Raw genomic sequence first — 71,928 nt, forward strand, 5'->3', positions numbered from 1 at the left:
CAAAAACATTCGATTCAGCACGACACAGTCCGACTGAAAATCGTTCCACTTTCCGGCCATTCCACTTAACGACGTTCCACTTATCGACGCTCTACTGTATTTGGTTGTCTTGGCTACTTTAATATTATTTTTGTTAAATTTTTGCATGTTTTAGCTGGCAGCACTGGCTCGACCATGAAAGGGAGACTAGTATTTAAACCAGGCTTAATACACTATACTAATAATGTATTTTTCATACTTTTCGGTTATCCGACTTTTCAGTTATCCGACCAACCCCAGTCCCCAATTAAGTCGGATAATCGATGCTCTACTGTATTTTATTTATAATTTGATTTAATACTACTTATGAAATTATCTATAATTAGTTTTAAATTATTATGAGTGAGATATTTATGATACTCATTTTATAGTAAAAAATTAATATTTAAATTTATTATTAATGCTATAAAATAAATTTTAAAAAGTTATAGATTACATATATTCTTACTAGTGGCAGGTTTCCCATTATGCCTGGGTTTAAGGGCGCAAAAATTCAAACTAATAACAATAAAATAATGAAAAAATAACTTTATATAGAAAAAATTCAATTAGTGTAATTTAAAAGCTTAAGGACAAAGTACGACATATCAATTAATAGTATTAACGTAAAAATATATTTTACAAGAAAAGAGTGATAGTACTTATGATGAGTTTGAGCTGCAATTTTAAAAAAATTGTAGACCTATAAATTCCCACTTTTGTCCGTTTGTCTATTTGTTCTTCCTTAATCTAGAGAACAAGTTTAGGTAGATGAAAGACAGGACTAGATATCAAAACCTAGGAGCAAGAGGTCCCAATTTACTATATACGTACTTCCGGTGCAAATCGAAAGTCATATTATTTCAATTTAAAACTTTTCCCCTGAAAGCAGTTAATAGATGACCGGAACGACTCTATCGTTAAAGGAAAAGTATGATGTACTGTACAGGGGCAAGACACAACAGTAGGCTACTAATTTGAGGTTGAGAGTATATAGTTTAAATTAACTAAATCATAAATATGATTAAAAATTGCAGCAGTAACAGTCACTAATTGCTCGTTTCAATGGCAACGCCCTTTGCCGTTTCGATATTTAAAAATCTGTAAAATACAATTATTGTAGAAATAAAATTATAAAATAGAATCACTTAGTACAAAAATGGAGCTGTTAATTTGGGGACGCTTGCCTTTTATGGGTCTAGAGACGCCATATTTCTAAATGCGCCATAGATTCTTACATTTCCGGATAGTATAAACCCAAATTTAAATCACACGTAATTTAGTTTGAATAATGCCGAATTTATTTTTATACTTTTATATAATTTCCTATAAAATTTCAATTTAATTTAAAATATTTCTTATATGACTAATTTATGTAATTACTTTGAAATTCTGTAAAAAAATATCATTAATCGTCCTCATCATCCTCGTCCGTTCCTTTTCCCGTCGGGTCTTGACATAGCCTTTCAAACTATTCTGTTTCGAGCTCCTCATTTAATTGTAACTTCTCGTTGTTTCCAAGTCCTTAATTTGTCTAACCCGTTTAACCTATTCTTTTCTAACCATAATCTCAAGCTAATTAATTCTATCTTCCATAAGCTTCTCTCTAATGTTTCATACTCCGAAACTACTCCTTATATGCTTATTCCTAATCCTATCAGCTAGGGTAACGCCACAAAAACTAAGCTTTTCTGCTATCTCATCTTTTTTACCTGAGATTTCTTCATTTTCTAACATTCAGATCCACACAACAATGAAGTTCTAACAACCGTCTTTTTTAAAACTCCTTTTTAATCTAACTGGTACTCTTTTTATCACAAAGCATTTCACTTTATTCCGCCATTTTTGCTACACTAAGTTAATCTGTTAGCTATATCTGTGTCTAATTCCTAGCATTGTTCCTAAGTATTATATAATCTGCATTGTGGTTCTTCCTTGCCTTCATCTCCTAACAATTCATCTAATAGATTAAAAGATATACTGAACCTTGATGGACACCTACTTCTATTTTAAAATTTCCTGTATCTTAACATGAATCTCTAACTTTTTATACCTATCCTATACTATTTCCTTCTAAGAACCTGCTATATAGGACTTCTCAAGATCCTATCATAAGCTTCAAACCTATAAATATATATTCAAATTCATCTTAGCATCTCTAGATTTTTCTATCATCTGCCTAACTGCAAAAATTGATTCTATCGTTGATCTACTGTGTATAAATCCAAATAGTTTGATATTTATACTAGTACTATTCCCAGGGCCGTCGAGGGAGAGAAGAACAGGAGATTTTTTCGTCGGCCAGAAGTGGTTTCTAACCCTATAAATTAATGCTGTTTTTATTAACAAAAACAACCTTCAAAACTGCTTTTTATTAATAAAAAACATTTTATGTATTTTATTTAATTAAAAAATTGAGCAACTTTGTCTAACTTTCTCGGAGAAACACTATTATATTAGTACAAAATTAAAATTGTTTGTGACGTTACGAGATTTTGTTAAAAAACGAGAAATTATTTCATTGTGATATCGTGACAATTTCGGGCTGCAATTTTTAATCATATTTTTAATTTATTTAATTTAAAATATATGCTCTCTACCTTCAAATTAGGAGTGTCTTGTCCCTGTACATCATACTTTTCCTTTAGCAATAGAGTCGTGCCGGTCATCTGTCCAGCTCCTTTCAGAGGAAAATTCTTGAATTGAAATAATATGACTTTCAGTTTGCATCGGAAGTTCACATATAGTTAATCGAGACCTCCTGCCCCTAATGTTTCCATGTCTGGTCTTGTCTTTCATCTATCTAACTCTGTTTTCGAAATTAATTTTGAGGGTAGACATGAGTTTTATAAAAAATAAAAATAAAATGTAAATACTAATTATGAGTAAAATCTTCATAAATTCTGACTCCACCCGAAATATAACATATAACCTTCTCTACCTCTCACTTCGTCGACCTTTAACCACCAAAATTTAATAACATCAATTTCCTTATACATAAGTTACTATGACAAATTTTGTTTATTAATCGTTACTATATTCTGAGATATTATGCGAAATAGATGCTAACACACACACACACACATGTAAAGTCGCCGACCGGTGGAGATAGAGAGCTTTAAAACTCACTCCTCTTCACCAGTGTGAGGTTACCGTTTCTTAGGTGGGATCAGTTAATCCTGCGTCAGGATGAACCTAAGGGAAGTTCTCATGTTGGCTGTGCGGAGGAGGCGAATAATGACAAGCGTTTTACAAAAGAAAAGCCGTTTGTGCTTTTCTTTTTATGCTTACATCTATAATTGACAGTTCCAATTCTCTATAGTTCTTCGGCACGGCGAGAACTTTGACTTCGGTCGTAGCCCCGGGGCGGACGAGATGGGATCATTGGACGATGTGGATGATCGGTGACGGTGCTGCGGCATCCTAGGTGATAGCACAACATAACTTAATAGTCACGACTTTTGTTTTAATCCAGAGGAGACTGTCCTTCGACCTTAAAGTTGCGATTTTTATAGTTTTTCTTCCACTGTTCGTATTTCCGATTGGTCCCTGGTCCTCTTCCTTGCTTCCCGATTGGTCTCTCCTTTGTTTCCAGGTGATAACCGAGACCAACTCGGGTCACGGGAAAGGTCCTATTCGGGGTGTCTATCCGGCGCCTTTTTATCGACTATGCTCGGAGATTGTTGATAAAACCATAAGACTCATATTCACGATTTAACCCGTTGTTTGTGATTTCTGTCGTCTGGGAACTTTAACGATCATACGCGATGTTTTTCTATCCATCAAATCTTTCCCCTTTTCCGAAATTGTTTTCCTATATGGACTATTTATGAGCTATAATTGTTTTCCTATATGGACTATTTATGAGCTATAATGGACTATTTATTTATTTGTCAGAGTTCTACCTTTCGGTTTGACATTGACAAATCTTTTAACGTGTTGATCGTCCCGGGACTCGTTTATATTTTGTGCCGCGTTGTTTAGATCAAGGTTTTCTCTCTCTCTCTATTGTACAATCTATCGTTATAATTTAAACACCTTGTCTGGGACCCCACATATATACATATTTTCCCCATTTTTGACTTTTTGGGTTCAGGGGTTTCAAGACGTCGAAATTTGCAAACAAAAAAAAAAAAAAAAAAAAAAAGCCCAGAGGGAAAAATTTGATAGGACTTCAATACTTTTCCTTGCTGTATACATAACAAGCCGGAAAAGTAAAAATAACAAAAGTTCGCTCTACTCTCCGGGCCCCATCAAGCTCTTTGTGGATCTTGCTACTCCTAATCCCATACCTTTGAATCTTTTTCTTTCAATCTCATTGTATGACTTATAATTTCATTCCTCTGTAACTATCACATTACATTTTACAGTACAGGTATATTTTATGTTAGATAATAGTATTATATACTGTATTATACTCTTATATTGTATAATAGTGTAGTATCCAATTCATTCTCCATTCCTTTCGCATTGAGTTCTCTATTATATAACTTAACTAATTACTTTATTCCTAGTTTACTTAAAATTTTCCACGTGTCAACAGGGATCCGAGCTGGTTTTACAGTTTTTCGACTTTCCGTCTTTCTGAAAGCTTCATAAAATTAACCATCGTAGTCTTTCTGACTTTTAGAGTCTTTAGACTATTTTAGAGTTACTGTATAAACTCGAACCTTCGTTTATAAACTTACTAGCAGATAAACCCCGCCTTGCTCGAGAAAAAAGTAACGATAGCGAAGATTATTAAATGATAGCCAATCTTACCCCTTTTCACAGAATGTAAGAATTAGGTCCCTCTGTTTCCAGACTAATTAGAGAATTTTTAGATGGTTCTAAATATATATTCGATTTCCCCCAAAAACGCAATAAACCGCATCTGCGCCTGTAAATCTTGTACGTCGCTTTCTCTTAACACTTCCATTGTTAAGGAATACATTTCTTTCATCCCCACGTTGTACCCTACTAAATGTAGTTCCCTACTAAAACGCAATTAAGAACAAAAAATTGCATCTAAAATAGTACAGTAGAAGCTGAGTTCTTAGGATAAGCCTTAATTCTTTCTCTCTTCCTCGCGGGGGGTTTTCCCAAAAATCTTTTGTTAGTGTGCATTCTCGTGGCGTATCCAATTAAACGCAGTCAAAAACGCGAAAAACCTCATCTAAAATAGTACAGTAGAAGCCGAGTTCTTCAGGGTAAGCCTTAATCCTCTCCCTCTTCCCGTGGGGGGAGGAATTTCGAAAAATCCCTTAGTATACGTTATCGTGACGTACCCTTACTATGTACCAAATTTCAACTTTCAACTCCTAACCGTTTGGGCTCTGCGCTTATTATTATTATTATTATTATCAACACATCTCGATTATATATATAGATTAAGGTATTTCATTCGCCTAATCTCCAAAACAAAGCTACTAGGACGTCTCGTCTCTCCAATATTGGAAATTTCCGCTGAACAGTTGGCAAAGTCACGTCACCAAAAAATCATAATAATATATCTTTCGAAATTAAGAAAAATACAGAAGTATAAAAACAGACATGAGGGATGGAGAGATTACGGAAGAGAGCTACTTTGTTTTCATGGATGGCACTTTGTATGAACTCATCAGACATAGGTGTCAATCGACAAAATCCATTTCCATACCACTCTTCGCTCTCTAATAATAAATGTCTAAATAAAGCCCTTGTTAGTCTTTGCATTCTTTTCCTTAACTAATATCTTATCTACTCCATCTTTTAGTAACCCTATCTTTTTTATCTCCCTACTTTTTCCTTCTTTATGCCTTTTATTCTATGTCTTTTACTTTTTCCTTGCTAGATAAACTCTCATATATCTCACTTAATTTACTATATATTTCTACTTTTTCCTTGACTTTTTTTTTATATTTTATGTTTTAATTTACTGCTTTCTTTTCTATCCAGCTCAAACTTTCTAAAGGTCTATTTCTTCTTTCTAATTGTCTGCTGAACTTTCTCATTCCACTATTGTGTTTCTTTATTTATTATATTTTTTCCTGTTTTTGTGATACCCAAAATAATTTTTGCATATTTCCTAACCATTGAAGCTACCATATTCCAAATTATCTCTGCTTTCCCAACAAAGTTTCAATCTAATCCCTTCCCTCAACTCCTTCCTAAACACTTCAGATTTCTCTTTTAATTTCTATTATTTAATTACTTTCTCTTTTTTGTATATTTTTTAATTGAACCCATCTACACTTAAGTCGAGACAATTAACGTATGCTGACCTCCAAGTCTCTTATTTGGAATAACTTTTCAGCTCCTACACATTTCCAAGTATTTCCTTCTTATTAAAAATATATCTATCAATGCTTTGCCTACATTACGTTTACATGTTACCAAGTGTTCTTTTTTCTTTTTTGAAAATAATTATTTGAATTGTTAAGTTGTTTGATAAAGCCGAGTCTAATATTATTTCTTCCTGTCTGTTCATATATTCAAAACCTGCTCTTCCATGAATTCTTTCATATTCTCTCCATTATATTTATTCTCTAACATCGTATCTTTACATAAATTATCTTGTCATTAACCCTATTTACTGATATTAAATTCTCTCCAAATTCCCTGTTTAATAATATATCTACTCTATTCCTTCCTCTAATACACCTTTTACATATATTAACTTATATCCTTTTCCTCTCCTACAGTTCCGTGTTTCTTTGATTTATTGGCTTTCCATACAGCTTCCTACAAGCATCCTAAAATTCCCAACATTTCCTATTTAACGTTCATACATTTAAAGTAGCTAATCTGTCTCCCAATGATAGAGTTTGTCTCATTATAAATAAAACTTCTTTTTTTAAACCTGCACGCTCATTGCTACAAGGTAACCCTAGTTTATTTCTCATACCAGTAGAACGAGACTGATACAGATCGTCTAAGGGGACGCAGAAGCATTTACCAACATATTTAGGCTAGAAATCTCAATAAACACGCTTGGTTTACGACCTGTCGCCTGCTTGATGCCAACTCTTTTTCTTTCTAAGCCAGCCCCAAGCCTGGCTTAGAAAGGAGGGTTGGCATCTTGCTTAGAAAGGAGTCCATGACGAGTTCTGTAAAAATATCTTCATATTTATTATATAATTCAAGAATATCGTAAAATGTACGTCAATATTAGTTATTATTCTTACTATACAGTTATGTTACCAATTTATGACGTCAAAGTATGGCGTCCATAGAATAAAATTGTGCATAGAGTCAGCATAACTATTATAACGAAAATTCAATAATTCATTATTCGATTTATTATGTTTTGATTAAAATTTTTATTATTACAATATTTCTTTTACAGAAATTGCGACAAAATTCGTTTATACTTACGGAATAGTCGAAATTGTCAGTTTAAATTGAAAATAGTCTTTTGATTTGACTATATACATATGACTATATAATAGATGAATAAATCTTTCAATAAGTGTCAGAAAAGCAAAAATGATGAATTTTGGACACGTTAAACCCTCCCGTAATGTAAGTTCGTTCATTAACAGCCACGAAATTGAATCAATTTCATAAATTGAAGATTTGAATGTTATATTTGATTCAAAGATTTTATTCAACTTATGTATCGATTCTATACGCAGGAGAAATTTAAAATCGATCTCTTCCAAAATAGTATTACGGTCACTTTTCTTTGCTAATATTCAATCTATTGTGAATTATGTGTTCTTCACCTGTTTAATAATCAGCTGTCCTTTTTTCTCAGATGTTCAAAAAAGAATTATCCAAGATTTACTTTTTATTAAACAGGTTGAAAAATCTGTCTGTTTAATAAAAATTCTTCAGCACTTCGACTTTAGGTTTTAAATTTTTCTGTAAAAACAAACTAAAATATATAATAGTAATTTTTGGTCATTAACACTTTTAATATATTCCGTATCTTTTTCTATTATATCATAATCGTATATTTTATACAGTTTTCTTATTGTAGTTTTGCTTTGTATATTACATTTTTTAGCGGTTTTATAATACTGTACTTTATTACTATACACGCCATGTATTGTTTATACATGTTTATTTTAATGGGAATTATTTTTTATTGCTAAAGGGAGGCTCCTATTGTCTGAAGGGCATCGCTATTATTTATATAAAACAATGAAAAATTTGATAAAATAAAAATATGCAAATACAGTATTAGAAAAAATATTTAGTTATTTTTATTTGAAATAATAAATAATCAAGAATTATCACTCACAAGTTCATTAATTTCTTTTTAAAAAAATATTTATTCTCGAATTTTATATGAAATTTTAAATTAATAAATGCAAAACTAAAATTAGGTATTTTTTATTTGTATTGTGTCATGCAATTTAAATACATCGATAAATTTTCATCTATACTAGGCCTATGTACTATATCAATAAACAATATATACTCTACGTTTAACTTAAATATGAAATTTTACGACAGATAAATTTACGTTTTCTTATTCTATGTATATAAATGTAGGTCTCCAGAAGTGGGCTGGAACCACACTAAGAATAAAAAAGAAAAGAAAAAGAAAACATTTTTTTATAAAGCCATTTAAGAAAAGGGTATAAATTTCATGTTCATAAAAGGACACGTTGGTGGAAATTTCTGAGAAAGACGTACTTCTAGGTTAAAACAAAAGAATAATGTTAAGTCCTAAGATCGAACATCTGCGATAGGGATCGAATTGTCAGTCAGTGTTGAGTCATCTCGCGATCTGGGTTCTGATCTTGTTACGTTTCGTAACGAGTGAAGACCAATCGGAAAGCGGAGGCGAGTAAGCATCGACTTATCGGAATGTTCGGTCTGGGATCCGAAAAAACTTATAAAACGGGCATTTTCAAGGACGCAGAGTGTGGCACCATACGCTGAAAAGGAAATCGCTTCTGCATCTCGGTATCGAACTGGATTGCACCTCGACCTCGTAACGGACTTTCTCCTTACAATGTCCCGGGGCCTGCTACTTTCCGAAAGGAATCCGAAAAAATAGTTCCAACGGGATTCACCCTTCGAGGGAGGAAACAAATTAGAAAACACGACTTCGCCTACTGTCAACTGTTGTAGCTGCAAGCTTAATCTTGTTGTTATGATAAACCAGGTAACTATTTGTAACTGTTGAGTTTGTCTCTGTGCAAAACGCTCCCACTCATACTTCGGAATGACTCGGACATTCTGACGTCACAAGCGGTTCGGCGACCTCACATAAATACTAGATAAAAAAAGTAAAGATTGAATCATGTTCCAAGCTGATATATCTATGCTAGTTTGAATAAACCTTTAAAAATAAATAACAAGTATTTATTATACAAAACAGTATAGGCCTATGCTATTTTAAAAGTAATATTTTCCGCCTTTTGAGATTTCTATTGTTCAGCCCATGGACCAAAACGTGGGATAGTGTCTTCTGTTAAAATAAAGGAATGATTTCATTTCAATTGCATTCTATCACGACAGGCCACGTTTTAATAAATATTGATAGACATTATCATCATGCAGATAGTTATCAATATTTCGTTAGTCCTCTTTGGATTATAATTATGATTATAATACGGAATGAAATAAATCGGCTTATGGTACTGAAAGAGGGATATTCTTGCCTTTGAGCTGTAACTTCTTCACATCATTGACTGTTGTTGGCCTCAATGACCGCAATATTCAACAAGTTCTCATTCGGATTAAGATAGTAAGAGTTGTCTAGCTATGGTAACATTGTGATGTGCGGTACAAATGAGTTGGCAGAATGAGTGATGCTGGAATACAAAACCTTCTGTTCCGAAAAATTTTCAGCTGATGGTAACATGAAGTATTCCAAGACATCTTGATACATGTCACTGTTAATGTTTGTACTTACAAACTCAATGCTACCAACACCAATGTTAGAAAAACAACACCCTTTTTGGGAACTCAACCGAAGTTTTTAAGAAACTAGGATTGTACGCCACATATTTACGCCACCACACTGAAAGTCCGTTAATAACACTTCTGACCAGTATCATCTGTTGTCCACGCATTCATGTTTCCTATACTTTTGTAGACGCCGCTTCTTCTATCTTAGGGTTAATCGAGATTTAGTCTTAGGAAATCGTGATGGAAAACTCACTGAACGCATTACGCAACTATCGCAAAATACTTGAGTTAGGCGCCAGTTAGCTTTCTCGAGTTAGCTTTCGAGTCGGAGCTTCCTTTTTTTTTTTTTTTTTTTTTTTTTTGCTGCAGCTTGAACCTGAGTCTGGAGCTATATACCGTATTTTACGGACTATAAGACGCACCTTAATTTTTAAGCAATTTAAAAAAAAAAAAAAATACCTATAAGACGCTACGGAGTATAAGACGCACTTGAATTTTGGAGGCAATTTTTCGAAGAAAAAAGTGCGTCTTATAGTCCGTAAAATACGGTATATGTTTAAACATTCTTGGTTTCAGCTCCAGATCCATTTTTCGTTGTTTTTTGGGAGGTTTTTTTTCAGAATTAAACAAAATTAATTTATTTTCAACTGTTTTCAATAAAACCACAATATGGGCATTTTTATAGTTTTTAAATAATATTTAAAATGTTACAACATTTATTTTGTTTATATATTAAGTTTATACTATATTAATATTAAGATTATACTATGTAATAATCTTTCTACTATAAGGCTGCGTTTATGCAGGTGCGAGAAATCAAGAGGAGAGAGAAAAATAACTTATGGAAAAATCAAGCGACCAAGGTCACGCGCCTATAGGAGTACTTTCCTTGTTTTCTTTCTAGCTGCGTTATTGAAAACGCGGGAAGGAAAGTCCGATGAATTTTACAACGAAATACAGTTAAAGAAAAATAAAACGAAAAACAAACGAAATTCCTTTATTAATATTTTCTTTCTTTTATTTATAGCTTTCCTGTGTTATTTTGCAGCTTCTCGGGTCATTTTCTTCCCGTTCCACAGATTATTGGAATCTCCATCGTCGACAATTTATTGTTATTGTTGCTCGGAAACGAGGTTGCCGAACTTCCGCGCAACGAAAATTTATACAAAGCGATAGACATAGATTATATATAAATTAACTAAATAAGATGGTTTAAGTGATGTACTTCTATCTCGTACGACTGCACTTAAAAATTAAATATTTGGTTGAAGCTGGAGCTGGAGTCGGAGCCTGAGCCGGAGCCATGATGAGGATTTCTGCTCCAAAGCTCTGTTAGACGCTGTTGTTCCATGATTTTTACAAAGTTTGAAGTTGGCCAGCAGATTAAAAACGATGAGTTATTACGAAATGTTTCAATGTTTGTTCTTATCTTCTTGTTGGGATTTTCTTTCAACTAAAACTTTTTCCTTTCGAAAAACCATTTTTCTTATAGCAACGTTATAATTGACTGGTCACAGCCAACTTTTCCTGCAATTTTTTGTTGTGAATGTTCATCACTGTAAAGAACAGTTATGAGAATCTTGGCGTTGGTTGAGAGATCATACCTTCTACCCATTTTAAACCGACACCGGATGGCCGAGCTGGCAAGGTGGCAGCATACCGCTCTGGGAACCCCGGGATCGAATCCAGAGGGGTCGAAAAATCCCCAGGAATTTTTCGGTGTGGTCCGTCTGGATATGGGTTTGCTAAAAGAGGCCCTGTTAGTGCCAACAAGGCAGAAAAGATCTATATTAAAAAAAATAAATAAATAAACCGATATAATTTCCTAACGAATTTTAACAGCCCATGACACTTAGCTTATAAAACCATTTAAATTCCTACTTATCCATAATAATAATGGTATAGCTCGTTATTAATTTGCAATATTCCGTTATTTTGACGTAGTTGATGAACTATTCCATTTTTTGTCCCACTTATTAAACAGTAATGAAGGCAGAATTAAGCATATTTTATTCAGATTTTTTGGTATTCCAATGAATTCTTTTATCACAAGAAATGTATTTGGATAAAATGTAACTCATTTTTTCTTGTATTCCATTTTTTTGATCTAGTGTCGTGTATGCAAAAGCGATATCATATTCTATTTACATATTTACAGCACATTTTTCCTACCAAAGTGTTCTTTCAAGTATTTCAGTATACTTCACAATCTTCTTGATATGGTTATTGATCGTCATTTGGATTATATTTTATGGGATTTTTTAAACTCGTAGTTTTTTTTATTTCGAAAAAAATGAGGGGAAAAAACGAAATGTTTGTAGTCATTTCATTTTTTTAAACATTTTTTACTTTTTGAATAGCTGTATTTTTTAAGAAATATTATTATTTATTTTAAACTTTTCGAAATATAATCCTATTATTTAAATTATATTTCAAATATTTTAAAATTTAAAATAATGAAATATAGAGTTTAATGAATTTTATTATTCTAATATATCTAAATATTATGTTATAATCATTTATTATTTAGAAATTTAGTGTGTGTCAGAGTTTATTATGGAACTTCAGAAAGTACTGAATTTATTCACAGACAAAAATTTCAGGTAGTTTAAAATAATTTACCTCTGATTAATTCTCTTCCTAACAAATTGCTTATTAAATAAAATTAAAAATATATTATTTTAAATTTGTGTTTTTTAAACATTAATTTTTAAAATTAAAAATAAATAAATAAATTATTATGAAATAGAGTAACAAGCAATTTTTTCCTTTACAGTTTATTGAAATTTTCAGTCATATTGGAGGATATAGCGGTCTATGGTTGGGAATGTCGTTTTGGTGGCTCTTTGACAACAGTCGAAAAATAATTTATAGCGAATATTTGTCAAGGAAAGAAAAACAGAGACATTCTTTTATTGTTCACTTTAAAAAATAAAAAAAGTTTACTATAACCGGAATATCGATTTTAAAATATGAATTCAACTGTTTTTTCTTCTGCAGACATAAATTATTGAATATATTCAACTTTCCACCAAAAACAAATACTTTACAGCACATTCGATCTTTTATATTTTTCTATAAATATATTTATTCTCATCTCAAACAGTATGTTTTAAATAATATTAAAGTTTAAGAAATGATTTTTCCTGAATGTTTTCAAGCCTTTGTGACGTCAGGCTGATTACTTGTATCAGAATAAAATTTTAAATAAATGTATCTTGACCAATGTTAATTGATTTAAAAATTATAAATACACATAGGCCTAATACGTTTTCGAAGTTTAACCAAACTATTTTCGCTAAAATGTTTAATGCAGAATGTATATCGAAACATCATTTTGTTTTCAATTAGCAATGGAGTTGTGTTTGTCATCTATCTAACTCCTTTCAGGGAAAATTTTTGAATTGAAATAACGTGACTTCCGATTTGCATCGGACGTTCGTATATAGTTAATCGGGGCCTCCTGCTCCTATGCTTTCTACATCTGGTCTTAAATTTACATAACACAGTTCTCGAGATTAAAGAAAGACAGGCAGACAGACAAACGGATGTCAGTGAGAATTTATAGGTTTACAATTTTTCAAATTGCAGTCCAAAAAGTTTTAAATATCTACAAGTTAACAGCGATGCATTTTGAACAATTTCATATCTATGATTATCATTGTAAAAAGTGTTTAAAGGTCTTTTATATTCCTTACAACTAAACTATTAATATAATTTTGTTTCGTGTTTATTTCAAAGTAAATGGACTATAATCAACTGCTTTAATGGGTATTGCTTTGCCTTAACAAATTAATTTCAAGTATACATGTATACAGGGTATATCAGTACAGCGGTTACAAACTTTCAGGGGAGATAGAATACACCTAGACGATGGGAAATCACAGTAATGCATGGTCGAAAACGCTTTCCTGGCGCGGTAGTGACGACACAAAACACAAGAAAGGAAGGACACGAACAGGGTAAAAAAACATGTTTATTATTCTTAGTACAGCAAAAATGCTGGGACGTCTTTGGCTAGTGTACGCGATACGTCAAGGCACTGGTGTACGAAACCCCCGTTAACAGTGCTGAGAAACTTGTTGCACGCATCGTGACAGCTGCTGGGAAAATCCGGGACATGCCCGGTATTTTCGACAACGTTAGATCTTCAATGCGCCGGAGATGTGAGGCCTGCATTACGGCCCGGAATCGTAATTTTGAACACCTTTGATTTTTGATGTACTACCGCCCAGAAAGCGTTTCCGACCATGCATTGCTATGTGATTTCCCATCGTTTAGGTGTACTCTATCTCTCCTGAAGTTTGTAACCGCTGTACTGATACGCCCTGTATACATTCAGTTTATTCTACCGTAAGTTTTAGATAGTATCATATTGTTTCTCATTTTACTATTATGGAAGATTACAGTCTTAGTTTTCAGTTATATTTTAATTTTTTTCATCATTCCTATAGAATAAAATAACAATTAATCAATTGTTTGATGTTAATAAGAAATGAAATGTGTAATTTTTCATTTTATTTTTTCGGCTGTTATGTATACAACACGAGAAAGTATTGTAATCGTGTCAAATTTCACCCTCCAGGTTTTGCAAATATCTACGTTTTAAAACCCCCTGAACCCAAAATTTTGTGGATGTGTTCTTGCATGTGTAATGTCGGTGACTATTTCATTTAATATCTCAGGATGATTAAGAAACAAAATTAGGCCCAGTAACTAATAGGGGCATTGATGCTATTAAATTTTGATAGCTTAAGGTCGAAATGGTGGGAGATAGAGGGGTCATATGTATTTTTACGAATGAAAACGGATTTAATGAAAATTTTATTGGTTATTGGTATTTACAATTTTCAAAGATTTCTGGAGTTTTTCGACCTGTTCCTGTTCGGATTCGGTCCCAGGCTTCTTAGAGTGACAGGGTGCACCCTTTGACCACTTGGCCGTCCAAGAGTTTTCGACAATCATTAATACGAAATTCTTACGTATTAATGATTGTCGACGATCTATAAACTCACTATTGAGCTGCTGATCCCACACAGCATTTTTGGAAGCAATTTGTTCGCTATAGATGTCTGATCTCTTGGTGATTTTGCAAAAAAGAGCGGCAAGTCTAGATAGTCCTTTAAAATGGTCTCTTTCGAGAAACATCCATAAGTTTAATCTTCTTTCCAGAAACATCCAATATTTGAAAAACGACCGGCGTTTATTATCGGTGTTACATAGATATATGCTACTCCAGGGTCCCCAACCTTTTTGTACCAAGAGCACATTCTAGATTACCAGTCAGACGGCGGGCGCCATTTATTTTTTCAAGGTGAATTTAGAGTTGAACATAGTTAATAATACATACACATAATGTACAAAAAACATTTAATTCCAAAAATGTAATTTAACATACACAAGAATATTAACAATAATTTTTATAAAACAAGTAATTACTAAACAATGCATACAAAATCTACAAAGTATAAAAATTCTTTATAAAAAAATATAAATCTCAAAGTCAATGTGATTTTTGGCATTGCATTTCATTGGCCATTGCTTCGTAATTAGAAGAGTATGATGTTATTCCTGCTCGTAAGCAATCGTCAAGGTGTTCATCTGTAAGTCGTGATCTGTACTTTGATTTTATGATGTTCATTGTCGAAAACAATGATTCACACAAGTATGTGGTACCGAAAAACGATATTTTATATTTTATATTATATGCTGCTTTTTTCAAGAATGGAAATTTGTTTCTTTCAACTATATTCCAGAAATTCTTATCTGATACAATGGATTTTAGGATAATGTCGTTCTGAAGATCCAAAATTTCTATCTCTATCCCTCCAGCCTACCCCTCTGGAGAGACCCGGGATCGAATCCGATCGGGTCGAAAACTCTCCAGGAATTTTTCGGGATGGTCCAAGCGAATATGTGGGGCTCCGTCCCTCATCACCTGGCCGCCCAATTGTATGATGGCCGAACCCATAATGGGCTTGCTTAAAAAGGCCTTAGTGCCACACAGGGCGGAAAAAGTTTTAAAAAAAGGAAAAGTTAAAATCGCTTAAAATATCTTTTAAAACAGAAAAACCTGAAACCAAATTGACGAAGGCTCATGATATATGCAAAATGCACATATTAGTTTAATAAAGAAATGTCAGTCAACTTTCAAATTAAACAACTGTGGTTTGAGAAGTTCTTTGGAATAGGAAAATTATTATTATTTTTGTTCTACTTTTATTATTTAAGGGTTAACATGTTAGATTTGGGTCTGTAATTAATTAAAAACGACGAAACATTATTTTAAAGTGCATTTTTATTCAAATAATATATTTATAAATAATATGTAGCCAAAAATGTAGCCAATGCGCCAAATTATATTTTTTACGCCAAACTAAAAAAAAAGGGTAACCAAATTTGGCGCAAAGTGGCCAAATATGGCAACGCTGGATGAGCTCCAGACAAATGTCTGCGTTGTCACGGTAACCATAGAAACGGATGGATTCATTTCATTTTAGCTATGGGAAATTTGGTTGGCGAAGATTTGGCGCGAGAGGAAAAAGAGATCGGTCGCATTTCGCATTGTGCTTTTATCTGTGTTGGATGCAATTACTACTTTTGTGTGGTTAATCATTAAAAATGAGAAAACTTTTACATAGCATTTTATTGAAAACTGAAATATTTTTATTTTTATCGTGGTCGCATAGCGGCGGGCACAGGTAAAACCATCGGCGAGCGCTATGGTGCCCGCGGGCATAGGGTTGGAGACCCCTGTGCTACTCCGTTGGAACAAGGAGAAGCAAGTGTTATCTAACTCCTTTAGTAATAGTAAATAGTAATAATATTTTTGATATTTTAACTACATAAACTGATATTTTAACTTTGAAAATCTTTCTCAATTGCCATTTACACGCAGTTTGAGGGCAGGTGTTGATGAGCTGATTTTAAAAAAATTAACGAAAAAGTACAAAAAATAATTAATTTAAATTTTGATTGCGTAACAAAATTTCTGATTTTTTTCAGTTTATTAAAGAATAGTGATATAATTTCAACTCATTAAGATAGGGTTAGTTTGGCCCATCGGGTTACCGGGCTTTTCACCGATAGTCCTTCGTCTTGAAGGAGCTAATGGCCAATCGTCAAAAGAATTAATAAATACAGCGCCTAACTGGCCATCCGGCGATTCTAGAAAATGTCCGAGAGCTCAGTTAACACGGTGCTGAAGTTAATTAAACAAAACATGAATAATTTTAGAAACCAATTAGAAATGTCTTTTATATAAAAATTTAAAGCATAATATTAACAGAAAATATTAATAACAATTATAATATTTTATTCAAATTAAACTAATTACTTAACATTATCTTTGCTTTTAATTGAACGAGATTTTTTTTTAGAAGGCCAGTTTTTAATACCAGGGTAGAGCCGAATTTCGTTTTCTGTCCTGCCCTGAATACACGCACAATACATATATTAAAATATAAATTAGGTGACTAGATTTTAACATTGGTGAAGAGGGACAAAATTGACGGAGGGCAGTAGTTGTCTTGTCGAAAAAGAATGTTCCAGAGCAACAAAATTTGGAATCAAAAAACGCAAAAATTGTATTGCATTCAGCGCCGGATTAAGCCTCTAGCGGGCCCTAGACAAAATTTAAATTGGGGCCCCATTTAAATAAGTTGCTTCTAAACAAATCTTAAATAATGTCACTTAAAAATTTTTATTAATAATAGAGAATACAAACACTAATACAATAATAATTGTACAGAAAAAGTGTTTCTGATGCAACGATAAATGTATATACAGTTGTCTCTTGATAATCCGACAGGTATGGGACCAAAGGGGTGTCGGACTACCAAAATTGTCCGGATTACCGAAAGTGATTACATATTTGGCATTGTTTTGCTAGCAGTAGCCTACAATATTCCTACATTTTATGAGTAAAATGCTGCCTAGGTTAATATGGAAATGAAACACCCATTTCGGTTAACTAAAACATGTTATTAAAAGAAATATGGAAGCCAATAAATGTACATACAGTATATGTAGGCATAAATAATACAGTACGTACAGAACTGCTCATGGAAAACGCAAGAAATGTGTGTCATCCTGTAAGAATTGGGTGGGGAGATTCATGTCGCAACATGCTTCTGTGCAAGCAGACACATAACAGGGACGGGGACTACGGTGACCTTGACGGGAGGTGTTTCCGACTACTGAGCATGTCGAATTACAAAACGTCGGACTATCAAGGGACAACTGTACTGTAATTTTATTTATTAATCAGCCTTTAAAATATTTAAATCTTTCGTTTTTGGATTTTCATTTGAGAAAATTGATCAATTAACTGTTTGAGAGTGTCTCTTTCTTTAGTAAGCATTGTTAAAGACAGCCTTTCCTGTCCTATCGAACTTCTTAAATTAAATAATTTTTAACTCGTTTTAAAACAGAAAGATTCTGCACTGAAGCCGGGCCCCTCCGAATTACGGGCCCTAGACATTTGTCTAATTTGTCTATTGGATAATCTGGCCCTGATTTGCATTATATATATATATATATAATATTATATTGCATTAATATTATATAATATTATATAATATTAAAATTGCATTATATATATATATATATATATATATATTTAAAATTTCAATATGTAAAATTTACAAATATAATAAATATATACATACTATTATAAATCTTTTAAAAACTCTTAGTCTTTTGCATATTTCTCAGTTGAGTTAATTATGTTTAGTAGATTGCTGTCGTTGTTTAAAATGTCATAAAATTTTTCGCAAGAATTTTTTAAATTATATTTCACACATAAAATGGCTTTCAAAGTCTCAACACTTAATTATGATTTATCAGATGTCCACACTTTATTTACCGTAGAAACACGCGTTCAGACGCGGCATTAGTTTTTGGTAAGGACAGCGCGTATTTACAATTTTTAACGCGTTATTATATGGAACATAGTTTGAAAATGATGAAATGTTTCTAACCATTTGTTTTCTGTTGAGATTTTTGCCGATGCGCAAGATTTAACCTTTTCCTTATCAATATATTTTTTAATAATGATACCTCATTAAAAAAATCATTTTCGGAAATATTACTATCTGGAAAATGTTGACTAATGTGATGGAATGATATTTGCACATCTTCCCAATTAAGTTCTTGTTTTAATATAACCCAATGAAAATCTTCAATATCATTGTAATGTACCGTCCACTCTTCTAAATAATCTAAGCAGTTACTATAAAATTTTTTGACGTAATTCATGAATTCTGCGCGATTTATTGTACCTTGTTCTTCTAACTGACTTATACTATTACGGATGGTTAACGAAAAAAAAATTATTTTCTAACTTCTCTTGATTTTATTTAAATTTAAAAATTTTTAATTTCGTTTGCTGCTTCGATTACCGAAATTTTATCACCTTCAATAAATTTTACAGCATTTTGAAAAACAGCTGCTTGATTGTGTACAAACTTTAGCCAAATTTTTGAAGATTTTCTTTCTAAAAACTCTTCTAAAATTCTAGGACATTTATCCTGTGATAGAAAGTAGGATTTTAAAGGATCATATATTTTCCAAAATTCGTTCAACAGTTGGCAAAAAAGTTAACCAGAGCGTTTTACAATATTCAAGTATTTTCTGATACTGGACTTCCGCAGTTTCACAAAATTCTTTAAGGCTTTCAACCGGTAAACTGGTGTGCTTACTCTCGCTTTCTAAGGCAGCGACAGACGAGATCTCTGCGCCATGTAACATGCAACGAACAAAATGTTCGCTCGTTTGGACAGCCTGTGAATACGTGCTGCTCTGTTGCTGCAGCTACGCGCCCAAAACCATTTTGTCAGTCTTTGCCACGAACACAAAAGGTTTTGTCGGCTCAGCATTTTTTATTTTCGATGCTTACGCACGTCTTGATACTGATAGGCATGATACAAAATGATTTTTTACGAATCTCAAACATAAGACATAAGTTTATGACAAATAATTGACAAAAACTTAATCTTTCCAAAACTTAGGATTTTTTTGCGAGAATTTGGATCTATCCTTCCTTCTATTACGTTTAGAGATAGGAAGATTTATCTAAAATTTAATTCAGTTAAGGAAAGCAATCTAGAAAAATAACGTTGATGCTATTTTGAGTGGAAACGATCAGACGCATTCGATACTACCAAGTGAAGAATTAAAGCACTGAAATACGCAGTTACTACGAATGTTTGCGTTTAGTGGTCATGTAGTCAGTGCAACAACATGGAAAAGGTTTTCAACTGAAACTTGTCTCATTATACTGTAATTTATTCTAATTCATAGAAAATCTCCGACGAAACTATCGCTGGAATTTAAAATTCACAACAAATCATTTTAAAACGTATCTTGAAATATTTTGGCCTTTTTAAAACTAACATTAGTCGCATGTTTTATCTCAATTTCATACAGTGGTATGTTGGTAAATTTTTAACATTCGGCTCGTTTCAGACCCGTACGGAGAAAGTGAATGGGTATATAATTCCCAGAGATCCTTTTTTAAAATATTTTTTTACATATTTTCCTATACATTAAAAAATGTTTTGAAATTTGTTGTTATAATAAAAGTTTGTTTTATAAAAACAAATTTTTATAATCAATCGATATAGACACGATTTTACAAAAAGTATAACGTCTTCATCTTGTAATTCTTTTCTTAGTAAATTGCATGACATAAATTCAGATATATGTTAAACAGTTTTTTTACATATTACATTTATTAAAATAAAACTTTCAGCTTCTGCGCTACTAATTTCTATGAAATTATTTTTCTAGCTTTTCCTTTATTTCAGGAACTGATGCAATTGTTTTTCTCTATGTTACCATATACAAAATCTCTGGAATTATTTGTATTTATTTTGAATTTCACAGCTTTATTTAATTTTCTTTCACAGTGAAGTTAATTCTTCTTACGGCCAAGTGGATTCATCTTTTTAATCACCAGTCTGTAAACAAAGTTGGCAACGCTTAATTCAAAGTAAATAATGAAACATGTAAATACATTATTAACTTTAATAATCTTTTATAATAAAAATAAAATATAGCAAAAAATAATTATTCTAAATATGAACAGACTTGAATACTCGTTATTTTTATTTATTTATTTATTTTTTATTTTTGCCAACAGAGGACGCTTTAGCTCAAATCGCTAGCAAAGTTGAGCATTTTGAATTGGAAAATGTCTTTACGAGAAAAAGCTAGATCTTGTAAAACTCTCGTTTGTTTATTGCAAGCGCTCACAGGAAAAATAACGACAGTAGAACTACGTAATGAATGTGCCATTACGGGAAGAATTGATAGCGTGGATGGGTAAGAATGATATAAAAATATAAAATTCAAAACTTAAGATTTTATAAAAACAAACTAAAAAATTAAAATCTTAATTGGCATTTAAAATTATACTTAAAGTAGTATACTTTAGTAAGCGAATTTTAAACAATCAACTACAGAGCAAGCGTGCCTATTGCATATGCGTAAACAGTTGTCACCAGTGGTGATATTCGAAATAGTTAACAAAGGGTTCGCTAGCAGAAAATTTTTCCCTAAGAATCACCGACAAACGAAATAGAAGTTTTGGCTGGAAATAAATACAATACTTTTTCTTGCGATAGATCTAATAATCAGTGGTGTATTTGGAACGTAAGGGGCCCTGGGCAAAGACCAGGTAACAATAATATATTAGTGCTGTCCACCTTTTTTTTTTTTTTTGGCAGAGAAATTTTTCACCCCGAATGGCACTGCTGATAATAGACAGATGTCATCGTCTCTCGAAATACAATATCCTTTTTATTTCACTGTCCATAGCCCAACACGTGTTCCACAGCCATCTTGTGTTATCTCGCGTGCGTGAGATTGTGGGATCTCATGACCTGATCTAGTTTCAAGAACTCTCTTGAATCGATTGCGATTAAACCTCGTTTCGGTCGAGATTGAAACAGTTGAGAGAGATTGCACCAAGACATAGTCCCTGACCTTGCTCACAATCTAGATTAGTGTTTCCCAACCTTTTTTGTGCTATGCCCCAACTAAGCCTTTCTAAAATTCTTAGCCCCCCAACATATACATTGAACTCTTTTGGAAAGTCTCTCGTTGTCGTGTTCGTTGAAGCTTTTTTCTTGCACTTAATTGCCATACTGTTTTATCGTAACCACGATAAAACCCAAACCTTTCATCAGTCTTTTGCACTTTCCAGTCATTGCCAAACGCGACCTGGAACACCACAACTCACGTCTGCCCACCTTGAGGTCTGGGCAAAGAATGTTCTTTCTCCTCTTTCACCGGCCTCAGGGCCTCGTTCATCTCTTTGTTTTCAGTGGTTCCCAGAATTGTTAATCCCACCCCAAGAGAAAAGGGTTATAAAGGAAAGTTCTAGAAGGAAAGGGAAACAAAGAAAATTAAAACTAACTTAAATCAATATTTACAATAAATATGGCGTACAGCGGCTATACGGTTAACTTAAACTCTGGACGAGTTTCGAATTGCCCCCTTGTGGGGCAATTTGATTGTTAAAGGGCCCCATGTTGGGAAACACTGATCTAGATTGAAATGCTCGGTGCGAACGGGGTATAAGGCTCTAGTTTAGTAGTATTACAGAGTATAATATGTGTATTTTAATATATTTTTTAAAAAAACACAAAACCACTGAGAAATGTTCTGTGTGTTTAACAAGGTTCGGAAAACTGAAAATTTTAACAACTGGTTTGGGCGAACCCGTTTGGAAAACTGAAAATTTTAACAACGGGTTCGGCTGAACCTGTGTGAACCCGCTGAATATCACCACTGGTTGTCACCATGTGGTTGCAAATTGCTGAACGATGAAATTGATTGGTTAGAAAGTTTACTATTGATGATTGGTTTAACAATTAAACATTCGTAAAAAAACACTCGAATTAAATTAGACAGGTTCAACTATATAAGTGTAATAATAATCATAATTCATAGTTGCATATAATTACTGATCCATGTAAAATTAACCATAATTTTACAGTCCACAAAGAGAAAAAGATTGAGAAATACTGCTTTAGATGGCCCCATAACCAGTAACCATAAGGACTTTGTGGAACCAGATAATTGCTGGCAATTATGTGACCGACACAAAGACCATTAGTGATTATGGAAAGTCCATTTTTTCCAATAATAATAATATCAAATGTTTCACTATGTAATGTTGTTACAGACTTATAGACAACAGGTGGAGTTCTCATCTTGTTAGGTGATATGAACAATTATTACCCTTGCTTTAAGTTCTGGGGTGAGTTCAATAAACAAGCAGCTATGTAAGCAAACCAATGATGTAGTTTGTTTCATATGAAATGAATTATGATAGCTGCTTATTTGTAATATGCATAACTTTTGAAAAATTTTGTGCTATCTGTCTTTCTCTTGTTACTTTTAAGCATTTTTCAAGAAATAAGAGCCAATGAGAAATTGTGACATTAATCCACATCATACTGTCACTTTTTCATGTTGAAATTGCTACTTGTCAAAGGCATGTGAATTTTCAGTGCCCAAATGACAGTTGGGCATGTGAACACAAATTTGAAATATGACGGTAAACATGCCAACCACAATCATTGTCCAGTTTCCAAACTCAACTCTGCTTTTTTGATCATAAAGTAACAATTGTTGGAGACCTTTAATTTTGTAATGCCTTTCTTGTAATTTATAAAACACTTGATTACGTATTTGAAGATATCTTAAAACATATTTTTCATATTTAATTTTAGTAGATGACAATCTACTCAACAGTAACTGATACAATTTGCTTTGTTTTTTCTTTGATTTTAAGTCTTCCAGAGCATTTAGCATCTTTGACACTGTTTTTGCAAAGTTTTTAATAAGAGAAAACAAAACAGCTGAAGAACAAAGCCTAGACTATTTTATTTGATTTTCTGTAGATTTTCTTTTCAACAGATTCAAAGTGCTTCATGTGCATCAGATATATGCTTTATGTGCTGTTTTGATAGTTACAAATAGAAATTTGATTTTTTCCTGAACAGTCATTTTTTTTAGCTAAAACACACCAATGCTTTATTGTTTTTAATGCTAGGCCTAATATGCATGTAGTGTTGTGCAAAAAAAAATTATATAAATTTATATTTCTTTATCATTAGTTTTAAATTTTTAAATATTAAAAATTTTAAGTTATTTTATGACCACCCTATACTTTTTATTATTTTTTAATTTAAGTAAAATAGAAAATAATAGCATTAAGTTATCAAATTATATATTTGTTGTTTCTACATGACAATGTAAGAACATTTATAATTAATAACATTTAATATCTTGTTTTTATTTAAAATTTGATATTGTATAATTTTGATAATGTACAATTCTGTGAATACCAGATTTGTTTGTTGAATGGGTCACAGATGAACATAACTCACAATCAGTTATTATAGTCAATTATCTTTTTTTCTTAATCTTTTCCCTATGCTAAATAGTATATCTGTTGGGTTGTTTGGAAAGGAGTAATTTCGTTTTTTTTCACAAAAAAAAATTTTCTTATAATATATAAATATTTTATTGAATTATATATTGACCAATTTGTTGATTAAATCAAATTTTTGATCATACAAATAAATTTGGGTCAGTACAAAATAGTCCTTTTTAATAATCCAATTAGAGACAGGTGGTTAACAACTTAAAACAGACAAAATGACATTAAAAAATTGGTACAAATACAATTGACGCCGACCTTTTCTTGGAGGATCCGACATCAGTGACACAGTACAGTAAGACCTTGCTTAACGCTGTTTCTGTATTATGCAGTAGTATTGAAATTTCCCGAGATTGCGCACAGTGTTGGGATCAAGGCGTAATATCAAATTTTAAAGCTTATTATCTGCAGCGGACATTCCGACAACTGATTGATAAAACAGATGGAGCAGATAAACAATCCATTAGAGATTTTTGGAAAACTAGAATATCAAGGATGCTGTAGACAACATCAATCTTTCCTGGAATGAGGTGACTGAGAAATGTTTAAAGGGGATGGAAGAATGTATGGCTGGAGCTAAGCAAGGATGTTGACACACGAGAATCCATTGTTGATGTCGACGAAATTGTCAAGCTAGCTAATGAAACAGGGTTGGATAATATAAATGCGCAGGATATTGAAGAATTATTTCAAGTTAAAACTGGAGAAAGTTTTTCCAACGATGATCTAAAAGAATTAGTAGAACAACAGATGCATGAAGATGACGAAATTAGCGTTTCTGAAGATGAGGAACAAAAGGAACTTTCAACGGATTTTCTAAAAAAAGTTTAGCCACTATAACGGAAATTATGGATCAGTTTATACAAAATGATTTCAATTTTGATAAAGTTCAAAGGCAAGATGAAGTGTCATGGATGCAATGTCTTGCTGTTGACAACTGCTTGCTGAACGAAACAGGAAAAGGCAAATGACGCTAGATGACTTCTTCACAAAGAAACAAAAGATGTCAAATGAGGAAGAACCTTCCTCATCACAAACATAACTTCTTTACTCAAACATTTTTTTTATTTTCATGAATGTTTTATGAATAAATTTCGATATTAGCAATAAATAAGTCTATAATTAATGTAAAAAAAGGTATTTAACAATAAATGTTACAAAATAGAACAAAAAAAAAAACTGATAAATTTTCTTATTCTCTGTTTTGTTTCACATATCCCCCTTATTTATATGTTAAGATGACCCTGTTTAATGCTGTTTTGTTTAGCGCTCTGTCATGTAGGAATGCATCCCCCATGTTAAGCGGGGTTTTACTGTATTAAAATTCTTCATAATATCACTCAGGCACAAATCAGTTGTATTTGTATCCATCTGCAGACCTCTGGTGGAAGACTAGGAGAGCTTCATAATTTGTAAGGATCTATATCTATAAGGATTATTTTGTACTGACCCAAATTTATTTGTATGGTCAAAAATTTGATTTAATCAACAAATTTATAAATTTATCCTTGGAACTTTGCTACACATATATATTGACCATTTTGGACCAATACCTTTTGCCATCTTTCTGGTAATAGCATGAGTACATGTTCATAAAAGTTCTGATCTTTGCTTACAAAAAACTGATCCAAGTGATTTTTGACATCCTCATTTGAAGTAAATGTTTTACTATTTAAAAAATTTTGTAAAGAACGGAACAAATAATAATCCAAGGTGCCAGATGTGGTGAATATGATGGATGTGGTAGCATATCCCAGCCAAGCTATAACAGCTTCTGACAAGTTACTAAACTGGTGTGAGGTTTGGCATTATTATGGTAAAACACTATACCTTTCCTGTTGATCAATTCTGGCCTTTTCTGTTTGATGGTATCACTCAATTTGTCCAGTTGATGGCAGTACACTTCCGAATCAATTGTGGAATTGTCTGGTAAAAGCTCAAAAAAATGTTTTCTTAAAATCCCACCAAACAGAGAGCATCACGTTTTTTTTTTTTTATAATGAATATCAGCTTTTGAAGTGCTTTGAGCTGGCTCATCTCTTCTACTCCATGATCACTTGAATTTGACATTGTTATAAAAAATCCATTTTTCATTGCCAGTTATGATTTTCTTCATCGAAAATGGATCATTTTCTTGATGTTTGAGAAGCAGATCATAGATGTCAATGCGATGGAGCAAATCTCTTTGTTTAAGAACATGTGGAATCCATATATCGAGCTATGAAATGAAGCCAAGTCATTTCAAGTGATCATAAGTGGTTGAATTTGACAAATTTAATCTCTTAGCGATTTCTCATGTTGTTATTTGGCAGTTTGCTTCAATCAATACTTTTATTTTGTCTTCCTCAACTTCAGCTTGCCTTCCAGAACATGGTTCAATATCAAAATTGCTGGAACTAAATTTTGTGAACCAGTTTTGGCATTGTCGTTCTGTCAACACATCTTCTGCATACATGTCACACAATTTTTTCTTGTTTGAATGGCATTGTTGCCTTTTGGTAATAAAAAAGCACAATATGTCGAAAATGCTGCTTTTGATTTTCCATATTTGATGGGACACCAAGATAAAGAATTGCAAAGAATCAAAAAAAAATTTACAAGTAAGTCTTGAAATGTCAGCTGTCAAAATATATAATGATAATACGATTTAGAATGAAATTGGTGGGTAAAAATACAACTAATCCCTCTGGTGGTAAAAGAATGAAATTACTTTCCAAAGTACTCAATAGTTTCATGTTTAATGATGTCAATTTGCTCTTCCATTTTTATTTAATGAAAAGAGGCTGATAGCTTCTTTTTGTTAGAAAATGAGCTGACTAAAATATAATATCAAAAAAGAACTGTAAGTTTACAGTAATATTATATTGAAGAAACTTATTACCCATGTTGATTTCAGACTAAAAATCCATTTACAAAGTCTCTAAAAATGAATGCAGTTACATGAGATCTATTGCTAAAGACATTAATTACTTCACTCCAGATTTTATATTAGACTCAGTAACTTGACTAAAATTTTACACCATTAGTAGGTTTTATGCTTTTGCTAATAATAGTAATGCATATTATCAAACTTCAACTTCATGTTATGCTTACTCAAGAATATCTATAATACTTGTAACCATGGACATCTGCAGATAATTTCCAGGGGAGAAAAGCTTAGAGACAAATAATTACATTAATAAAGTTTTATTTAATTACTTAGTTTTTTGTGATTTTTCACAAGTAGATTATAGAATATAGTATTGCACCAATACAAAAAGACAGTGTGTCCTTTGATCGAGGGTAGGTGTAAAAGTGATTGAGGTATGTAACTTTACACAATAAGGCTACATACTTCAATCACTTACGATTATAATTTGTGGAATTTTTACTCAATCTCAGGGAGGGGCAAGTGCCCATTTGCCTTTCTCTGCAGATGCCCATACTTGTTGATACGCACAAAATTCCAAGCTCCTTTATTATAATTGTGTTTTTCATGTAACCCAGCAAGAAAAAGTGTAAAGAAATAAAGTCAGGACTTCTTGGAAGCTGACAGATGGATCCATTTTGTTTGATTCACCATCCAGAAAATCTAACATGTCTTGCATAACGTGCACACAAGATCTGATGGTTAAGTACAAACTGTATGGAGAACATAATTTTAAAATAGACTGAACCTATCTAAAGGCCTTAAAAAGTGGAAAATAATTGCAGAACAATGATTTTCTCTATAAAATAGTATTATAAACTGAAAACTTGTAACATGGAAATGGAAACTATTTTGGATACCAATTTATAATATAGTCCAAATAATGTTTTTGTGTAATATCAGCAAAATCTTAAGTTAAATCATATTTAAAATATGTTTTAAAATGTGCTGGGTTTTTTCATCTGCACTAAATACATATTTTGATGATTTCAGCATGTCTTTAAAACATAAAACACTTACACTGAAGAAGAAATGGTTCTAAGTATGAATTATAACTTTTGTTAAAGCTCTTCTACCTTCATATGAACAAATCCCTCTATTGGGTTGTTCAGAAAGTAATTTCGTTTTTTTATTACTAGAGGAATTAGATGTATTTTTACCAGCCAATTTTATTTTAAACCACATTTCCATTATATACTTCAACAGCTGACATTTTAAGGCTTATTTGTAAAAAGTTTTGTTTGATTCTGTACAATTGTTTTTTTTTCAGTGACCCATCAAATATGGAAAATCGAAAGCATCATTTTTGGCATATTTTGCTTTTTTATAACTAAAAAATCAAAATGCTGTTCAAACAAGAAAAAAATTGTGGTACATGTTTGGAGAAGATGTGTTGAGAGAAAGACAGTGCCAAAACTGGTTTACAAAATTGCATTCTGGCAATTTTAATATCGAAGATACACCATATTCTGGATGGCCATTTGAAGCCAATGAAAACAAAATAAAGGTACTGATTGAAGCAGTCTGCCATATAACAAGTGAAATCACTAAGAGATTAAATCTGTTAAATTGAACCATTTATTATTACTTAAAACGAATTGGTTTCGTTTCAAAGTTCGATATATGGGTTCCACATGTTATTAACGAGAGATGCTCTCTATGGTTGGATTTTAAAGAAATTTTTTTTGAGCTTTTACCAGACAATTTAACAATTGATTCGAAAGTGTACTGCCATCGAGTAAACAAATTGAGTAATATCATCAAACAGAAAAGGCCAGAATTGATCAACAAACAAAGTGTAGTGTTTTACCATTATAATGTCAAATTTCACACAAGTTTGGTAACTCGTCAGAAACTGTTATAGCTTAGATGGGATGTGTTATCACACCGACCTATATTCGCCAGATCGGGCACACTCAGATTATTACTTGTTCCAGTCTATACAAATTTTTTTTTAACTGTAAGACATTTATTTGAAATGACAATGTCAAAAATCACTTGGATCAGTTTTTTGTAAACAACGATCAAAATTTTTATGAATGTGAAATCGTGCTACTACCAGAAACAATGACAACAAGTATTTGACCAAAATGATCAATATATTATTCAATAAAATATTTATTTATTATAAGAATATTGCATTTATTTTTCTATGGAAAAAACAAAATTACTTTTGAACAACCCAATATAAATTGGGAAAACCTACAAAAATGGAAAATTTTGGCCTGTACAATCATGTTTTATTTTAGAAAGTTTTATTGTATTACATAAATAAGTAGTGGAGATTATCTGCTAATCTGATTAATATATCAAAAATACAAACAGATGAGTCTAGACCAGTGTTTCCCAACGTGGGGCCCACGCCCCATAGAGGGGCAATTTGATTGTTAAGGTGGGTAATTCGAAAATGGACTCATCCAGAGTTAAGTTAACCGTATAGCCGCTGTATGCCATATTAATTGTAAATATTGATTTAAGTTAGTTTTAATTTTATTTGTTCTTTATTTCCCTTTCCTTGTAGAACTTCCCTTTATAACCTTTTTCCCTTGGGGTGGGATTAACAATTCTGAGAACCACTGAAAACAAAGAGATGAACAAGGCCCTGAGGCTGGTGAAAGAGGAGAAAGGACATTCTTTGCCCAGACCTCAAGGTGGGCAGACGTGAGTTGTGGTGTTCCAGGTCACGTTTGGCAATGACTGGAAAGTGCAAAAGACTTTGATGAAAGGTTTGGGTTTTATCATGGTTACAATAAAACAGTGTGACAATTAAGTGCAAGAAAAACTTCAACGAACACTACAACGAGAGACCTTCCAAAATAGTTCAATGTATATGTTGGGGGGCATAAGAATTTTAGAAAGGCTTAGGTGGGGCATAGCACTAAAAAGGTTGGGAAACACTGGTCTAGACCAATTTCAAACTTAAAAAAATTAACCTGGTATTAATTTGTATTGTAAATAGTAGTGATAACAATTTACATCATGCAAGAATGGTTCAAGGTTGACCTGCACATTATGGTGTAATTTCTGTTGCATTGCTTGATTATGATGTAAACTTACTGTTATGTAGGTACTACTTTTCTCTCCCTGCCAAGAACAAGTGGCTCCCTTTTAGGATATATGCATAGTTGAGCAACAAGATGGCAGAAGGTATTTCTCTAATTATGGAATAGCAATGTATAACAAAATTTCTTGTGAAGGAGAATGTAAAATTGGCTGAAATTTGACACAGATTGTAAGCTCAGTATGATCAACAAATATCAAAGAGAGATTGCTAAAATTGTTGCACTAATCATACAAAAGTTGAGATCAAATGTCAAACAAAGTCCATGGATACATTTGACCAATTGCTGTGATGAAGTTAACAGCCATGTTGAATGGATTATTTTGGAAAATCAGAGAGAGAGAGAAGATACATGAAATTTCTACCATCTGTATTAGTATTGAAACAATCATTCAGGAACATTTGCTGTTCAGAAAAATGTCTTCATGATTTAGTAGTACCAAAGTGTTGACTTTTAATCAAAGGTAGTATCTGTTAATGTCTGGAGGAAAAATTTGTAGTGCTTTGAACAAGAGGAGACCTATTTTTGCAGTAATAGTGATCTATGGTGAAATGTTGATTCATTATTTCCCTTCTGAAAGCAAAATGGTGATGCCACAAAATTTCTTTAATAACCAAGAAATTCAAGGCATTACTTTCTACAGAGAAGATAATAGCAGGCATTTTTGTTGACTGAAGGGGGTTATTACTGTGAATTTTCTGGCACAGTGGGCAACAATCAATGGCGACATTATTTTGCACTTCTGAAAGACATGCTTCAGTGCAATCTGAAAAAAGTAATAGGAAAATTTTTGAAATTGTCATCTTGATGCAGTTATGAGCTGGGAAGTTCTTAAATCATTTCCCTTACCATCAAGTTAGCTTGAGGGTTTTTCATCTGTTTTTATCATTAAAAGAGTACCTTAAAAAGCAAACTGCACCAAATAAAGCCCTGGAATTGTGTCCTGAGTTGGGTACAATTACAAGAAAATACATTTTTAAATTCTAGCATTAATTGTTAATGTTTTCAGCTACATGGAAGCCATCATCAGATTTGAATATAGAACATTGTTACAAATGTTATAAATTAAATTCAAATAAAGTACTTATTGTATTTTATTAGGTTAATGAATGTAAACAATAACAAGGGGAACTTCTATAGTGCTGAAATTTAAACCCTTCAAACATTTGTCTTAATGCTATTGTTTGGTTATGTATCTATATTATATTGCGTTTTGGGATGTTTGATATATTTATACCTTTCTAGGTCAATGGAGAATATCTCAAAAGGGCTACATAATTTAGATGTTGTACCTCATACTTTTCCATAAAATAAAAACTGCAGGAAATTCTAGCAACAAATGCAGTTTTAAGAATTTAAAACCAATCTTAAAAAATGTTCAATTCAGACTTTCAACAAACATCATAATACAAAAATTTTCTTTTTTAAATTGGAGTTGCTATTAACATTGTTAATTGTTTTATTCATCAAGATCATAATGTGCATCAGATATATATATATTTTTAATAGAATTATAAAGAAATTAAGCAAAACAGTTGTTATTTAATCAATTCTGTTTAGTTTTTTCTGACTTGAAAGTGAACAATGCTTAATACTTTAGTGACAAAACAAAATTTAGAATGAACACTAATTGTAGAATCATTCGTATGAGAAATTAGTATTATATAATTTTATATTAAATAATAGTATTGAGTTGATGCAAAAGTTTCTGGAATTTTCTAGACCTCTGTAGAATATTTGAAATTCTTCTCCAACAGATGGCATCTAGAAGTTTCTTGTGGGAATATAAATGAAAGGTGTTGAGGTGCCCGATCATAAGTAAGAAGATATTCTGTGGGTAATACCAACATTTTAAATATGCCAAGTTTGCTAATGCTTTCTCATGATCAAATTCACACATGTGGTTTACAATTGTCTATTTTGTATAAAAAATAACTGAATCTTATTGCAGTATGTTGCAATCATTTGGCAAGAATATTGTCTCCAAGTCTATAGTCTACAATTGTTTCAGTAAATTTAAGGCTGGGCAATATAAAGTTGAAGATAAGCCATGCTCAGGAAGACCTTCCATCCTATTGGATAACAAGCTACGTCAGTGGTGGAAGCAAAACCCATGCCTGGCCATGCAAAAAATGAGCAGGACACTTGGTTATGACCAATCTGCTGTAGTTTATCATTTGTCTATCATTAGAAAGGTCTGCAAGATCAACATTTGAGTTCCTCACAGTTTGAATGCAAGACCATTTTTTGTAGAAGGTCTAGGGGTTGTTTTATGCTGTAAAAAATGGCTAACATGAACCCGCAAGAAATTAAATATATGACCGTATTAGACTTCAAGGCTCTGTATCCCTCTGTCAAGCTGGAACCATGCTTCTGTCATCTAAGGGACTTCCTGTTAACCGTGATCAAGTCCCCAGAAAAGAAGAGAAAACAAATACTAGAGATGGCGCACCTAACCACTTTCTCATCCATCTTTAGCTTTAATGGCATCACTTACACGCAACAGAAGGGTGTAGCCATGGGTAGCCCCCTGGCAGGTACTTTATGCGAGATGGTCCTAAGAACTCTGGAGAATGCACTCCTGCCAAAATATTCAACGCAAATCCTAACATATGCAAGGTACGTTGATGATGTGGTTGTTTTCTGGAATGTCAAACCCAACTTACACCAATTCATAACGGACATCAATGATAACAAATTCGGCCTCGAGATCGAACTCGAGCAAGAAAACGATAAGCATATACACTTTCTAGATTTATCCATACAGCTCGACAGCCAAGGAGCTTTCCGTACTAAGGTATACAGAAAGCCTACTTACAACCCAATCTTTATCCCATGGAACTCGCACGACCCGCCGGCGTACAAACTCGCAGCATTCCGAGCGCTCGCTGCACGAGCACACACACACTGCAGTAGTACCCAAGACAAAAACGAAGAGATAAACTACATCATCAAGCTAGCTCAGAAGAACGGGATCAGTCCTAAAGCTTTCACTAGCAAGAGTACGACACGCAATAAGGAGCGAAACCTCCTAAATACAGAGGAGTTTACATTGATGGAATACAGGGCGGAACTGGGCAGCATCTATAGGCGTATAGGAACCGCCACTAACAAAAGAATAATATATAAACGGAATCCCACTATATACCAGCTGCTAAGAGCGGATAAAGACGCCATGGACACTAACTCCCTTCCGGGGGTTTACAGGATCCCTATTACGGACACACGGAGGCAAAATAAGCTATTTTACATCGGAGCCACCAGAAGATCACTCAAGGAAAGGCTGGCGGAACATCAGAGAAATATAAGAAGCGAACAACCATGCACAGCGTTGGCGACTTACGTCCTGGCAGATCCCCAAGAAGTCCAAGCTGAATGGGCACAAGCAAGATTAGTACAAGCAGTTCGCAACATAAAGCACCTCCGGTATACAGAAGCTTGGCATATCTGCAAAGCAAGCCAGAAAGGACAATCTATCAACTTCAGAGAGGCTAGTAAAATATCTGCAGCCTGGTGCTCAGGCGACATGTAAATGTCAGAAACTGTAGTTATTGTCTCTGCACAGCTCCTCTCCTTCCCGATGTTTTGTGCGCCGTTCGGCTTGCACCATAGTTTATGTTTGTACTTTACTTTTAATGTCTCCAAGGAGCATATTATTTTTCATTGTCTGTTATTTATCTTTATTTTTATTTTTATCTTATTCTCATGTAATGTGTTATTTAATACGCATCGATGTAGAGATGGCGCATGCAATTCTCTTTAGAATATTTTTAAAAACGTTCCAAAGTTTGTTCGCTTTTGCAAATTTTTGATGTGTTCAATTTTTTCTTTTTCTTTTTTGGATATTTTCCTGAAGAAGGTCATTTAACACGACCGAAAACGTTCGTACCGAATAAACACGGCTGCATTTTATAAGGTGGCATATGTGTAGTGTTTTAATACGATATGCAGTCTACGACGAGTTACTCAAAACAATGATAAGAAAGACATTAGGACTGCTTATATATGAGCAGATCCTCCAGAAAAGATGTAATAAAATGACTGTGGCAGATTTCTTGAGAATTGTGTATGAATGAGTCCTACTATCAGAATATTTATCAGACACTGCAGAGAAACAATTCCACAGCATCTGAATGCAGCAATGGTAGACTGCTAACAACAATTACCACGGATGATTTGAATTTTGTGTTGCCTTGTCATGAAATACTGACCTGGTACATTTGTGTTGCCAGCAGAATTGTGGAGTGGACATGCAGAATGTCCTCTATCTTGAACTGCTAGCAGCAGGCTTTATAATATGAGGTATGGCTCATATAAGAATAAGCTGAAACCCATGTTAACATCAGTTTGGTGTAGGAAGTAGCTTGCCTGAGCCAGGGACTACCTGTCTGGACAGAAGAGGGTGATTTGATCTGATGAATTCACAACCACTATCAGGCAGTTTTGTGCCAGCATTACTTTTTTTTTTTTTTGCCTTCTGTAGCTTGCTTATAACTGCATGGGGATGCAAACTTCTAACAAGTCAAGTTCTGGAATGGGTCCTAAGTTCATCCTGTCTGAACTTAATCAAGAACCTGTGACATGTCTTCAAGAAAGATGTCTGAAAACATAAGTCCTGAACAAAAGACCTGCTGAAGATGGTATTTCAATAAGTGTGGATCAACACTCCAAAAATCTTTGTTGTGCCTTTGTCCAACACTCTGCTGGAGCTACAACGTATAGAAGATATAGCAGTTGAACACAGCTACAGAAGAAACATGGTACGTAGTTTAGCCTGCGCCTACACCACTCAACTTGCCGCACACAGCATTTCCAACACCCAGTCTACTATTCCACTGTTTCAAATTCAGCCCTCCCTGTGGTGGCTGGAAAGCTCCCCATTCTCCAATTTCTCCAATTTAATAGCATATTTTTCTGTGTATCTAGGGGCGGAATGTTGATATTAGTGGAACCATCTTTAATGCCACCATGTTTGAATTAGACAGGCCTGTATCTACATTCCCACATCCTGTTTTAAGGAAGGGACTCTCCTTGTGTTACCTCTACAGAGATTGAAGCTTTTACAGATGGATTCAAATCAACGGATGGCACGGCAAGTGCCTTTGTGATCTTTCAGGCTGGTGAAGAGGTTTACAATGATTCCTTTGCTCTATACCCAGAATGCTCTGTCTTCCAAGTTGAGATGTTTGCTGTATTGATGGCAATCAACTGGTGCAACACTAACTTTGTGAACAAATTGATAAACATCTTCACAGACAGTGCTGTGACTGTTACTGTTTTGGGAAATAAAGATAATACTCACCCTGTTGCAAACAACATCTTTGCTGCAGCTTCTATGTCTTTTAACAAGTATGCCATCAATTAGATCAAAGGACACAGCGGCATTTTGGGTAATAAACGGGCTGATTTTCCAGCACAAAACATAACACCTAATCCTGATACTCCTCCTGCCTATAATCTCATTCCTAAGTCAAGACTTAAATACCTTATATGAGACAATGCCTTGGAGACCTGGCAAATGGATTGGGATGAGATCCCAGAACAACACATAACAAGAGGTCAAGGAATGTGTTCACAGCAAATGGATTCAACCCACAGCTCTGTGGGGTGTGGGACAGTGTCATGCGCTATTTATACAACTGTCCTATGCTGGATGACATCAGGCATCAGTGCATGTAGCATGTCAATATGAACAATACAGACTGGCCAGTAAAGCCTGATTTTTTTCTTACAAAGCAACAGCAACTTTAACTTGTTAAAAAAATTTGTTTCACTCTACTCTATTAGATGTGGGATCTGTTGAACTGCTCTCTTGTGATCTGATTCACTCTAGCCTTGAAGCCAATGTATATATACACCTTGCTCTGCTATTACAGCATTTAGACTTTGATGTACAATAATGTTACTTTAGTTATAGTGTACTTTTATTTTTATTCTTTTATTTTTTTAATCATTTCCATTTATTTTAATTCATTTTACTTTCTTTTTTCTCTGCCATTATATTATTGTATCCTTTGTATGACTAACAGCATGTATTTTTCTGTACTTCTGCCTGGCTGTGCTCAGTGGTGCCAGACAATAAATATTATTTTGACTGACTGACTGACCCAGTCTACTTCTAATAGAGGCCAACAATGCATCACAGGCTCCAGGAGCACTGTAGTTCAGTTCAATTAACATTTGAACTCCTTATACAAGGATATTGCAGACCAGATTAGTACAGAAATCACATACAGGAGATCAGGTACAATTTACAAGCTGCTATGCAATGCAAAAAATAAAATGGATTACAGCAGCCCCAGGAGTGTACTCTTAGGGATGAAAGATTACAAAGGGACTAAGTATATATCGGCTCAACTGTACATTCAATACGCAAAAGAGTAGATGAACATCAATACAACCTTGCGAACAACAAGCATACCAACCCAGAAGGACATGCGGACCTCCAGAACATCAGATTAATTAGGCAGGCTTTTCAAACAGACCATATTTGTTACCTGGAGGCTTTGGAAATTTAAAGGCAACTGTATTAACTTTAAAGACTGCGAGACAGTGGCACATGCATTGAAGTACCTGTACAGAAATTCGAACGAAGTCAATCAGCTGCGTGAATTGGATATATTCAAAGTTTAAAGTCGAACATCATCTTTCTAACATTCCAATTTGGGAAGTCAGTTTAGTTCATTACCTGAGACAGGTCTTGGTGAAGGTTGTAAACGTTCAGAAGTTATGTTGAAGTTCAATTACTGGTTAAAAAAGACTTTGTTTGTGATTGTTCACATATTTCTATTTTGGTATTACCAAAGATATATTGCACAGTAGCATTAACCTGAATACATCACACAAAAGAACGTGTTATCTCTCTTCACTACTACAATTTTGGGCTTTAAATTGTATGCTTTTGTAGAACTACTTTTGAGGATTTTATTTCATAACATTTTTTTGCAGAATTGTCAAGAATATTCATTTTGACTAGCAAGATACTGGACATTGTTCCAATGTGCTCTAAAATCTATCTTATTTTTACAGATCTGGCTGAAAATCCTCTCTTCTGCATTGCTATGCAGGATCAAGAATACCAACTTTTGTCACTTTCTATAGTTTACAAAATCTGAAGGAATCATTAGGATTATTAGACCATATCTTGTCATAGAGAGATTAAATCACATCTTGTCTAGTTGGGAGCCATCAGTAGAATCTGACCATAGCTGAGTCTGTGTATATGCTTTGAAATCAATAAACTTATTGTGAAACTGGGTCAAGTTGTTCCAGAGACTTGCAAAATTTTTATATTTATCAAAGAAAAATGTAACTTGATTAAAAGAAGCTTCTCTGTCTCCCATTACAAACTTCCATTGTTTGGTGCAAGCACATCATCATGCTTTTGTAGGCACTGCTTAGTAAAAAATAAACTTTGACAATCTCATGTGTTTGTTTCAAAGATAGCCCCTATGTTGCAGATTTATGGCTGCAACTCACAGTTGCAGCCATAAATCTGTCAAGGAGAGACTGCTACATTGACACCATAGAATCATACAGAAAATGGATACATGGTTCATCTTTCTAAAATGGGAAAATAAACTGAGAATTGCAAACACTGACTGAATGAACAGCCCTGTCATTGGATTTTCAAATGCTTTTGACACAAGCATGTGAAGCAAGCAGGTTTGTTAATGGAGCAAAAATATGAATTCAGCTGTTCATATACTTGCAGAACCTGATTTATGCATTTCTCTATGCTGAGCCATCGGATGCTCAGATGTGTCACAATCTTCTTATATTCGATGTCAATAAATTCACAGAATTCTCTGGTTTGTTGGTGAATACTTAAACCAGAAAAATACGTCACTTATGAAGTCTTCTATGTCAAAGTGCATGACCAATCTGAAAATGTACTGAACAAGCTTTGCTCCATTATGCTCAATATGACATGGACACTCATGCACATAAACACTTTGTGTATATGAAAAACCAACTGATGAAGGTGTTGATGAACCTGAAATGTACATATTGGTGTAATAAAGAAATGTCTTAGATTACTTGCAAATTAAATAATTGTGGTTTGGAATAGTAGCAAATTAGTAGCTAGTAAGAATATTACACTTTGTGTTCTGTTATCATTGTTTTGAGGCTATTCCTACACCCAACATTTACTGAGACATTGTCCATGCTTAGTGACACACAATTTGACCAGTCAATGCCATGTTTTTGCTAATTCAGAATTCATTCTCTCAGAAATTGCTGTTGCTATAGCTTGTTCACAGACATGTCATAAAATTTGGATATAACTGTCTAATTATTCATGTCAAAAATTCATACTATCATTGGATTTATCTTCTGTAACTGTTGTTCATTTGTTCCATCAATGTTAACAGAGAAGGGCTCACTTTTCATTGTTGCATCAAGTTCACTAATCAAATGATGACCCAAGCACTTACTGATGCAGAAGACCTTAGTCCTTGCACACTGGAAACATGGTAATGAAGAGTGGACCAGTGCAGTTTGACGTGGATATCAGCATATTGTTCTACTAGGTGACTGACATACAAAACTTTGGGTACATGACAACTGGGTGATTCACAATGGGCAATAGTCAAGTAGGCAACAGAAAATTTTTTTCATGCTTATTAAGCATACAATTTTGCAGATATTTTTTTAAATTTATATTTTCTTGGTAAATATTGGTAAAATATATACAAATACATAAATACGATAAAGATTTATGAGTTATTTTCAACTTAGGAAAAGAAAATGTTTTGGAACAACATACTGTAGCATTGTTAATTACCGTATTTTACGAACTATAAGACGCACCTGAATTTTGGAGGCAATTTTTCGAAGAAAAAAGTGCGTCTTATAGTCCATAAAATACGGTATTACATGTCAGAAGTGGTTAATATAAATCTGTAATTAAAATCAATAACCTTAATAAATATAGAATATTGTAAATAATATATAAACTTAGATATAAATAAACTTGTTGAAATATTTTTGAATTTTGAAAGGATCAGTATAGGATAAATTTTTATTTCTCAATAAGTAAGAAAGAAAAATTAATGTGTTATAATTGCAGATACATGAATATTCATATGAGTGAAGTAATTTTCAATGGACCTTCTGGTGAACAACGGGCATTTTCTTCATTTTTTATTCAAGGTAAACAAATACGATTTGTTCAAATTCCAGATGAAGTTAATATTATACAGGCCATACAAAATCAGTTGAACATAATTAGAAGAGTAAACATAAGCACCTGCAGAGAGACACTACCCCAAAAGAAATTGTTGAGAGAGACTCGAACATTGCGTAATCAAATAATCAAAGAGAAAACTGAAAGAAATAAATCCTTAGTAACTGAAGCTGGAAAAATTTAAAACATTTAATTTGTGAATAAAATAAAATTTTAATACTCCTTTGCTTTTGTGTTGTAAAAGATATTTTATATTATATTCAATATTTATTTATAAATGTATTGATTTGTTGAACTGGAAATAAAACCAGTAATGTTTTTGTTTAGTCTGAGCTTATGCTAGGGCAGCAAAAAGTCTTACTAGAAATTGAAAGTTTAGACTGGAAAGTCAAGCTAATAATAATTTATGGAATCAGTAAGAAATCAATAAATGTTTTGTGAACAACTTTTAAACAAGAATTTTATAATTGTATATAGTTTTTATTTGTATTATTAATAATAAACCATTATTACATAGAAACATCATGCTTATTTATTTGTAAACTAGGACATAGTTTTGAAATATAATGTACCTGGACACCACTTTGCAAATTAAAGGAAATTTTGTAATTTTCTTGTATTTCTGATAAAGTGATTGGTTCCAGAATATGAAGAGCACTTTTATTATAATATATATCATTTCTGAATGCAAATTTTCTGTGCAAATGATTCTTTCATATGCAGTTAACTATCTCATGATGATTACATACCTTAACCTATAATCAGTAGTCAACTTTTGATTCTTATTCTGTACACTAGATTTTTATGCATTTTTGAGTGACTTTATAGTTTCAAATGGATCATAGATATTTGCTTGGAAGTTTAAGGTGGAGAGTGATTGGCAAACTCAACTGGCCAACTGGTTCAATAGTAGTTCATAGCTTTGGCATTAATCTAAGAAACCAAGAATGTTTCCAGAAGAGCTTGAAGTTGTCCCTGGGCTACAACAGCAAAATAAGACTGGTTCTGCACCTAACCACTAAAACAATGCCAGATAATACTCCCTCAAATATGGTCTGAGCTTTGTCCCACTACTGATCAACTGCTTGCCAACCTGTAATGTTGTATACCTTTCACTCCTTGTCTTAAGAGGGGGAGAACTGAAACTGGGCAATAGAACATGTTAACTGGACTGAGAATCAGTTATGCACTACTCTCTATAGATGAATCCAAATTTCCTCTGAAAAGTGGCATTAGAAATATGCTGATTGGGATTGACTCTAGGAGGAGGTTGTATTATGGTTTAGGCAAAAATATCCTTACACAATTGTATGGTTCCAAGGTACAGGAATGCATTCCTCAGTCCCATTGTTAGACATATGTCTATGAAGTAGGCAAAAGTTTTCATTTTACAAGATGATAATGTTTGTCTCTAGAGAGCCAGATTAATCATCTAGTACTTGGAAGAGAATGCGATTACCCATATGGAATGGCTTATTTCTTCACCGGACTTGAATCCAATAGATCATGTATGGGATGTCCTAGGGCAGTGGTTTTGTTTTTGTTTTTTTTTTTTAAACTCTGCCCTGTGGGCACTAAAAGGGCCTCTTTAAGCAAGCCCATTATGGGTTCGGCCAGGTGGTGGGGCCCAACATATCCGGACAGACCACCCCCGAAAAATTCCTGGGGATTTTTCGACCCGTTTGGATTCAAACCCAAGTCCCGCAGAGCGGTAGACTGCCACCTTGACTGCTCGGTCATTTGGCTGCTCCTAGGGCAGTGGTAATGAACCTACGGCATGCATGCCCAAAGTGAAACATTGCGCATTGGGAGAAACCATCTGGCACGTGTCATGATTTCAGTTTATTGCCTGATCATTCTTTTCCAATCAGCCTTTTAATTAGAATAAATGTTAAAACATTTATTCTAATTAAAGCATATTCATTTCATTTCTAAAAACAGTTATTCAAAGTATAATATATAAAAAGTTTTAAAAATAATTACCGGTATGTTCACTGCATGGCACATGGACTCAAAAAGGTTTGCCACCCCTGCCATACAATATTGTATTTCATTTCTCCCTTCCTAATTATTTGATCAAATAATTCACAAAAATAAACTTAAGTCTGTTTTGATTATGTAATGTACAGTATGTGGTTTGTCTCATTCGTCTATCAAGGGGACCTTACGGTCTCGGAAATTCAGTTCGGACGAGACTTCGCAGGTTAGTAGTATACCTCAAGGGTGTCCACCCAGAAAAATTTTAAAGCGCACTAGCCAGAAGATTCCGAAAAAAAAGGGCTCTAAAGTTTTAAGTGCAGCTCATATACTGATCAATTTTACAGCATGGCAACATAGCAAAATGGCTGAGTCTGTAGAGAGCTTTCTTACCACGCTGGTGAGCTGGGTTCAATCCTACTGCTGCCTATTTTTTTTTTTTTTTTTTTTTAAATTGTTTTAAAAATTATACCTTTTAAAATAAAGTTAATAACCTAAAAATATTATTAATTAAATCATAAATAATTCTACTTTATTTATGAAATGACTGTTACAGCTAATTAAAATGTGAATTAAAGATAATATTTTATTTTTAAAAAGTTACATAATTTCAAACGCATTTTTAATGGAGGTAAATTAAAACTTTAATTACCACTATAACAAATTTTCGGGTAGGGTTTTATTTATATAAAAATTTGTCAATTTTTTATTTTACATACAATCACCAGAATGATAATTATCATAAAAACATCGAAAACAATAATTATCATTCTGGTGATTGTATGTAAAATAAAAAATTGACAAATTTTTATATAAATAAAACCCTACCTGAAAATTTGTTATAGTGGTAATTAAAGTTTTAATTTACCTCCATTAAAAATGCGTTTGAAATTATGTAACTTTTTAAAAATAAAATATTATCTTTAATTCACATTTTAATTAGCTGTAACAGTCATTTCATAAATAAAGTAGAATTATTTATGATTTAATTAATAATATTTTTAGGTTATTAACTTTATTTTAAAAGGTATAATTTTTAAAACAATTTAAAAAAAAAAAAAAAAAAAAATAGGCAGCAGTAGGATTGAACCCAGCTCACCAGCGTGGTAAGAAAGCTCTCTACAGACTCAGCCATTTTGCTATGTTGCCATGCTGTAAAATTGATCAGTATATGAGCTGCACTTAAAACTTTAGAGCCTTTTTTTTCGGAATCTTCTGGCTAGTGCGCTTTAAAATTTTTCTGGGTGGACACCCTTGAGGTATACTACTAACCTGCGAAGTCTCGTCCCGAACTGAATTTCCGAGACCGTGGTTTGTCTCATTCGTCTATATCATTTCTGTGTCAAATGAGCAATTTATGTTAAAATAAAAGTTAATTTTTTGCACATTTACTTATAAATTTCCTTTAATTTGCAAGGCAATATATTTCTGAACTTGTTTAGTATACAACTTGTATTTTTGTACTAAAGATTAAATCACAATGCTGCTTTCATATGATCCGGATTGGATGGGTAAATATCCAGACAGGAGACACCCATATGAAACATCCAAGTTTCATCCAGATACCATCCAATTATGTGCTAACACCGATAATTTCCTGTTGAAAGTGAGAAGTTTTATGAGTCCGTTACAATAGAAGTGAATAGGAAAATTCCCATGTGGCTTTTCTAATGTACTGTCTGGTGGAACTGACAAAATAGTGCTCTGAAGCACGCACAGAAGCGAATCGAAAGCATCCAGACACCGACCAGAAAGCATCCAGACATCAAATGTCTCTCTTCCTACGATCCGTATGAAGAGAGACATTTGATTCAGTACTTCGCTAGGTTGCGACACGAACAAATGCCCTTGCCCTGGGCCTGTAATTTAGTAGCACGGATTTATCGTCCAGATGGAGATTTCATTGTGTGGTGAGAAAAATTTCATGCCTTATAATACGTTGCTGTTCATCCGGGTGACATTCGGATTGTTAAATTCGGCGCTACTGCAATCACTGCTGAAGGTGTTTTAACAACGCACACATAGCAGCGCTGCAATTTTAAAATGGCGGATCTCGATGCAGCTGTTAGATTGTTTTGCAGATTTAAAATTAATTCATTTTTGCGATATAAGACTTTGAGAGGTAAAATTAACGATTTAAATTTAATGCAAGCAGCTTCTGCAGTATAAAGCAAATAGTAAAGCATTTTAAATATAAAAGTTTTACCAAATATTTTATTTTACTAATGAATATTTTAAAATAAAATTAGTGCAAACAGAATATCGAATCAAAGTGATCAAAACCTTATATGATGTGATGATAATAGTGTAAGAAATCAAGTTTGCACATTTTTCCCGTGGAGGCAGCCATCTTGTTGCAGCGAGAAAAGCAACTGAAACAAATGCTGCAGATTTACAGGCGGCCTTCGACTTTCGCACATTTTTTAAAATTCAACTTTTTAAATATTTTTGTCGATAATGCAAAAGTTTGCTTCCATGCAGAACGCTCATGCACTACAAAGTGTGGTAGCTCGCTCTACGTTCTGGGATACACATTACTTTTTACAATAGCGGACTTCTCAGAATCCCAATCACTACTGTGTTCTGAGCAAGAAGTCAAAACAGTTTCATTGCATGCGTCAACGTGTGTGTTTTGCCAATTTATTTGTTTATGTTTAAATATTTCGTCCTTGTAAATTGATAATCATGAGTGAGAAACGGAGAAACTGTAATGTTAAACGAACAAAAAGAAATTAAGGATTCATAAACTTCATACGGTCGAGACAAAGATGGAAATAATTAAACGTTCTGAAAACTGTGAATCTCGCTTCATTCGGACGTTCGTATGAGGAAAACAAATTACGATATGTTTAATTTTGAAAAATATGAGAAAAATTAAGGAATAAATATTTTAAACACAGTTTTTGGTGCATATTTTTTACATCCCTCTGCTTTCGAATATTCAACATTTGCACACACTTTCAGGAACCAATTATGTGCGAAAGTCGAGGGCCGTTTGTAACCTCGAACCAATAAAATCGCTGCGCGCAGCGCTTCAAGAAAACGAGTTCAGCAACGCTCTCAACGGCATCGCTTAGCAGTGCTTAGTTTAACAACAGCCCAATGTCCTAGTTTTATCTGCCTGGACAAACACCCAGCCTAACAAGAAGCACTCGTGTGAAAGCAGCCTAACAAGAAGCATTAAAATAAGTAGATTAACAGACATTTATATTTAGTATTGTGTTTAATCCTAAGAAAATCTCAATCCTGAAAAATAATAAATAAATAAAGACATTAGTATGCAAGCAAAAACGAAAAAAGAATAATAAATGTAAAGCAGAATACGAAAACATGTAATCAGAATCACTAATGATACTACACCCATGTAATGAATCCACAGAATTCTCTTTTTCTTTGTTCTGATAAATTTTCCTCGTTCTCTAATAAATTAATATTTCGGGATTCATTTTTTATGTTTGTTTATATAAGATGCTGGCAAACTAGCTAAATATGGATCTAGGTGACAAGAAGTCTGTCCAGCAAATCTGAATTTGTATCTCTTCTTGATGTTTTCTTCGTAAATAGTTCACTAAACTGTCTGTTATTTTTGTTTCTCGCCTTCGTTTAAAATGTTTTGAGTTGAATAATTCGCAAAACATTCTAACATAAGGTGACCAGATTTTAACATTAGTGAAGCGAGACAAAATTGACGAGGGGGTAGTGGTTGTCTTGTTTCAAAAAAAAAAAAAAAAAAAAATGTTCTAGAGCAACAAAATTTTATCAAAAAACGGAAAAATTGTATTGTATTATATTCTTTTTTAAATTTCAACATATGTAAAATTTACAAATATAATAAATATATATACTATTATAAATCTTTAAAAACCATTTATTCTTTACCATATTTCTCAGTTAAGTGAATTTCTTTTAGTAGATTGCTGTCGTTGTTTAAAATGTCTTAAAATTTTTGTTTTTGAAGATTTTTGAAAAATTTGTTAAATTATATTTTACACATAATATGGCTTTTAAAGCTTCAACACTTAATTGTGATTTATCAGATGTCCACAGTAGAAAAAACACGTTCTGTCGCGCTGCGGTTTTAGTTCCCGGTAAGGACGGCGTATATTCGACAATTTTTAATGCATTATTATATGGAACATAATTTGTTTCAAAATGATGAAATATTTCTAACCATTTGTTCTCTGTTGAGATTTTTTCTACCTATGACAAACTATATTTTAAAAATTATTTTAATCCTTCTGTATTTCTAAATAATAATATTACTAACTTGTTTTACTTTTCCTCTGAATTTGCCTTGAGTGTCACTTTATTATTGTAATTTTTTTATTATACAATACTGTCGTAACCAAAATGAATTCTAACCCAATCGCTTGCAATAGAACGATACAAACCGATGTGCTTATTCTCGCTAGTCGCTAACTTTCTTAGGGGGCAACAGACGACAGCTCTGCGCCATGTAACATGCAACGAACAAAATGTACTGTACGCTCGTTTGGATAGCCTGTGAATATGCGCCGCTCCGTTGCTGCAGCTGCGCGCCCCAAACCATTTTCTGTCAGTCTTTGCCACGAACACAAAGGGTTTTGTCGGCGTAGCATTCTTTATTTCCGATGCTCACGCACACTTTGGGTACGTTCGTTAAGTCAAACAAGTTAAACGAGAATGACGTCATCGTTATTCTTGTTTCGTTAGACTTTTCGAACGATTCGTTATAACTAAATGGCTGTTTCTAAAATCGAAGATATGAATGTTGCTAGTGCAGCCTTATCCAAAATATTTTTCTTAGGTTGCTTCGGATGGACAGTTATTTCAATCATTTCACCTTTTAATTCACAATTTAAACACTCGAGTAGATCTAGAAACATCGATATCGCCGGGCGCCATTTTCTTAACGAAGTAAACTAACTCTTTCGTGAGCTTCGTTAGAGTTTCGTTCGATACGTCATCACCACGGAGCATGCGCACTGAGCGAGACTACTACTTTTCGAACGATTTGTTACTAACGCGTTTAACTCGTTCGACTTAACGAACGTACCCTTTGGTACTGATAATTGCGATATGAAATGATCTTTACGAATCGTGAACATAAAACAAGTTTATGACACATAATTGACAAAATCTTAATCTTTTCAAAACTCGGGACTTTTTAAAACGCCACAGGACCGGGACAACTTGTTAAAAAGCGGGACGTCTGGTCACCTTATTCTAACAGCAGAACCGAGATCCGCCATTTTGGAACTGCAGCGTTGCTCGGTGTGCGTTGTAAATGCCTTCAGTACCAATTCCAGCGCTTTCAACGAAAGCAGCAGCATTTAACAAGCCGAATAGTTTATAGACCATCGTCAATTCTTTAATGATGAATTCGAATTATAGAACATTTGACTGTTTAAAAATTCGGAATAAACAGAAATAAGATTATTGACCAATTACTAAGTTGCGGTGTCATTTATTATAAAAAGCTTCACGTCCTTTGATTAATATATTTTTCTTTTCTATCAAAATAACTACCAATTTGACTATTAATGAGGACTTACCACACCACAATCAGTTCTAATCTAGTTACCTTTTTGATTGCGGTGTGATAACTCTTTAATAGTCAAATTGGTAGTTATTTTGATAGAAAAGTTATATGAAATAGAAAAAAATATGTTTTGTACGTACGTTACCTGTAATGTGTGTGCATTTTACACCTTCACTTCAACTCTTATTTCTGCTATAGAGGTGTATTTCCATGTTATATTGAATTTTCTTTTCTTCAGAAATACGTATTTTTCTACTTTCAAATAGTGCCAAAAAATAGGGAAGAACAAACACTGGCATACTAACGAGGGTTGACTGTATATTTAGTTGTTTTAACAGTATGAGATATTTTAGCAAACTTTGGTACTACATTTTACAATTATTTTTTTAAACATATCAGTACTGTCTTTTAAAACATTTACGTGAGCAGATGTAGCTGTTAGTCGTCTCCTTAATAGTTTTGTTTCTTTAAAATTTGACCCATTAAACACATAAAAAGTGAATCTATTTTTTCAATGAAATCTGCAGTGTAAGCTGTATCAGCCTAGAGAAACATACGTTTTTATCCCAGCCGCTACAGTATGGTTAAAATTTGTTCTGCTAATTTCACTTTCATTTTGGAAAACATAGGCAACATAATGTGTTTCACGGTGACTTTAGGGGCTAAACGGATTGCTAGTGAATTGTCTTTTGTTATAAATAAAACGAAATAAAAATGTTAGCAAGCAGTGCACATTAAACAATCGTTTGAGTAACTTTCCCTAATACCTTCATGTAAAATGTCACAGTGATATAGACAGCTGTATGACAGAATAAAACATAATACTTTTTAAAATTTCATTTCAACTTTTATTTTTTAAGCAAATAAAGTTATACAGTATAAAACTTCACTAAGTTGTACACCTGTGATAAGGATCCAAAGTGTTCAAGTTATCAGAATGTTCATGTTAGAAAGGTGATTGTTCTTGTAGGGCTACATGTCTACACACATACCACATTTACTGCACCTATGTTTTACTAAATATAATGAAAAGGGAATCAGTTTTTAATGACCGAAAATGCATGTTAATAGGAAGGGCGTCCAGAAAATGAAGAACGTTTTCGTACAGCACTGCGCGTGTAAATTACCGTCTTTGATTCGAGGTCAACTTGTTCTCTGATATGTTAGCTTAACACGTGTAGAATTTCTACACGTGTTAAAATTTTGAATTAATTAAAATTATTATTGAAATTTACTCACAAAGAGTAAATTTCAATAATAAATCCATTAAATGATTTCTTTTGCATAGGAAACTAATGATTTTATTTACAGATGTTACCGTATTCATAATATATACCTGCATTATTTGGAAATTTGGAGCTAAACCTATTCACGGTAATTTTTTTCTTCTAGAATTACTTGTCATGTGCTTACATACAATAATATTTAAGTATCTTACGCTTATATTTTAGTAGAGAATTTGGGAATTCTTTATCGGAACATCAGTTTAGAAAATTTCACTTCTACGTTCTTCCCGAACACTTTAAATAGTTTCCTTAAAATTTGGAATATCTCAAAAGTGGACCAGTTCTATCCTTTTTTGAAATTTCTTCTTAATAAAACTACGATCGGTGTCAATTCCTCCATACATCATTTCCATAGATTGATACTTCGAGGTAAAGAAAAAGAGAAAATAAGCCTCACACGACATTACTTAAATCAGATTCGAAACATACCAAAGTGGATTCAAAACTTCAGAATCAACTGGAATCAAACATTTAATAGTGGAATGTCAGAAATTAAAAGTACCTTAATTGCTCGAAGAAGTTTCATATTAAAAATGCGTAGGAAATTTATAATTTGGTTGAAAAATCCACGAATTCCACGATGTAAATGCAAAGACGTTCAGAAAATTGCTTGTTGGCCGGCGATTTTCTTCGCTACTTGTGATCTAACGGATGACGAAATTAAGAAAAATGGTCCAAGGATTGTTATTTCTAGTTTATTCGCAAATTTATTGATTTATTTCTTACTTAGGCATTTTCGGAATTAAAAAAATTACTATATTCAATAAAATCAACAATGTTATTATTTCTTTAATTCTATGAAGAGTAAGCTGAATGTTGGATATGATTTCCTTATATGATCCAAATTTAGAAAATTTGGATCATATAAGGAAACGTAACACGTGGGATATCTGCTAAATGGGCCCTATCTATGAAACTGTCCCTTATTTAGGTTTTAGACACTTAACACCACATGAAGAAAACCCGGAAAACTCCAAATTGCTAGCCCATTGGTGAGGAGCGAATCCACGACCTATGTTCAATAGTTTTATCTACTTGATGACTGATGGTGCAAGTCCATATAGTAGAGGAGACCGGGGTTAGTTGTCACAGGGGGCATGTTTTTTTTTTTTTTTAACTCTTTCCGCCCTGTGGGCACTAAGAGGGCCTCTTTTAGTAGGCCCATTATGGGTTCGGCCAGGCCCACAATGGGGCGACCGGGTGGTGAGGGATGGGGCCCGACATATCCGAACGGACCACCCCCGAAAAATTCCTTGGGATCTCTCGACCCGTTCGGATTCGAACCCGGGTCCCCCAGAGCGGTAGGCTGCCACCTTGACCGCTCGGCCATCCGGCTGTCACAGTGCAAATATCGCCTACATAATCAAAACTGAATGGTCACGTCATCTAGGAGTAGGTTCATTTACCGCTCGCCTACGTCATTACAAAATTCGAATAATATCGGTTTTATTGTTTTCCGTTAATTAGCGGTTAAAAGATTTACAGCAAGTCGCGTAAATTTTGATGTGTCATGTCTTGTGTCGTTTGAAAACTTGCAATTAGTAAAAGGTGAGTAACAACTGTATTTCTTATTAGATGGGTCCTTAATGTATATATACATTAAGGAATATATAAGGAATCGAATTTTCTATTTTGAAATTAGAAACTATGTTGGTTGTGTTGTTGGTTGATTCTTGTTTTTTGGCGCAAGAACCATGTAGGCTAAGCTGCGCCAGGTCAAATGATAAATAAATTTAAACAAGACAAATTAATAAACATATGATACAAATTACGTACTAAACATAAATAAAAAACGGAATAAAATAAATAAATTAAATAGATAAATAAACAAACAACAACAACAACAAATATATACAACAATTTAAGTAAAAAACAAAATAGATAAAACTATATAATAAATAAATGATCAAATCTCTTTATACATATTAATGACTTTCAGAAAGTCCAGTAGATTGTCCAGACTTGACCTCTGGCCCAAAATCTCTGACAGACTTGTATTTCGAAAATACTGTTTACGCGACCTATCAAAGACAGAGCAATTGCACAGTATGTGTTTTACACTAAGAGGGTACTTACAATACCGACATACAGGCTGGTCATCACCCTTCAAAAGGTATTGATGAGTCAGTCGAGTATACCCAATTTTCAAACGGGTAAAAATAACCTCAGATCTCCTGCCATATAGTTTCTTCTGTGTCCAATTTTCTATGATAGGTTTGATCTCGTGTAGTTTATTGTGGACTTGTTCGTTCCACACATTTTGCCATCTCTCTGCTAGTCGTTTTTTAACAACAAGCTTCAAGTCACCTCCTTCAATAAACATTGTATGCTGAGAAGGACTTGCTGACTTTGCAGCTGCATCAGCTTCTTCATTTCCCCTTATACCCACGTGGCCTGGGACCCAACAAAATTTTATAGAGAAATTAATCGCAATAAGATGACAAATCATTTTACGAATTTTAATCACTATTGAGTGAGAACTAGGTTCACACGAGATCAAGGCCTGAAGTGCACTGACTGAGTCAGTGTAAATCACGCAGCAACGATGACCTTTCCTATTTATATACTTTAGGGCTAAATAAATAGCCTGCAACTCCGCAGTAAAGATGGAAGAATTCGGAGCTATTTGTTCTGCCACAATTTCATTCTGGCAAACAAAGGCTAAGCCAACGTAGTCATCCGATTTAGATCCATCGTTGTATATAGGAATTAAATTCCTGTCACGATGTTGAATTTCTGCAAAGTGCTGTCTATAGACGTAGTCTGGTGTAGTTTCTTTGGGAAACGCTTTTAAGCTTAAATCAACATTTATCACAGGAATTGACCAAGGTGATATATTATCGACCTTGGCCTGTAAAATGTTGCTTGTGTCCAGGTCAATTGTGCTGCTTAGATTCTCCATTCTTATGTCGAATGTAGGTACACCACTTGGACGAGCTGCAAATAATCTTTTCAGCTGAGTATCTGAACAATCAGCTAACAGTTTATTCTGAGATTTCTGTTTAATGTAGTAAAAAAGAGACAACTGTTCTCTCCTAAGAGATAGTGGAGGCTCATGAGCATCCACGTACAGACTTTGAACAGGAGAAGTTCAAAACGCACCAGTGCACAAACGCAATGCTTGATGGTGGATTGGATCCAGCATCCGAAGAGTAGATTCTCGCGCAGAGCCATATACAATGCATCCATAATCCAGCTTAGAGCGGACAAGAGCCCTATAAATCCTGAGCATTGAACATTTGTCTGCTCCCCAGGATAAGCAGCAAAGAACCTTTAAAAGGTTCAGAGTTTTTAAACATCTACTCTTCAAATTGCGCAAGTGAGGCAAGAACGTCAATTTATGGTCAAACACAACACCCAAAATTTCGCCTCGTTGACCATTGGGATTTTGACCCCATTTAGGTGAATTTCAGGATCCAGGTGCAAACCACGCCTTCGGCAAAAATGGATGCACGAGGTCTTCTCTACATTAAAACTGAAACCATTGGTCTTGGACCAATCGTTGATGCGATTTAGGGAGGTTTGTAGTTGTCTCTCGATGAAACCCATGTTACTAGACTGACAGGAGATCTGAAAGTCATCCACATACAGAGAGTGTTTCACACTGGGAGGAAGACACTTAGCTATGCTGTTAATTTTTATTAGGAACAGAGTTACACTCAAAATAGAACCTTGAGGGACACCCTCTTCTTGTGTGAAAGGCCTAGACAAAGTGTTGCCCATCCTGACTTGGAATCTTCGATTCTGTAGGAAGTTTTTTATAAAAATTGGCAGATTACCCCGCAATCCAAATTCATGCAGACCACGGAGTGCCCATATCGCCAGCAGCGATCGTAGGCCTTCTCTATATCAAAAAACACAGACACTAAGTGCTGTCGTCGGACAAATGCTTCGCGTATAAATGTTTCGAGGGTTACTAAATTGTCCATAGTACTTCTGTTCCTACGAAATCCACTCTGATGTGGTGAAAAGTAGTTCTTTTCCTCTAGGAGGAACATCAGACGTCTGTTTACCATTCTCTCAAAGAGTTTACAGAGACAACTCGTCAAAGAGATTGGTCTGTAATTAGAGGGATTCTTACAGTCTTTTCCTGGCTTGGGAATGGGAATAATGATTGATAGCCTCCAAGAGTCAGGGAAAATATGTTCTGTCCATATTCTGTTAAACAGATTCAGAAGATTACCAAAGGAATTGTTTGACAGATTTTTAATCATGCTATAGTGAATTTTATCCGGGCCTACAGCAGTATTCCCCGAGCGAGAGATCGCTGTTTGTAATTCGATTCTGGTGAATGGCACATTGTATTCCTCATTAGATGAAGAATGGAAATTTAAATTTTGTTTTTCTGTTTGGGCTTTATAAGCTTGAAAATTCTTTGTATACATTATATTGCTGGATGAAGAAGAAAACGTTTCACCCATCAAATCAGCAATACCCTGTATGTCGCTGATTATTGTGCCATTATTTTCCAGCATGGACAGAGAATGAGAAGCATATTTCCCATTAATTTTATGGATTTTATCCCAGACTGCTTTTGAGCTAGTGGAAGATGTTATGCTAGAAACATACTTCCTCCAAGAATCCCTTTGGCTTTGCCTTCTTATTTTTCTGGCATTTGCCTTTGCTTTCTTAAAAGCAATCAAATTCTCAGCAGTGGGGTATCTTCTGAAAATCCCCCATGCTTTCTTTTGTTTTTTAAATGCTGCCTCGCAATTCTGGTCCCACCATGGTTTCAGATGCTTTGGATATCTGGTTGATGTTTTCCCCATTGTTTTTTCAGCTGCCTGAATAATACTGGAAGTGACAAATTCAACTGCGTCATTGATATCAGCAGCATTGACCATTTCCTCAGTGATGTTAGCCAAAGAGGAAAATGCAGGCCAATCTGCCGTTTCAAATTTCCAGCGTGGTGGACGGCTGTTTCACAGCTTTCTCTGCCTCGATATTTTAGAAATATTGGGAAGTGGTCACTAGAGAGTGGATTAGATCCAACCTCCCATGTAAACGCTGAAAATAGATTCGGGGTTGCTAATGATAGATCAATGGCAGTGAATGTTCTTGTTGGGGCGTGGAAGTATGTCACTTCTCCAGTATTAAATAAATACAGTTGGTGATTGCCTATAAATCTCTCAATGGCCCTGCCTGGACGGTTTATGTCAGGACTGCCCCACATTGGATTGTGGCCATTGAAATCACCAAGTAAAAGGAATGGAGTCGGCAGTTGTTCAACCAAGGCATCCAATTCATCTTCATCGGCTCTGACATCTGGTGGCAAGTATATAAAACAAACTGTGACAGTTACTCCAATAGAAATTCTGACTGCCACCGCTTGCAGCTCTGTTGTTATTTGTACTGGTAAGGACGGGATGCGGTTTGAAACCAGTATAGCCACACCTCCACTGGCGCGGTTGTGGCTATCATCATCCTTGCGGTAGAGACCAAATCCTTTTAAGGATATTTTTTCTCCAGGTTTTAAATGTGTTTCCTGGAGTGCCACGCAGAGAGATGGGGTAGATGATGTCAGATGTTTAATGTCAGAGAAGTTATTGCGGAGACCACGACAGTTCCATTGGATTATTTTGTAATCCATTATGTGTTTGATGCAGCATTCTTAGTAAAGGTATCCCTCTTTAGTTTTACAGCTGATTTTCCTTTTGGAGGTGAGGTTGGTGGTGTCACCTCCTTATTAGTTTCTTCATCAGAGAAGTCAGAAAGCTCACTCATGGACTGAGTCTCTGATCTCTTTGATTTAGAGAGGGCTGCTTTCAATTTTTGTTTATTGAGTGGGTTCTTATTAGCCTTTTTAGAACCCACATTTCTAGTTATTACTCCTGTTTTGGGAACGGTTGATTTTGTCTTTACGTTCTCCTTTTCTTCTGTTTTTTTAGACTGAATTAGCAAACATTTAGTGTGGCGAGTGAGAGATTCATTTGGTGAAACAGAGATATCTGTTTGAACTCCACACGTGTTTGTGGATTTCAAAACTGCAGCAAATGTCTTGTGTTTAAGCGGTGCACTTGAAGTGACCATGCGACGAGCCTCTAGGTAAGATAAATTGTTGACAGTTTTCACCCGCTGAACCTCTTTCTCTCTCTGCCATGCAGGGCATTTCCGGGAGTAGGCAGGATGGGCGTCTTTGCAATTCACACAGCATGGAGTATTGGTACACTCAGCACTCTGGTGACGTTCACTTCCACACTGTGCACATACGCTCTTTCCTCGGCAGGATGTTTGAGAATGTCCAAACCGCTGGTATTTGAAGCAGCGCAGCGGGTTTGGAATGTATGGTCGAACTGGGCAGCGCAGATATCCTGCCGTAACAAATGATGGTAATGTTGGCTTTCCAAAAGTGAGAATGAGATGTTTAGTTGGTATCAATTTGCCATCACGACGAATGGAGATGCGTCGGACAGAAGTGACACCTTGATCTGAAAGACCGATCTGGATATCTGATTCATCTTCAGACATCAGATCGATCTCAGATATCACACCACGTGACGAGTTCAAACTTGTGTGTGGTGTGATGGTGACATTTATGTCTCCTAGAGATTTAGTTTTTAAAAGCTTTGCTGACTGTTCAGGAGAGGCTGCCTCTACAAGTAAATCTCCTGACCTCAATTTTTGGATTTTTTTAAGATGCCCAATGGTTGATTCAAATAATTTTTGGATCAAAAAGGGGGAACATTTAGAGAGAGATGTTTCTCCCGTAGCATGAACAATAAGGTAAGCTGGTTGGTTGGTGGAAGTAAAATCCTTTGGTGGTGATGCATTGGTGCATGGTGTTTTATATTTTGATGAATCCATATTGAAAAGTTATTATTCAGCTCCTGGTGACCCCACCCACCATGGGGCCCAACAAGGGGATGCCGTCACATGGGAGGTTCCCATAGACCGTCACACCAGGGTTTCCCAAGAGCTATACCCTCACAATGCAGTCGAGAAGAGCACATCTTGTCTGATGTGTCCGCCCGGTCTCCATCGATCGGTTGACTCCAAGCCGCGGTCAAGAATGACTCAACGACCAGCCGATTGACTCAAACGGAGCCTGATTTGAGCCTCCCGTTTATCCGAAGCAGGGGCCAAAGCAGTGTGTTGGGGACGTTATGTTGCCCCTCAACTACCAGGATCCCCCTTTCTGGCATACGGGTCGCCATGCACGGCAAACACGTGGGTGGGCGTTCAGATCCCAGGGATGGTAAAGAAGAGTTACTAAACCATCTCTGGGAGGTCCCCTCACCACGGACAGGAACCCACATCGAGGGGATTAGAAACTATGAAACGATTTGTTAAGGAAGTTCATTTGGGGCAAATTGTCACACATCGAACGGGCAACTTGTCACTAAGACTGAATAATTAATAATTATGACAAAAAATTATTGAATGTTCACATATTTATTATAAACCAAATCAAAAGATATGTAGGTGTATACATTTTCACTTAAACCAAAATAGATTGATATTATAGACCCTAAAACTAGAAATGACTAAAAACTGTGACAATTAGCCCCGGTCTCCCATAAAGAAACGGCGCTCAACTATTAAGATATAAATTTGATTTTAGATTTTTTCAAAAAATGTTTGCGTGCCCTACACACCACACACCACACACACACAACACATATATATATACTGCAGTGGCGTGCTGTCATTGGAAGCGGTGGAGGCAGTGCTTCCACCTTCCAATGACCTTCCCTTGTATTTTCTAAAATATAAATTTTCATATTTTAACGTACTTTGAATGAATTAAAATTAATATTTTATTATAACCGCATTATGTATCTTATTAAAAATTTCTATACTTCACGTGAAAAAAATGATAAAATTACTATTGTATATTCGAATATCAGTGGCGGAATGGAAGCGCTTACGAGACAGCTCCTACGGCGAGAATAACTGAATGATGTAAAGCAGCCAGAGGGCATTGGCGCATGGGCTTTACAGAGCACCAACCTCAGCCAGTTTAGCTGGTGGAAGCTACACAAGTGTAACGCTTCCAACGATTCTATCCCTTAGCCACTGGGTAGGGAGCTATCTGAGTAAGTGAATTGTTTAAGATTTAAAAAGTACAGAGTAGTCAATGTCATTTTTATGTACATTTCTTCGCAAAGTTATATTTAATTATAATTTTCTTTTAATTATACTGTAATTATATTGACATAAAATCTTTAGAATTTTTATCACTTTTAGATGTTAATAATTTTAATATTACGAAAAACAATTTTTCCAAACGTGTTTTAATTCTTTAAATTAAGTAAATTTTATGGGAAATTTTTTGATTTATCTAAATTACATAGTGAATCGCAATATTTATATTCGTGTCCGGAGTATATTGACAAGTAACTCTTAGACATAAAAAGTATTATAATTAATGACAATCCGAATAAAGACGTACTAAAAGAATTATATGATTTAATATCATTAATTTTTATGGTACCATCTACCAATGCGTCTGTCGAGCGCAGTTTTTCGACCACGAAGCAAATTCGTACATCGGCCAGGAACACTCGGTCGGTGGAAAAATTGTCGTCGCTAGCGTTGTTCTATCGAAAGCAACTTTCGATAGAAAAAGAGCTTTTAAAAACCTTGATGGAGTCGACGACCAGCGACTTTTATGCTGAAGTAATTAACGACCTTTCCGAAAAAAATCGCCGAATAGAGTTAGTTTATAAAAAATAAAAAAACAAGTTTTTCTATCATTGTTTGTATCATGTCAATTTGTATTATGTAAGTATTAATTGTATTTTAGAACTAAAATACATAAATTGTTTATTTTTGTCATTTCCAGTATTTGTTTAAAACTTTTATGGAAATGTGATGTACAGGACAGGTCTGACCCGTCACGAATGACGCGAAAAAACGGTTAATTTAGAGAAAAATTTATTAGTTTAAAAAAACATAGGTAAAAGTCGTTTGTAGTCGGACACCCATTGTTTATATCAAACTGCGAGGCAGAAACCATAAATCGCGGAAGAAAGTCGTCCTATGATCGGTGGAAGATCGAATTCATCTCCGATTTTGACTTTTCTCGCGCTCCAGGTAAGAGTCTCGTTACGTTTAGTATCCAGGGACCAATCACTGGGGAAGCGTGATTGAGGGAGAACGACCAATCAAAACGGATGAAAGAAAGAACGGAGATTGATATAATCTCCGACAATCGAGGACACCTCGCATTCGGTTAACGTTCCGAATAACCAAAACGCCGTGTGTCAACGCGCAAAAAAAAAAAAAAAAAAAAAAAACTGTTTCTCGTCTATTTTGCCAACCCGTAACCCGGGCCACTTCGGACTTAGATCGTGTCCTCGACGCCAACGGACGAAGTCTCCCCGTGCCTTACAGACTTGTCAACACCACTGTCCCGGGGCCACCTTCGATCGACCATCGAAGAACCACATCGACGCCCAGGACGTCCGAACGGCTGATTGTCCTAAAGCAAACTATTTTGTACATAGTGTATGTTTATTTTATGTTTCTTTTTTGTCGGTTTTTGTCAGATACGTGTCTTCCGCCACCACGCACGTACGAATGGACCCTAGACATCACTGACGCGCAATTAACTGATTGCCCCTGGAAGCCGGCTTCTTACAGAAACACAGCTTCCCTATCATCAAATGTCACGGCACGCCACTGATGCCTAACTAATATATATTAACAGCGTATATCGTGGGTATAGAACCATAAATTTAATTTGTAAATTTATCAATAATAGGATATTCCTATTATATTCAATATGTTTTATTTAGTACCATAAATAGATATGAAAAATTCCAAACGATTATATATAGTAAAATAGTTGGTTAAATTTTAAATTCCGTTTTCTGAACGGTTTCTAGCTTAGCCACTTATGGTTCTGTACCCATAATATACAGTAGTAAATATACAAGTATAATAAATTATTTAACATACTTAGTTTCAATATTAATATTTACTAGTCAATACGTATTCATATTTTTTAATTAAATTTTTTTCAGTTTAATATTTCCATAGTCTGAAAATTTCAGATTTAATACATTTTAACAGCTTTTGTGCATATGGATACAGATATATTATTATTATCATTAGAAGGAAAAACTATGAAAGTAGTCATTACAATATATTTTATCTTTTATTGTTTACATAAGGATTGTTCAAAGATATGAAACAAATCACCATTGTAATTTTTAATCATGTTATATTATTAATAATTTAATTCTAAGATAATTTAAAAAAATATAATTTTGCGTTGTTTCGTTTTTGTTGCGTTGTTGCGTTTGCAAATGATGTTGACCAATTTCAATTTTTATTAATTTAAACTTAGGTCCAGTTCACCACAGTTTGTTTCTGTAAACTTATCATGAAATGCTTGAGCAAACATGCGAAAAGAAAAATTGAATCTATTATTAATATATTTGAAGTTTTACTTGGACTCTGCCTTATAATGATTTTATAAACCAGAAATATAATATAAATAAAGCTTGGGATTATAAAACAAAACCAATTCATCCAATCAAATCATTCGTGTAAAATTAAGTTCTTTTCTTTGGTTTTATGAAAAATATGCTTTTAAAAAAATGTTTTAAATTTTATTTTTTTAACTCTTTCTTTTTTCTTCCGAATTGTAACCGTAAAGAAGTTTCGATATTTATCTTAGATTCAGAATAAATGTTTACCTATTATTAGAATATGTAATAATTATATATTAATATTTTACATTAAGAACTGTTAAATTAACAATAGTAATTAATACTTGTATATTATTAATAAACATTTATTATTATGGGAGTTGAGGAGACATGAATATATTTAAACTAAGTTCGGAAAAATATATCGACTAGGCCTACACTAGATCATTTTAATAATGTGTTCTTCATTAAACAAATTCACAGGTCAATAATTTAAATACATATATTTCAGTAACAGTAAGTTTCATTAAAGTCATGAATAAATCGAGAATTTGACCTTTTCAAAATAGATGTAAATTTATTTAATTAAAGTAGAGTAATTGTTATGTAAAGTACACAATAGATGAATTTAAAATATGGTCTAGGAAAACTTATGATCATTTTGCTTTTGAATCACTATAATGTATTAAAATTTTTTATTGTAGCTACTGAAATAAGGGTGCAAGAATTAATTGTCATTAACATTTATTATATAATCTTTATATCGAGGTCAGGGATATACAGTGTATTCGTAGTAAATCGTATGAAGACTATGGTGTAATAATGTCTATTAGATTGAGGTCAGAAACTACATTGCAACACAAAGTTCAAAGTGAACTACTATTAAAATCATTAGAACGAGGCTGAAATTAAAGTTCTTGAAAATTGTATAGCTCTATCTGCCTCGAGTGTACGAGGAAAAAATTAATTGAGTAATAATATATACCCTGTATACAATTAAGAACGGAATTCTTTCTTTCTTTTAAAAATATCTAGGATACGCAAATCATTTAAAGTAAACAATGTAATGGTATTAGAATGTTTAAAAGCATATTTTAAGATTTCGATATTTTTATAGTTTTAAAACGTTTAAATATTTTTATACTTAAAAATTCATTATTTCAGTTGTGAATTCGTGATATTATGTCAAATATCTTAAAAATTAAACATTTTCAGAACTTGAGAAGGAAGCTGAACAGCGAACTTATAATAATAAAAATGATATTATGACATCAAAATAAATTATTAATTAATATTCTTACAAAAAAGTATTATTTATTTCTTCTGTTTATAAAATTTGTAAAAATTATATATGTACAGTACACTGTATTTTTAAATGAGTTTACAATGGATATTTCTATATCTTTAAAGAAAAATGATTTAAATAAATCTAAATCTAAAACTGATTACCTATAATAAAGTGTATAAACACACCATATATGCTTGTTTGTACCTGTATTTTGTATTTGTAAACATATACTTTAATTATTTACAATCCTAAAAAAAATAATTATTTGAATAGTTTTGATATTATAAAATTTGTAATTGTTTGTTATTTAAAACTGACCCATCAATGGATCAAAACTGGCCCACTGATGACTAGTAGTTAGTCGAGAGTTTGCGCCTGACGAACGGGCTGGGTACATGGAGTTTTCCAGCTTTTCTTTACATGTCTAACACCTAGAGACTAGATTCTCATAGAAAGTCCTCCCGGGAAGCATTTTCCATGGGCAGATCGTCCATTTGTTGCGTTGCCTTATCCCATTAATGACTAATTCTTTAATCCTAATATTATAATATTTATTGTATATCGTTTCTAAATAATTAAAAAATAAACGTAATAAATAAAACTAATAAATATATTTTATTCTTATTAAATTAATACATTAAATTATTTCAATTTTAAAATTCATTATATTCAGTAAATTCCACAAATTTAAATTAAAAAATTCATAATATTTATAGTACTTCCTAAAATATAATTAAGCCGATGTGCTGGATATTGAATATGTATCACTGGACCGCCGTAACTAAGCAACAGGTAAAACTTTGAACATTCAAACATTACATCATATGAGGTCATGTAATGTATTTCTTTTTAATCTCAGATTTCCTGCAGAAATGTCGGAAAATTTCAAATAGATTATAACAGTTTAAACATATAATTTCATATAAAAAATAAAAAATTGCCAAGACAAATTGTATCATTTACAGAAAAATATATTTCTTTGTGACCTTTGCGTGGTTTCTTTCTGTAAATGATACAATTTGTCCTGGCAATTTTTTATTTTTTATCAAATGTAATTATTAATTTGATGTGCTACCGCTGGAGGACGTTGTTAACTGTTTTACATATTGGCGGCGAATGGGAGCCTCAAAAGAAAGGACGACTTCGCCGTGTGGAATTGTTATTGCCTCGTACAGCGTGTGAAGGGACAGAAAGTAGACTAAGACCCATCTATGTATGTATGGTCACAAAGAAATATATTTTTCTGTAAATGATATAATTTCATAATTTACGTTTCAGTAGCGGCTCGTGATGTCAAATATGGGAATGCTGTCGCATGAAGGCACGCCGCACGTAACCGCAATAAAATAGTTTTAATTACGTATAACGTTTTGATAGGCGCTGGTTGTGTTTAATTTTAAGTTAAATTTACGTTTTTGTGAAAGCCAGTGCCGATCAAAATGTTATACACGATCAAACGATTCTATTAGGGTTGCGTGCCGCGCGACAGCATTCCCAATATTCCTCCTGCCCCAGCATTCCTCCTGCCCCAGCATTCCCATATTGCATGCCACGAGCCGCCATTGTTTTCTTCTACTTTGTAAAGAACACGGAACTGTTATTATTTGCATATATAGACTAATGAACATTCACAATACATAAATATCAACATCAGTAAACTTTGTAATACAATTAATTGATTTTTGTTAAATGTTAAGAAATCGATTATTAGTTTAATTTTATTTACTTGTATTTCTGCTTTTATGGGCTTTTAGTTTTAATCAAATTACAGTTTTATATTTTCAAATATGTTCTCATTGTTACTCATTAAAATGGCATTAATCCTACTCCAAGTTTTGTTTGATGATGATAGTTTATTCATTCGATATAAACTTTTAGTCTGTTAATCTATTAATATTAAATGCTGTAATAGTAAATAACCATATGAGCCCGATAGTTTTATTCTTATAATTATCAAACTTATCACACATCTTTCCGATTTCTTTAACCCTCCTCACCCGATTACATATACAATTCGACAATTTGGTATTATAATTAGAATAAACAAAAGAAGCTAATAAAATGAAATACAATACTCAGATAAATCAACATTACATTACAACCATTACATACCGAATACAATACACTAGTGTCCTGCCATGGTTAAACCATCGAACATCGATGGTCATAATCGATTTGTTTGAATCATTTGTTATATCTATTAACAGTCAACACAGTATTGTACACGTGGAGGAAGGGATTGTATACTTATAGATGGAGTAAATCTCAATTAATATAAATATTTCAGCCAAAATAACACTTTTTTATGACATTTTATCCTTTATTATTATTATTATTATTGACATTTTATCCTTTATTATTATTATTATTATTATTATTATTATTATTATTATTATTAATTAATTAATGTACCCATTGAGGTAAAACATAAATATAAACATCAAGTTACAAAATAAGATCAAAAACCAAATTAATACACAGCAGCCAGTAACGTTAAAAGGAACTGAATTGAAAAGACAAAAAAAAAAAAAAAAATTGAAATTTAAGAAATAAATTTAAAATAAGGAAATACATTCAATGAAACAAATAGAAATAAAAACTACAAATTAATAAAAAGTTTCTCGTGATGTAAATATAAATTTAGTTGCATCGAAAAACTATGTAAGTAATAGGCCAGGGATGTCCAACCTGCCCACTTAATATTTTTATACGGTACACTGCACCCAAAATTTTTTAGGTATATTTTCATTTATTTTGGTAAAGTATGTCGTAAAACTTATTCTCGTTTCACTGGATACCCTTTGATGTCATAATGACGTAATTTGCGTTAGAAAACTGTTTTATCTAGAGAACTGTTATGCATGTGATAGTAAATACTGTTGTGAAGAATTCTTTCGTGCATGAAAAACAAAAAAAACTACTGAAAGAAATGGATTGAATGATTCCCATTTAACTAACCTTCTTAGAATTAAGATTAGTACCATAAAAGCAGATGTTCACAATATTATAAAAGGAAGGCAATGTCAAAAATCGCATTGAATTTATTTTTATTTTATGTGAGTATAAGTTATTTTGTTTTTACTGTCAACAATACATTAGTTTTTGTAATAATATATATTTGTTATAAAATTTGATATTCACATTTTGAAATTTTTAAAAGCATATATACCTTTGTGGCCCGATGAATATACCCAAGTTTCTAATTTGGCCCATCAGGAAACAAGGTTTGACAAGGTTATGACAAATAGGCTATTCATTTCTGCTTTATCCAGTGAAGTAGCACATTCATTGTCAGAGATTGCAAAATAATTAATTTTTCCAAATTTTTTGGCTTTACATTGAGACATTTTTTCGTTACACTACCAGCTTTAGAAAATAAACGTTCGGATGGAACTGACTTTGCTCGAACAGTTAATCGAGTACTTAAAAATATCAAAATAAATTCAAATTTCTTACTGTTTTCTTAAAATTTCTTTAAAAATAATATTTTTAATTATTAAATCTGCCATATACTTTTAAAATCAAGAATTAAAAAGAAGTCAAATACTTAGAAAATCAAGAGATGGTGTCTCAAGACACTAACTACGACTCGTACATGTCTTGTAGTTCTCGTGGAAAGATAGTAGCTTTCTGAGGGTTGGAACCAAATACTTTTAATGTATTTTAAATACAGAATACACATGAAAAAGTATTTGAAATATCAAATACAAAATACTTGAAGGAAAGCAACTTAAATTACAAAATACTAAATACTTGAACACGGGGTATTTAAAGTACAAAATACATTAATTCACAATTTTTTTAAGATATTATACTAAATCGTCTATTTAAAAACAGTTTTTGTTACAGAAAAACCACGTGCTTAAAACCATGCTAATTGAAAGTGGCTAAAATTATTGACTTTTATAGGATAAAAGTAGTTAATGTAATTGATTTATGAATGTATATTTTTAAAAAAACACTACTTACTTTTTTATCCTTAATTGCGCATGGGGGTCGCAGGCATCTTTGGGGTCCACCAAAGTCCAATTATAATATTTAAAAAATGCAAAGCAGCTTTTATATACTCTTCAACTAGTATTGGAGTGTGGTAAAAGTAAAAAATTTTACATTTCACAGATTCCACTATATTTTGATTTTCTACGTAGTTGAATCCTGCATCAATCAATGTTGTAGAGCGTTATCGATGGATTTGAAACATCGATGATCGATGATCGATCGTTTAAATCCATCGATGAATCATCGAACATCGATACCATAGCAGGACACCACAATACGCCACAAAACCAAAAACCATCATACTTTACACCATAATGTGTTGATGGTGTGTCCTACAGTATGGTGTAAAGCATGATGGTTTTCGGTTTTGTGGTGTATTGGGCTTGAAAAAGAAGATAACGAACATACCAAAATGAAAGCAACATCAAGAACTGAACATCACACAACAGTATACGTGAGGTAGGTAACATTAATAGTGTTTGGTAAATTTACATCAATTTTACTAAGGATTTTTTTATAAGTATCGTTGTAATGTACAGTACCTAATGGTTGTATAGTAATGTTAATGTCGATTTATCTGAGTATTATGTTTCATTTTATTAGCTTCTCTTATCTGTATTTTAATTATACGGTAATACCAAATTGTCGAATTGTATATGTAACCCGGTGAAGAGGGCTATTTAAAAAACGAAATGCATTCCGGGATATTAAATGTTAATTAAAGAAATCGGAAAGGTGTGTGATAAGTTTGATAATTATAACAATAAAATTATCAGGTTCATATGGTTATTTACTGTTACGATATTTAGTAGTTTATTCAATTCTTTAAATTAATATCAATAAAAAAATTTTGAAATACTTAAATAAAATTTGAGTTGCAAGTATACTTTCCTTTATCAAATATCTATTATGTAAATTCGTATAAAGATATCAATGGAAACAAAATAATATCCTAAAATGCGAGGATAGAAAATATGATGAAGGTAAACGATAAACTAAAAGGCATTATGTGTAATTGATTAATGTAATTATTGTCATTATTATTGATATAGTAATTGGATATTGGCATATTTTATAGTATTTATTTAATTTTTATTAATGAAAAATCATTAAACATATTTAACGTTTTATACATTACACATATTCAATAGCAAATTAAAGAAGGTTTTATTACATCTATATCTATTCTTTAAATTCTAAATAAAGAAAAATTATAAATGCTTTCGTATTTCACTTCAGTTGAAATTTAAACCATTTGGTAACATGCATTAAATAATATAAAACAGATTTAGTGCATGCTACCAAATGGCTTAAACTATGTTCTTTATTGTTATTTATTTTCGAGGAAATTACGAATTTTATTTTTTGAAGCATTTTTTGAACCACATAAGAATGTACCTTAGTTTTTGAAATCGGTATTAATAAAACATATTAAAAAATAAAACAAATCAACGATATTTCAAAATTTTATTTAATATACGGGAAAGATATAAATAAAAGATTCAATTGTATAAAAATTTTTATTTAAACTCATCAATAAAAACCTTGCTTTATAACTTTCGTACAAAATTTTACTAAGCTTATGATAGACCTATAAATACAACATAAATAAAATATTTAAAAAGTTTTATGATAAAGTCATCTTATCAATCAATTTATTCAATGCGAATTTATTATCATCATCATTAATTTATATAAACTTTATTTTAAAAGCTTGAAAAATTCGAATTAATTCGAATAATGTATTATTGTAACATTCTTCATTGTAACACTTTATACAATAAAATGGAATTTATTTCATAATTATTCAGCTTTTTAAATCAAATTTAGAATTTCAAAGCTTCAAAAAATATATATGTAATATAATGTCAATATGACGTATAAGAAGTTTGTTGTTTATGTTCAAGTTTTTGTTTGAAATTCGTCTTTGTTAGAAATAATTTAAGGAGGAAAAAAGTTTTTGAATTGTATTCCTTTAAAGTAGACAAATATAGTTTTGAAGAATATTAAAAGAAAAAATTCGAACATTAAATCAAATGTTTTTATGCCATCAAACCCCAATCACATTATATTACATGTATATTTCCAAACTTTTTAATAACATTTTTCCGTAAACCCTTAGTTAACATCGACATTATAAAAACTTAAAATTAAATTAAGTTTAATTCAAACGTTTAATATTGATAATTTAATGTAATAGGCTTTTGTGGATGCGATATTATATATCAAAGTTACAGAAAATATTGTCAAGATAAAAATGCAAGAATGATTTCCATTTTGGTTTGTATGAAGTGTATTATGGACACTCCATTAAGTTTTTTATCTTGTCTGTTACATTTATGTGGATTTTTTTTATTCGATTCATATGTAATTTTCCATTTAGGAATCCATTAGCCTACTATTAAGATTAAATCTTATTTATTATTATAAACTTTTTAAATTTTTATACTTATCGGTTTTCTGGTTATTAGATCATTTGCATATATCATAAATTACTTTTTTTTCAATTTTTAAATTATTTTTTAACTGGATATTTCTTTCTTCTAGGACTTTAGTATTATTATGTACTGTACATGTTCTATGCTCCATATAATAATTTAAATGATTTTTTATAAATTATTTTAAAATATAAATCAGTTTAAGCGAGATTATCGAGGTCCTAAACATTTTATCAAGAAAAAAATGCGTATAAGTATAAAAACTCTCATTTATTTTACTGCAATAGAATATATAGCAATGTGTATAATTTATTTAGGTTCTATACACATTGCTTATTTCATTTTTTTACCATTTCATAACTCAGTATCATGACATTAATTCAGATCCGGAAATAATAAGTTTAATTATTTTATCAACAGATGGCAATAACATCGAAATATTTTTCCTACTGAATCGCATTAGAAGTCGAATATATAAGAGAAAAACAGGTCTAGCTGTCAATCGGGAAGCCCATCGCAGATAAAAGTTTATAAACATGCGGTGTTTTTATTAATAAAGTTTGTTTTCTTTTGTTTATTTAAAATGTGTTAAAGAATAAATTTTTAATTACAGTCTTATAACATTGAAACATAAGATTTTGTTATCCTAAGACTTCGATACTTATTAGTTTACGTATATTCAAATATTTTGACTTATATTTATGGTTTGTAGAGTTAATTGCGTTAATATTTATAACTCTTAAATTTTTCTTAGAATTTATGACATTTCTAGTTAAAGTAAGAGATGAACAGATTCATTTAGATATTGCCATTGATTGTTCAATGAAATTTACTGTTTAGTATATTTTATATATTTTAGGTTTTCATATAAATTTTATATAAATTTTACCTGATTTTTGGATTCAGCCATAAATTTTACTTATTTTATCATCCACATTGTAAAATTTTACAAATATTAGAATTGTTAAAATTTGTTTTTGAAATTTTTTTATCTGCTTTCTATCCATGATAAATAAAGAAATGATTAAGTTGTCTATAGTGGCAGGGTCGAGACTCTATCCCTTTTAATACTCGTATCACAGAGGAATGCTGATTGTAGGCCTACTCAAATCTTCTCTTAAAACTTTATTATTTATATCTAAATTATGCCAATTTTAAACTAATTTCTTAAAGTGTTTAAATCTATTTTATATTAAACTTAGCTTCTCTATTTTCTGTTTGATGTTAAGTTTTAGAAAAAAGCATCAAGGTCGAAAATGTTTTACGACTATTTTATGAACATTATGCATTTTAGAAAATATAGGAAAACCTCTGTGTAATGAACAATTATATGGTTTAATGTATAATTTCTTTAGTATATTTTCTTTATTCTCTTACTCTTCATTGAATAAAGTCATTCTATGTAATCAAACTGCATATGTCATGGCAAAAGTAAGCATTACCGGAATAACTAATTCCTAAAAATAGAACATTATATATCTGAAAGAGAATTTCTATATTAAGCCTGCAATAGATTGAAATGAAAACGTATTGCTGTAAACATATAACAGTTTTATTGCGTTGTGTCTTATTTCCATATTTAAGAATTTAAAGAATAAATTTTTGAGGACAGACAAATATATAAAGAACTTTTATGATTATTAAATATGATAAATTTAAGTTAAACATGACATATTGTATTTATATATTGAAACAACATTCATCTGTTATAAATGTTTACAATGGGTGCGTTTCTTGGTAAAACGACTTTAATAGAACTGGATAAACAAACCAATAGCATAGCCCATTTCATTTGAAACAGGCTATGCTATTGGTTTGCTTATTCAGCTATATTAAAGCCGCTCTACCGATGTAGGCCTACGTTTTTATAATTTGCAAGAAAACTTCAGACTAGGGAAGTCACCTATCTTAAATATACCTAAGAAAAGTAGACGACAGTGTTCATTTTTTAATCTGATGTTCCACATAAAATTTCCTGTAACAATTATAAAAACTGTTCATTATAAGTGTATAATGAATTCAAGTTTTTTTTAAAAATAATATTCTTAAAGTCTATAATAGATAAAGCTTAATATATTTTATTATCGCAATTATTAACATGATTTTATGATTTTTGTTTCAGATATGTATCACTTTGTGGTCAAACAATCATATCGGCTATAATTTCTTCCATTTCGTTAACATTTTTTATTTTAAATTTTTGTTAAAATGAGTTATTTAGTGAATTTGAATAATTCATATACAATGTTAAATACAATTGATTGAATAAATACATTGGCAACTGCAAAGAAGTTGACAGAGAATGCACAAGTCACAGGAATTATGACATTTTTTTTTATAACTTTTATTAAAAGAAAGAGAAAGAGATGCTATTTTTTAAGACGATTTTGAATGATAGAACACTATAAAGCATTCATTGAACGAACTTTTATAGGTTGTATATAGATTTTGCTATTTCATCATACGAAGGTTTGAATGTTCAATAACATAAAAGATTATTACATCTACATTTAGAAATAAATAAAATAAGGAATAAAATTTATAAAAATAAAATTGTACAAAGTGTAACATTCGGAAAATTTGAAATTTTTAACGGAATTTTCAGATAAGCTCATTGTTAAATGTCTATAGAAAGATAGCAAAACCGGACAAAAATATGATGTCAAATTAATTTTTCCTTCTTCAATTTAAGATACAGTAATTAAATCGAAAATTTGAAAAACTTTACATCGATAATTTAAATTATCAAATATGTTTTATTTACTGCATGAATACGTACTACCAATTTTAAAGTTGAAATAATAAACTGTATAAATGTTTTTCACTAACCAACAATTTTAAACGTTCTTCAGTTACGATTAAATTTAATACTAATTTCAAAACTCCTATCGATAATGATTTTAAGCATGAAACAAATGCAAAAATTAAAAAAAAAATAAAATAAATAAACTGACGTTTTAACATAACATTGATATACTGAACTAATTAAAATACATTTTTACATAAAAACTCACATTGACCAAGCATGAGAAAGTTATTAAGTAACCATTTTAGTCTATCTGTAACGTAAAAAAATTACTATTTCAATTATATTTGTGGAAATAATTATTTACAGCTATACAAACTGATGATAATTATTTTTTAAAGCTATCTTTAAGACAAAACTCGATCAGATAACTCAATTACAGATCCACTGGAACGTTTCACCATAATCTTTAATGAAGCGAAAACTTCATTATTTTTTCTCATTTTTAATTGATGCATTTGTCAAATTACGGCGGTAAATAGCAATTATAAAAAATAATAAAATTTAGAAATTTCTTATTTTAATTGTTTTAAAAAGTTTTCCAAAACATTCAAATGTATAAATATTATTTTAAATAATGTTTTTGCACCTGCTGAAAGCTTAATTTTTGTTCTACATAAATACAGTATATCTATTAAAACATTATAATTTGAACATATTATAATTATTTAATGTAGGACAAAAGATTGACCTCATTATTTGAAGCAATTTTAATCATTTTTATGGAGATAAAATCAGTAAGTGCTATTTTATCGTGACTGGCAATTTTATTGACTAAATAGAAAATAATAAAAATAAAAATAATAATAATAATCACACAATAAGATTTTGTTTTCTTGTCATTTAACGCTTTCTTTTATAAAATAACAAAAAATAAATTACTTTCGTTGGTTCGTAACTGTTATAAATAATCTAACACATAAAAAGTAAAATTTGAAAGTAATTACTTAAAATATAAAATACAAATAGCATTTCAGCTGAAAATTGATAATATAATTTTATAATAAAATTTTATATTGTATTAATATGGAGTTTCTTTATTAATACTGTCGAAAATCTGAGTTAATAAATTTGCATATTTATAAATACATTATAATATAACACGAAAAATTAAATTAATCATTTGTGTATTATATCATTTGAAAATTTTGTTGCAAATAAAAAACAGCTCAGTAGTGTAAGATGAGCGCCATTGAGCATGGCGGGATTAAAACATGCTGTATAACTTAAATTTCTGAAATTTTTCTCTGGTGAATCTCAACAATTTCCTACATGCTTGAGGAGGATTTTAGTGGGAATATTTGTTTTTTCATTTTATATAAATAAATCGGCCGAATACCGTAAATATATATGTATATATATTATTAAATGTTTAAGAATAACTAAAAATAAGATTATTTGAAAAATGGTATAAATCAAGCAAAAACTATTTTAGATTCTTAGGTTGTCATTGAAGGATATGTGGTAGATCATTGGATAGATTGGAAGAAAGTAAACGACACAGAGTTGATGTATCACTTTTGTTCTGATGATAATAAATAAATGATATTTTTATGATAAATCCCGAAAAATTGTTATTTTTGATGGTTGATCATTCTTTGTTCTGATATACAACAATTTTTTCTTGTAAAGAATTTCAAAAATTGGCTTGTGTAATATTATATAAGAACACCTAAGGAATGATAAAATTTAATATAATATAAATATTCAATCTTTACAAGTATTATTTTATAACGAGAAAAAACGTTTATATTCCCAATCTTTTATTTTTGTATTTTATTATATCTATAAAAATCGGTCCGGAAAAAAATTTTACGTTCAAAAAGAGAACGTATGAACCAGGGGCGTATGGGACTCTGGGAAAATGGGAAAATTTTCAGAGGCGCCTGTAGGACAGGACGTCGGCGCCGAGTAATCTAAATTTTTATTATAAAATTACAATTAAAACTTGTTCCACCAGTGTCTGAATGGATAACATTATCGAACACTTGTAGTTAATCGACGGTTCACGTCTGACCAACGGGTTAGCTATGTGGAGTTTTTTTAGTTTTGTTCACATATCTAACTTCGATAAAGGAGCCAGTTGTCCATATAAGGTTCCTCGAGAAGCATCCTCCTTGGCAGATCGTCCATATGTTGCGTGATCTTACTTCATTAATCCAATCCAATTAAAACAATACGCGAATCGAACTTACAACATATATAAGTGCGTACTGTACACTAGTGGCACACCCAGAAATTTTGTTGGGGCTTACCTCATATTGTCCTTTATCTATAATTATTATTATTAACTGGGGTGCCACAACGACAGTTTAGCGGTGCGGGAAAAGGATTGATGGAAGAAGACAACACAATAATCGGGCGATCTGACAGAGGAATGCAGCCCAGAATTTTCTACGTGGAATTGGCCTCTATTTAGGTTTCAAAAGGGTGAGGGAAAAGGCCCCGGAAAATCCACATGGCCAGCCTATTGATGAGACGCAAACCCGCGACCAACTACCAGTATTCAGTGGTTTCATCTACTCGGCCACTGGTGGGCCTCGTGTTGCCATATACTCCGAGCAGTGCCATAACACTTCTTATGTTTAATACTAAAAGTACTAAAAGCGCTGCAACTTTACATTGATACAGAAGTAGGAATGCCACAAGAAAAAATTATCAAGATGGGGTGCCACTATTAGAAAAAGGTTAAAAAAACCGCCCTGGCGTATATTGAGTAATCCAACTCATCTCGATTTCTTCAAAATTCGAATGGCCGATTTTCCCTACTCGT

The 71,928-nt window shown here is 32.7% G+C and overlaps 1 protein-coding gene across 1 annotated transcript; it reads left to right on the forward strand.

The window, feature by feature from the left end:
- Positions 1–20,999: 20,999 nt before the first annotated feature.
- LOC136974813 (U7 snRNA-associated Sm-like protein LSm10) lies at positions 21,000–39,687 on the forward strand. Its single transcript, XM_067269762.1, has 2 exons — positions 21,000–21,171; positions 39,345–39,687. Exons 1-2 carry the CDS (start codon positions 21,041–21,043, stop codon positions 39,643–39,645), a joined length of 432 nt encoding a protein of 143 aa, XP_067125863.1. The 5' UTR covers positions 21,000–21,040; the 3' UTR covers positions 39,646–39,687.
- Positions 39,688–71,928: the final 32,241 nt, after the last annotated feature.

Source organism: Centruroides vittatus, unplaced genomic scaffold, assembly GCF_030686945.1.
Source record: "Centruroides vittatus isolate TY-2023 unplaced genomic scaffold, ASM3068694v2 contig_357, whole genome shotgun sequence".
NCBI classification, from domain to species: domain Eukaryota; kingdom Metazoa; phylum Arthropoda; class Arachnida; order Scorpiones; family Buthidae; genus Centruroides; species Centruroides vittatus.

What these genes read in the sequence shown, in the direction of transcription:
- LOC136974813 (XM_067269762.1), top strand. Translation starts at nt 21,041, where the DNA reads ATGTCTTTACGAGAAAAAGCTAGATCTTGTAAAACTCTCGTTTGTTTA. An exon ending in AGAATTGATAGCGTGGATGG is followed by an intron (nt 21,172 to 39,344) that starts GTAAGAATGATA and finishes TTATAATTGCAG; the next exon opens with ATACATGAATATTCATATGA.